This window comes from Amblyomma mixtum, chromosome 8 (assembly GCF_055824585.1).
Source record: "Amblyomma mixtum isolate Tamu chromosome 8, ASM5582458v1, whole genome shotgun sequence".
In the NCBI taxonomy this organism is placed as follows: Eukaryota; Metazoa; Arthropoda; class Arachnida; order Ixodida; family Ixodidae; genus Amblyomma; species Amblyomma mixtum.
In genome coordinates, this window is record NC_143019.1 from 81,316,418 (window position 1) to 81,388,211 (window position 71,794).

Here is a 71,794-nt window from a genome sequence, read left to right on the forward strand (position 1 = left end):
TCAGGTAGCCTCAGCGGCCATCCTTGGCTGGGCGAGGATGTCGAGGATTCCGACCAATCAAATAAAAGCCTCAGCCTTTTCCTCACGAATGAGGAAGCGGCTGAGGGACATCATGTGAAGCTATAGGTCATGATTTATATTTTGTTGAGAAAACCTGCTTCAGTTAAAAACTTAAAAACACAAGATATGTCCACAATTGCATTTTCGCCTATGAGCAACGCGGGATGAAAGGGAATGGATTGATTATAAAACAGTGAAAAGCACTTTTTCCTTAGTTTTTCGAGTTTGGAACATGAAAATAAAATGTGGTTAACTGTAAGTTCACCTCCACATGCACAAACTGGTTTACCTTGTTTCGTGAGCAGAAAGTTGTGTGTAAGGTGCGTGTGACCTATACGGAGACGGCAGATAATGACTTCTTTAAAACGTTCTTGGTGTACACATGACTTCCATTCTCCTAAAACTGGTTTTACCAAATGTAGTCCACCATTTCCAATGCACTCGATGACACAGAAGACTGTCCCCTGCTCGAAGATGACAGTGATCCTACAAACCTACCAGATGACAAACAGTGCAGCCCTTCTTTATTTTTTCAGGTTATTTATTGATGCTCATGAGGAGTTTTCATCTGACATGATACTAAGCTTTGTCAGACACTTTCAAATGGTAAGAAAAAAAAACATGACTGATGCCACCCTCTTCAGAATGCCTTAGAAGGAAGTATAGTTGTTCCCACCAATCATATTTCCTCCCATAGAGCCACCTCCATAACTTCCCCCTGGAAGAGAAATGAACAAAGCATCAACATGGTGATCACTGCTAAACAAGCACGCGTTGGCAACACTTGCAATGCACTCCAATATTCAGAACAATTCTCAATGCTAACATCAGGCAGCAAGTGACCACATTCAAACATGTTAGAGAGACCACACCAGTCTTCTCAAGCCTCATGAGACATCAATTAAGGGGGGATGAGGGTCTTGAAAACTTTTTTTTTTATTTGTTAACATATCTTTCTGAAACTTAGCACCTGGGTGTATCATTGAATGCTGATTTCAAACATGTATTTAGATTTCAAATATCTCAGCTGGAAGGAAACATATGGCAAAATAAAATAACCTAATCAGGTCATTTCTTACGGGCCTTTTTAGTAATTTATCAATTAAATAAACATTTTTAAAGAATAAGTAGACATTTGCAAAGGCCCAAAACACATCCTAAAGCTAACAGAATGTCTACAAACTAATTTTGTTGATCATAAATAAACAACAAAGTTGGAAAGAAAAAATGACATGGCAGCAATTAGCCCACACTTCGTCTAATTGCTCATATATCAAGTTTAAAGGAAAAAAGAAAGCTTTAGCATGTGCTTCGGGCCTTTGCAAATGTTTACTTATATTTAAAAAATCATTCTTTAGCTGATAAATTGCTATAAAGGCCCGTAAGAAATTGCCTAATTTGAATGTTATTTTGCAATAAATTTTCTTCCAGGCGAGATATTTGAAATCTAAATGCATATTTGAGATCAGCATTCTATGATACACCTGCGTGCTAAGTTTCAACAGGTTATGTCGAAAAATAAACAAGTTTTCAAGACCCTCATCCCCCCTTAAGTGCTAAAGCAGAACACATAATTACACTTCACACCTCCAGACTGAACGCAAGCAGTTTAGCAGCTGTGACTGCAATCAGAGCACAAACTCTGTTCCTAAGCCGATGAAAATAAATGCATGCATTTCACAACTGTGTTGGGATCTGCCTCCTTGTCCCAGAGGTTAATGACACAGACCGTAACATGTTTTCATTAGCATCGATAATAAATGGGACGAAAGGTATGGTTTTGCTAATATCAATGTCATTGTGCCTGTGATACAAATGACGTTTTTCTGTGGTATGCACTAAAAAAAACTTCATTTGCAGTGGAAAGTAATACTCACATAATAGGCATCTGCTAGCAATCGTGTGAATACAGTATTGATCACAGTGCGCTTTCGGTGTGCGCCTAATATGCGCGGAAATAAAAAAAACTTTTTTTTCGCGACCAAACTGGGGGTGTGCGTATTACGCGAGTGCACCTATTATGCGAGTAAATATGGTATAATTTAAGTGCAGTTGAAGAAATTTAGGTACTGAAGCTGCCACTTCAGAAAAAGGAATAGTAAAAGCTCGTTAATTCGACACTGACGGGACCGCGAAAAATTGTCGAATTATCCGAATGTCGAATTATCGAATGAACAACAAAAAACAATGTTTGCCGCAACAGGACGTATACCTTTATTTGGCAAGGAAATCTGTAATCACCGTCTGCTTTTTCGAGCGAATTTGAGCGACTACGATAGCTCTAACAGCTGCCAGGTGCTGCGCGGCACACGCGCCGTCAGGGATTTGTTCACAGAAGTCCTCCCGCACAGACAAGGCTTCTGCAGCTTCTTTCACCGTGCACTTCGGCATTTGGGACAACTGCTCACAATCGTAAATCGGCCTGTCACTTTAATTATTTCATCCTTGGTCAGCTGACAGGACACAAAGGCGAGGCGCGCAGGCCCTGCGCGCCTCGCCGCGCGAGGGGGGGGGGGAGGTGAAGGGAGCGCAGCTCCCCGCTTATCTGTTTTTTTCAGCCAGCGTCCGCGGGGACGGCGTTGTTGCTGGGACGCGCGTCTTATCTTTTCTCTTTATCTTTCCTCTGATCTTTTAACTCTCCTCTATCTCCACATGGCAGCGGTGGTGGCGGCTGAGCCAGTAGGCAATCCCTTGCAATTTCCTTTCACCCTTCTCTCAGTTGCAACAAAACAGCAACAACAAGCAGCGCAGTAAACATGCTGACAAAGCGCGCATTTACCAAAAAAGGCGCGGTAAATAACCGCGATCGTAGCGACTGCTGCGTCGCTACGACACAACAAAGCATAAAAAAAAAAGACGCCAGCCGCTTCGGCCGCTGGGCCGCTGCTAACTCGCTTCCTCGGATGGATGGATGGATGATAATATGACCATACGGATGGCCTATCAGCCGTACAGTAGCGCCGCTCATGGCAGTGTTTTTTTCTTTTTGCTCTGGGCAAACCGGCTTGGCGGGCTGCGGAGTGAAGTCGAATTAACCGACGCACGGCAAAATTTGTTCGAATTAACGAGAGTTTCGTCCCATAGACTCCTATGTATAATTGTAGGGACCTCGCGCGCGCGTCGAATTATCCGATTTTCCGAATTAACGGGGGTCGAATTAACGAGCTTTCACTGTACAATCTTTCCTTCCCATTCCTGAAGTGACCATTTCAAAAGCCCTTTAGCTAAAGTGCTATGATAGGCAGGAAGACAATTTTAACCTTATTGCATTCCTTTATAACAAGAGAACACCCATAACACACATTTCAGCAAGTTTCCCGCAGCAAATTTCCTTGAAAGCTCTTCACGAAAAACTTCCAGAACAATCACAAAGTGCTCAAGGAACTGCTTTACGCGAAATTAAATGACATATGTAGGATCTGCACACAAAAATACATATTCCCTGAAGATTTCTTAACTGTGACTACATTGATAAAATTCCTTTTTTTTTTTTTCAAGACCAGGCTCGCCCTCAAACGAACTGGTTGCTCACTGCATTTAAGGGGGGACGAGGGCCTTAAAACTAACTTTTTTATTTGTGGCTAGAATCTCATGAAATTTTGCACACAGATGTATTTTTCTCTTCTGATTCCAAAAATGTAATCACAATTGAGCTGGTGGTCTTAAATCTTACAAAGTCTAGAATATAATTAGGTAATTTCTTACGAAGCTTTATTGAACTTTCTCACTGCATTTTGTTGCTTTTATTTACATGAATTGATAGCCAGAGAGTTCCCCTACCCAATGACATTCTTCGTTTTTGTCTCACAGCATGTCATCCTGACATACTATGTCGAGAGTAAAAGGTTGCAGTATTTTACACTGCAACTCATTAAGCTAATTGTAAATTGCTATCTATATATGTGGCCTAAACAAAAAAAAGTAAGGATGTCATTGGGTATGAGAATTTGCTGGCTACAAAGTCATCTAATTAAAAGCAACAAAATGCAATGAGAAAGTTCATTAAAGCTGCATAAGAAATTACCTAATTACACTCCAGAATTTAAGACAACTTTTGATCCAAGACCACCAGCTCAATTATGACTACATTTTTGAAATCAGAAGAGAAACATCTGTCTGCAAAATTTCGTCAGATTCTATCCACAAATAAACAGGTCAGTTTTAAGACCCTCATCCCCCCTTAACTTGTAATCTACATGGCCGATAGACACTTGGCGGAGAAACTGAGGGGTAGTGGTCTACTTTGCACTAATACACGCATCACCCCTGTGGGGCTTGTGTTATGCCCAAGGCAGCGGAGAAGTGGACCTCATCTTAGGCAGCATTACTGGCGCACTGTCATCTATGCTTCCTCTCCAGACTAGTGGTTAGTGGGGATTAACATGTGCTGTCATGTACGGGGTGCGACAGGTGCCACTGGCAGGTGAACGAGGAGAACTTGCCTCCAAAGCGGCCAGCCCCGAAACTGCTGGAGCCAAAGCCAGACCCCCCGCTAGCCATGGTCCCCGAAAAGGCCGGCGTTCCAGAGGCAGACCCGATGGGACCCACTCCGTTGCCGAAGCCGCCAGCGTTGCCACCCGCGGCGTTCAGGCCACTTGGTGTCGAGTTCAGGAAGAGCTCAATGTAGCGGTGCTCTGAAACGAAGCACAAAGTGCCACTGAAGCCCCATAAACATAGGCACAGGAAACATGCACATACCGAGCATACTACCAAACCTCAAGACATTACCAGTTAAAAAAAGAAAGGTTTGAAGCGACGCAGTTTTCTTTGATATTTCTGTAGCATTAAACCACATCGCACATCCCAGGTTTATGCTGAAAGGAATGCTTCGTTCAGGAAACGCTCACTTCCACAAACAAACCCAAGTCCTTCAATAATCCATTTAAATCTGGAGTACCTTCGGGAATCACTCTTGCTCCCCTGCGCTCTAACGTAGCTTCAGTTACACTATTTACCACTGACAGCATACATATGTCAGATGCTACAGCAACTACTTAATAAACACAAGAGTAACTACTCATTACTATCCACCCGAGCACAGCCAAAAGCCACAAAGCTATACAGCTTTCACAGAAACCTCGCAGTTGAAAAATTCCTTGTCTGGGGTTCAAACCCTGGACCACCGCCTCACTGAAGCAGTTGCTCCACCAACTTTGCTAGCACACTACGCAGTTTCTGTGGGAGCTGTACAGCTTTCCTCTGTAACCGTATGACAGCGTTTCGGTTATTGCTAATGAGTAATTCCTCCCTCATATCAAGCCTAGCACTCCTTGGGGAATTCCCCTAATAACTGGATCAACACTTAAAAAAAATCCTAAATGTAAGGCGGTTGAAATGAAAAGAATCTTTTCAGGATAAAGCTGTCAGCCATGGCCAACATGAGTTATTTTCGATGTTCACTTAATAGCTAATTTCATGTGCCAAGTGATGCAACAAAAGAAAGTGCATGCAACAACGGTAAAACATCGCAAACAGTCTGAACTGGGTGCTGCAGGGATTGCAACATGGTGCTAGCGGACGTTGAGTCTGCACTGAACACTAAGCGGTTATTTCAACTATTGCCTGTTATATTCACTAGCACAAACCTGGCTGTTACCATTCTTCACAGACACAAATAACTTTCCAACAACTCCACAGAACCGGGCTACGCTCATGCTTATCTCAGCATCCACCCTTAGACCAGTTCAAGAAGACATCACACTACATCAACTTTAGCAACCCTGAACTGCTCAGTAAGAATTCCAAAGCACAAGCTCAAACAACTTCTTCGACTACACTGTGAGCACCTTCTTGTGTGCACGCAATAGAAGGCCCCCGTGCCATGCCATTTAACTCATCCAGCAGGTCCTTTCACACAAATTTACTAGCACCCGTCCCTCCCTGAAAATTGCGAGGACACTATGCCGTGACGACTTGCGGTGGATGTGTCACACCATTCCCATGGCTATTCGACGTCCGCTCTTTTTCGACGCAATTTTGACATTTCTGCCTATAATTAACCTAGTCATCAAACTTGGCTTCAAGGTTCATTTTTTCTCCATCTGAAGCAACCACTGGTTTTCTTCTTTTATAGTTCCCGAGTTAAACGTGCGTAACACGCTTTGTCAACGGACGGACAGTATGAGCCATTAAACGCTTTCGCCTTAAAATTATTTCAGCCCCCACATGCAGTCTTCCCTTACTGCAGTCATGCATGCTAACCAAGTCATGTTAGGGCACAGTCAATGATCCTGCGCATAAATTAGGCTAGAATAACCGTTGATCCCACACTACCACTGCATATCTTCTAGATCTTAACATCAACAGAGCAAGACGTTAATGATTTAATGACGTTAATGACATTAATGAGCATGCTACGCCCACATTTTTTGCAAGAATAAATTCTGCGAGCAGTTAACTGCACTATGGTGCGTTAGCAACGGTACACGGGTTTTAACATCCCAAAGATACACGTGAGTTATGAGGGATGTCATTCGCAGTGGAAGACTTTCAATCAATCTGGACCACCTGGGGTTCCTTGATGTGAGTTCACTTGCACAGACACAAGAAAGATCTTAGCAAAGAGTGGCTGTCACGGCCAACATTCCACTCCAGTGACCTCGGGTGTCGCCAACGAAATTCCAATGAAGCGTAAATTACTCACGCATGTGGGCCTTATCTTTGCTCATGGCCTTCACAGCCTCCTCGTGTGTGGCAAACTCAACGTCACACTCCCCAGATGGGCGTCCGCTGTCCTCATAGATCAAGTGCACGTTCACAGGATTCATGGGCTGGAAAAACTGGAAAAAGAAAAAAACAAAGGACTGTGTCACCCTTTCTCATTTCGAACGCAGCGCTCGCTTGCCACTGCATCAATGATCTGTCGTGCCAAAGAGCAGCAAAGAGGAAAACTTCAGTCAACCGAGAAGCTTTGAATGAAGTTCAGCACAGCACTGAGCTTATTTAGCACCTGTAGCGAATCGCTCGTGTGCAGAACACCACGAGGAGTGTCTGAAGGTGCAACGGCGAGTCTGACCAGACCAGCGGGATGGAACACACCACTCATGAGCAACTCACCTCGAAAATGTCGCGCTCAGTAGCCCGGAATGGCAGGCCTCGCATGTGCACAAAGTGGCCGGTGGCGGAAAAGTGAGCACCACCGCCGGGGCCCCCTGGAAAATGCACATTTCGCTCTGGAAAATGTGGCAGTTGAGCTAATAATGTGCTCAGTGCCTTCACAAACTCGCACTCCTATGCCTCCATCAACCATTAAATCTAAACATTCATTACGTCCTCTTTGCAATTTCGGTAAGCTCTGCACATTGCGCGCGCCCCAAAATGCTGCACACAAATGAGGAAATGTAAAATATGAAGATATCTCGAGGCTTTTTGGCTTGTAAAAAGGCATGCTATCAATATATCGTATAGGCTCGAAACTACGACTACCGACGCTCACGTTACTGCAAGTTACTCCAAAACAGAGGTCAAAAGAATCTCCAAAATTTACTGGAACCTGTCCGGGAAGCACGAACATGAAGCACTTCGTATCGAATACAGGGTGCTTCAAAATCAAGCCACCAGCTTTGTCTCTAAAACAAGAGAAATCATGAACTTTAAAAGAAGCAAGCAAAGTTGGCTCTCGTTGAAGCGCAGCCTTGAGCATACAAAAGCCCTCTTTTGCTCACGACCCTCTGTCTTCAGGAGGGCGGGTTGCCACAGAGACCATTACATGACAGAAGGGAGCACACACTTGGGCCCACCAGACACTTACCAAAACCTCCATAGCCATCCTCATCCACGAATCCTGGCAGGAACAAATAAGGGAGCAAAATGAGCCAACAAACAAGCATACATCAAATTCAAAGGGGATCGCGAAACAGTTTGACACATCGATATGTAGAAAATGCTGCTGATTAGCTTATCCGTGACCCAGAAGCAAGCACACACTGCACTCACACTAGTGACACGCTTTCTGTAGTGATACGCCACCCGCTAGGCGTGCTCACAACGGACTGTGCTTCGGAACTGGCCATAGCCTACCGTAAGAGGTCTCATCCTGTTGCTAGTACACAATAAATGGAACAATCTCCAATGAGAATTAAGGTACACTGGGTTTGCTCAATGCCTTCAGCATTGACAACACACCAGGCAAGGCCTGCCACTAGACTTTGGACAGTTACACTCAGTTTCATACATAGTGGGCTATATAGTTCTACACAGTTCTACACAGGCTGCAGAAGTACTGTGCCTGCAAGACCACGCTACTCCGCAATGCATCATTCATTCTGCTTGAAGCCTCGGAGAGCATCTGGACGAAAACAAAGAGCAGTACAAAACAGAGTGCTAGCACTGCGAACTGCAGTCGAAGCTGTTAGGCACTCAATGTTCGGGCCCTTTGGCGGTTGCTTTCACTGACTTTTCAGGCAAGGGTGAAGTCAGAGCAATTTGCTTATCCAGCCATGTATCATACTACCACATGCCCTTCTAAGTCTTATTCAGTCGAAGGACGAAAGTGTGGCAAGAAGTTGAACAAAGTGCAGGAGGTTACGAGCCACAGTACTGGAGATGCACCGTAACAAACTATGCCTGTGTTCACTTTGGTTGCATGGCGAACAACTTGTTGCGGTGCAAACAGCATGCTAGCTTTGGCAGTGTTGACTGCTGTGTAGTCAATCAGTCTTCATGCGCGAATGCAAGTTGATGAGCACAAACAATAGTGCTGTAATCTTGCATGCGATTTTCAAGGGGATTTGAGACTACTCGATACAACCAGATTTGACAGTACAAACCTCGTTACAATGAACACAGATATTACAAAGTATTGGCTATACCAAACTGTGCCTAAATATTTTTCACAAACACATGCATTTCTCGCTTTATATCTCAAACATGGTTTACCACTGTAGTACTATGTCGAGCAAAACATCTAAGACGTCAACACAGAAAAGGTTCAGAAATAAGTCATCTAAAGCTTTGCTCCCCATACACCTACAATATTTTTTATTCTTGCACAACATGCAACAAAGGATAAGACTGCACATTTCTCATCTCTCCAGGTCTACAACTAGACCACAAAGAGGCACGCACACCATTTCAAAGTCGGCACAGAGGCAGGTAACAGGAGCACTCACCCCGGAAGTTGCGGCCCCCACGGCCCATGCCATAGCGTGAGGGACCCCCTCCGAATCGGTCGGCTCGGTCGTAGGGGCCGGGTCTGGCCCCACCCATGGGGCGCATCATCTTGGGCACACCCATGCCCACTGCCGAGCGCACTTCCTGCAGACTGCTCTTGAAGATCTCTATGTACCTATGCAGGGGGGCAGACAAACGCGGGTTGGTCACAGAACCAGGACACACATCGCTCTTCACAATCCCCTTGGAACAAGCCAAAAGTATCACTTGCTTTAAATGGATGAAGAAAAAGGAAAAGAAAGAATGACATTGTTGCAAGCCCAGTGCAAACACAGAAGAGGCTAAAGAACTAAGGGCCTCCTCCGCAAAGGTGAACTGAAAAGGAGACCGGTGAAACATTGCACCCAAGACTGTTGCCATAAAACTGAAAGGCCACTGATGGCCCACACGTATAGCATAGGTATCGCCATACACAAAGGTTTCATCAAGACGACAGTCTTGCAGCAAGTTTCGTAGTTTCATAACCAATAGCTGCACAATGCACTAAGAGCCACCTGACATAAAAAGTTCACACAAGGGGCTGAACAAGCTGTGAGCAGCGAAATCTCAGCCACAATGGCTGTGTGGCACAGAAGCAACAAATAAAATGGCCACATGACCAGCTCCACTGTGCTGAAGCTTAGGGTTTCGGCAATGCGATGAGTATTTTTTCTTATTCATGGTTACATAAACTGTGAAAGGAGAACGTGCATTGTGCAGCTTGTGGCCTTTCCGACCAATAAAGCTTCATTTCTCACCTGTTCGCATGCTATAGGTGAAGGCAATAGACACTTCAGGTTATGGCAACGAACGACAACTGAATCTCTTTTGACAAGTGATAAGGCCCCCAATTTTCTGCGGCAAAAAACTTCAAATTCAGCGGCTCAAGGACGAAGAATTCACATTGCACTGCGGTGCACCTTGCCTCGATGGACAAGCTCATTGAGATGTTGGCTTTTCCTCGCAACTTACATGCCTTGCGGGTGAGCCCACTGTGGCCAACTCATTGAAAAAAAAAAAGGGGGGGAGGGGGTATTTGAAGCTTTCCGAAGCAGATAATTCAAGAGGAAAATTCGAGTTACGTTTGTGCAAATATCATAATCCTGCTTTCGACAGCTGTCAGTACTGCAACTCATCTCATAAAAATGTTTGGGTGCCTTGTTGCCAGAACCGAAGCACTTCGGGGAGCAAGCAAGTCATGGGATGAGCAGAAATTTGTTACCAGATTCTACGCTTCAAGAGAATTCAGATCATTAACTTAATTACATTCCCAACATTCCTACTGATGTCCACAAACACAATATCACCAAAAAGAAGGCAATGTGGTTGCTAACACACAATTCGATGAATAATGCTAAAATTCAAGACTTTCTGCGGAATTACAGGAAAATAAGGGTCAGGGAAAATAGGGGCCTTAACAATGCTTAGTTAGTGCAATTTTTAAACGATCAGTACTAAAAAGCAATAGACATGTCTACAAACCCCTCGCAATATTTCTGTTTATGCAAATGAATAAACCAAACTTACAACCTGTAAGCCAGGCAAGCACCTAAATCTCTAGAAATTAAAAAGACCCCCTCTTAGAACATAACCTGGGGTACATTTAACAACCCAATCACACAAGCAGTTTCAACTAACTGTGGAATTTACTATTTCTTTTAGGAGTCCCTGTACTATACAGCAGTGTCCAGTTTAAACATTTCATCACGGAACTTCACGAGGTGTTTCAACAAGAAATAAATGTTACAATTATCCTTTAAACTTTAAGTTTTTAAACTGCCATTTTGCTTTCTATATTCTTTTTGGAGCCAAAGCACACAGCCAGCACAATCCAATATCCAAATCCAAATACCCCTCAAAGAAGGCTGTCCAGTCAATGGCGTCAACCGACTATCACGACCTTGCAGTTAATTCTTTTGAGAGGCATTCGCCACTACTCCTTTAGTTGTCACTATGGGCAATTAAGTTAAGAGTGCACAGAGCGTGACTGCATAGGAAACCGTTGCTGCCTACTTGCTTCCTCGAAAGCAGTTATGGTCAAGCGAAGGGAACCACACCAATCACCAAAAGTGAAACGCAGAGGCCTTACAGAGTGCAACTGATTCAACATACTACTTGAGCAAGAAAAATTCCTGTCCGCAATGTCCGGCGTATTCGCTATTTTAAACTGGAAAGAATACACTTGATACCACACAGCTAACTGCGTGCTTCTCCCAATCTTGCTTATCCCTTTCAGGCGCTTTGTACACAATTGTGTAAGCGGCAAACTTACAGCTTTTCTGAGCAACTGGAGCACTTAACAGTGATTTCATTATTTCAGTCAAATTGAGCACCCTTCTTGTTGCAAATAAGTTGTTTTTTGGTACCATGCAGCGAATGCAGTAAATAATATTTTTCATAAGAGTGAGCTAGGTAGCACTTTGTCCGCCGTTTTTGTGCAGACAGATTTTGCCGCGAGTGAAAACATCGATTGTTTTTGCTCAATTTCGAGCGTAATGTGAATCATATTTTCATAAGAGTGAGCTAGGTAGCACTTTGTCCGCCGTTTTTGTGCAGACAGATTTTGCCGCGAGTGAAAACATCGATTGTTTTTGCTCAATTTCGAGCGTAATGTGAATCTTCCAAACACAAAGTGATTCCACGATCCCTAGGGTGTTTACCTGACACACGAGAACATTTTGATGTTATTATTTCTAACAAATCTGACACTTTGCACGGAATTCTCCACACCGTTGTAAGAACTGACCTGCTGGTCTTTCACATTCGAAAACTAACAAATTTCCTTTCTTGAGGCCTGAATATACTACTTAGGTGAAAAAAATAATTGATTTCAGTGAAAACGAAAAATGGCGCCTGAAAGGGTTATAATAGTGCTCAGTGTCCATTACTTAGCTTAAAGATAACCCAACCAATCTCAAAAGTCACACTGTAATGGCACAAAGCAAAGTGGAACCCTACAGTTGTGCTTTTTCACGAAATCCTGCGATGGCTCTACATCTACTTGCGCAGCTGTTGGCGGAAGGGAGAAGGCAGCCGCAGCAGCGAGGAGGGAGTGCACGCAGAGCAGACGAAGTTGCGGCACACGCACACTTCTGAAATGACTGCTTCATCATCATCAGCATGACTACGCCCACTGCAGGGCAAAAGTCTCTCCCACGTCTCTCCAATTAACCCTGTCCTTCGCCAGTTGCGGCCACCGTGTCCCCGCAAACTTCTTAATCTCATCCGCCCACCCAACTTTCTGCCGCTCCCTGCCACGTTTGCCTTCTCTTGGAATCCACTCTGTTACCCTTAAGGACCAGCGGTTATATTGCCTTCGCATTACATGCCCTGCCCAAGCCCACTTCTTCCTCTTGATCTCAACTAGGATATCATTAACCCGCGTTTTGTTCCCTCACCCACTCCGCCAGCTTCCGATCTCTTAATGTTACACACCCTCTTTGTTAGCCTCCACATTTCTGCCCCATAGCTGAGTGTCGGTAAGATACAGCTGTTGTATGCTTTTCTCTTGAGGGATATTGGTAAACTGCCATTCATGACCTGAGAGAACCTGCCGTATGCGCTCCACCCCATTCTTACTCTTCTAGTTATTTCCCTCTCATGATCCGAATCAGCGATCGCTACCTGCCCTACGTAGACATGTTCTCTCACTACTTCCAGCACCTCACTACCAATTGTGAACTGCTGTTCCCTTGCTAGACTGTTGAACATTACCCAAAGATCTGATTAAGAAACGCCAAAGCACGAGGATGTCTAACTCCACAGACAGAAGTGACCGCTTAAATCCAAAATAATCCTAGTCTATTGGTATCTAAGAGCAGCGCCATTCTGGCTGCACGCGGCAAGACAAAGGCAAATGACACAAACAAAGGCATGAGAGCTGCTACGGTGCACAAGGTGCACCGTAGCAGTTTTGTATTTGCACCTTGGGTCGTTCACACTAGTATCAGAGTGGTGATCAACTGCATTAACAGTCGCAACGTAATTCATGCCACCCATAAGCATGCATGTGTGCCTCTGGCGTGGGTACAGCGTGCTAGAAGCCGACTAATAAGGGGTTGTTTTTTACTTGTCTTTTGAGTGCTGAAGCAAGTGAAGTTGGCTTCATGTGTTTAAGACATGGATTTGCTCATTGCTGAGTGACAGGCTCTGCTCCAGGAAAAAACTTTTTACAAACCAAAAGAGCCAGACTAAGTTATAAAATGGCAGCTCACTAGTGCCAGGGGGAATAGCATAGAACGGCAAGGGTTATTTTAATCAAAGATACAGGCTTTAACCCAACACAAAAATCGGTTAGTGACCCTGCAGAAGTGACTGAGGATATTTCAGGTGTTTTTTTTTTTTTTTTAACGCAAACAGCTAGCATTTTCCACTGAACAGCTGGACGGACTGCATTCCTATATCAAGGTCAGGAGCTACCAGCCTACAAGTTGCTTACTCCGTTTTTTTACATCTGCATAGTTCTGAATAATGAATCTGAATAAGGCATACCACTGCCTGTCTAGTACACACTTGAATCCTGCTCTAGAACAAAGATACGAACTGCGCACCCAGCAATTCTGGACAAAATCACTGTAAAGAATGCAATTTTTTCGTATACTGTAAGAACCAATACAAATCTCCCGTTGACAGGCGTGCATTTTTTTTTATATTTGCGCTTTTGTGATCGTCAAAAGCGTTCCCCACTGGTTTCCAATGGCAGTCTTAACTGCTCGACACAAGCGATGGAAAACCTTTCAAAGAAAGATTTTGCTACACATAGGAAGAATGGACCACTGCCTTCGATATTTTCATAATGTTACCTCACAATATTATTGGTTGGTTATTGGGGTTTAACGTCCCAAAGCAACTCAGGCTATGAGGGACGCCGTAGTGAAGGGCTCCAAGATCGCACAGTGCACGGGCCTCTAGAATTTCGCCTCCAAAGAAATTCGAGCGCTGCAGCCGGTATCAAACCCGCGTCTTTCGGGTCAGCAGCCGAGCGCCGTAACCACTGAGCCACTGCGGCGGGGCATATTCCAGAATTCAAAATTTTTGTCGAAGAATGCTGGACATAGAAAACACATACATATGCAGCTTCCTGACATTAGTAAGGCCTGCAAGCAGAGTTATGAGTAGAACTACAGCTCAACAGCTCCACACAGTATTTCTTCAATGCTAACTGGTTGTCAACTTCCATTAGAAAGGCACACAACACACAGCTCTCTGCCATATTCAGTGTGCGATTACAGCAAACACCACTTAGAAGTCATTAGGAGGAACTGAGAACCTCTAGCCTTAAGCAGGAAGTGCTCACGGCAGGCGTAAAAACAACCAGCACGGTACGAAACACACCACAGAAAAACCGGCAGCACAGGGTAAAAAAAGGCACGACAAAAAAATGAGTAAGAGAGAGAAATAGAGGCCCAAACGAGTTGACCGCCTGGTAGCCACTCTGCTCCCACCTGTGCCCAATTTTTTCCTTGTGTTTCCCCATCGCCTTTTCAGCTATATCCCGTGTGGCAAACTGCACAAACGCTTCCCCCGTGCTCCTCCCCTGGTAGTCGGTGGGAAGTGTAATCCCATTGGGGACAATCTCCAACCCTTCACAAAGACCCAGAAAAAACACACACCGTCACTCTCTCCGTCTCCTCCTCCTCGCTGCACACACAAAGAGGCAACACTGAAGGCATGTCAAACAAAAACCAAAAGCACTACACTTAAGAGATCCCCCGGAACAGGCTAGCTAGTGAGGCCGCCATGCAAGATCCCTAACAGCTTCCCCCCTCCAAACACTGGCTAAAACACTGCCGGTAAAGTTTAGCGTTACAACACTGTGATTGAAAAGAAGCGCCACTCGATTTCTTTCTCAAGTGCAAACGACAAACATCACTCCGCTCGACAAATAGCGAACGACTTCGCTACAAAGACAGGTGTTTAAATGGGCGTTGGTAATTTACCTGGCATACACACAATCCTGTTGGTAAGACCTTAAAATGCGATTACAATGCGGCCGAGTTCTCGGAAACATGCAACACATCAAACAGCAGCCTTCCAGACTCAAAAACCGCAACTCCATTAGCCCAATTATATCTGCACAACCAAATACATTGCCTCCTTAGTGGACGAAATTCATGCCTCTGCTTAAGCTCGCGTTAACGTCGCTGGAGCGATAACTTTCCAACTCCTGCCTTCCGACACTTCATTCTAAGTTACTTGTCCTTCCAGTGACGACTGCAGGCGAATATCAAAACCGTCGCCATAGTAACATCATCAAGAGCGTAGCTGCTCGACACACAGAAGGAGCTTACCTGAGAAGAACTGTGCAATTTCTTCCTTGGAGCACCCAAAGGGCAGGCCTCTAAGCCTAACGCAGCCATCATTAAGAGAGTCCTGCTGGTGTGCTCCACTGCGCTTCACCACCCAATCCATTTCACTGCGCTTTGATTTGAACACTGCCGAGAGAGGAAACGTTACGAGCGACTATTCACTGACAACGCTCACGTAGATGAAACTATGAGACATCCATTTGCTTGCGTACAGCAGCACCATGCTCGTAAGACATGTCACAAGAGACAGGAGAAAAACTTGCAAAAATTAGAACTGCTGCCTCCACCCCCACACCATTGCTTCAATTGTGGATGCCCCATCTTTCAAGTCAGCACTTACTGTCTACCTTTCGTAATAACACCACTGTTTTAGCAGATCTGCACTTTATATTGTTGTATGGGTAATCCATTTTGCTTTGTACCCACCCAACCTTTAAAGGGCAACTGAAGCGATTTTAGAATTCGATGAGCTTAAGGTTGCCGAATGTGCGAAGAGTGCTGGTAAAGTCTGCGAAATCGTTTTGCTCTAACATTTGAAAGGGTGGCGTAATCGCCGAATGAAGTCGTCATCAGCGTTCAGGATTCTCCGAAGTGCGCAGCGACGGGCAGAGGCCCCGATAATGACGTCACGTATGACAGCACTACATTTCCAGCGAAGAAACAGTTATTCCATGTGAGGAAACCGACGCCATCGAAGGTGAAGCTCACGGTGCATAGTTTGGCGCCATCTGATGACGCACAGCAGCATGCAGGCGTAAGCAGCGGATATTGAAATTTCGGCAACAATGAAACCACTGCCAAGTTTCCTCGCACTCCTCCAACGTAGTGAGGAGAAAACATCGCCGCGGTTTTAATCGACGATTATGTCACCCTTTTAAATGCTAGTGCAAAAATACTTTTCATGGTTTATTAAAAGCTTGATAGATTTGAATTGTTGAATGACCTCGAATTCTAAAAAAAAAAAAACCATTTCAGCTTCCCTTTAACCCTTTCGCTGCCAGGTTTCTTTACTCACATCTGCACACACCCTGCCGGTTTTTTTTGCATGTTAGTTTCCTGGAAATTTTTCGCTAGTAAAGCACTAAAAAGCTCTGTAGACATGTTTATTCAGGATACTCTTATAGATATTAGTTGTAATGAATGAAAGCTTCCACCACCAATCTGGCCTGTCGGATTTCCTCTTCTTACGCGGATTTTTCGGTGGCAGGGGGACTTCATCGCTGTCATCACTCGACAAGGCACTTAGGTGGGCTCCTTCCTCGTTCTCATTATCATTGGACTCCGAATTCACAAGCAATTTTGAATTTCTTCGTCCATCAAAGCGCGGCCGAGTGTGGCGCTTATCTAGCGGCTGTGGCTGTGCGCAGACCAAAACGAAGTGACTTGGATGTGGAAACATGCGCGCCATCTGTTTAAAATTTACCCTACAAGATCTATGAATTTACAGAGTTTCTGCATAGATGGCGCTACATGTTTGCATAGTTTTTTTTTTTACATGAGTATTATCGGCAGCGCAGGGAGTGAGTTAAAAAGCCAAAACGAGTTAACTTGGGAGGGGCAGGGGGTGTGCATATGCGGTAGCCCGAGTTATCTCGAGAGTGGCGGTGAAAGGGTTAACGCCCTTCTGAGCCCTGTGTATATTCAAATCAACAAAATAAGCTGAGTGTGAAGCGACAACTACAAGTTCGGATTGCAACATACCGAAGCAGCTCACCTTCAATGTACCTGTGGCCAATGTGCTCATTGTGGCGTTGCAGGCCGACTTCCATGTCCTGCTCACTCTCGAGCTCAATGTATGCTTCGCCACTAGGCCTGCCTTCTCTCGAGAGTGTCATGTGCACACCACTGATGCCCCCTTTGATGTGACACTCTGCGGGAAAAGCAAATCATGGTGCTGAAAAGGACCGCGAAGCAGCATCCCCGAAGACACCCACTGCAAGCAGCAGCACTAGCAAAAGGCCACGCACAGAAATTCTCACACCAACTTTTGCAGATGCCGCACACAGGTGCCGTGCTACAATGCAGCCTGCGGTTTACCACTGCCATTTAAGAAAGCAGGTCAGACACAGGTGTGTTGTGCTTGACCACCATGGTAGCCACATTCGGTGCAAGACATTAATGGCCATCGAGGAAATTACAGCAAACCACACACACACACAAACACGTGCACAAAAAAAAGTTGTTTAAATTGTAGTATATCTCTACACTGAGAGTAAATATCGCGTGTTGCGGAAATAAACGTGCCCTGTAAAATGTTGCTTTCAACTAAACGGGCTCACTGTTCGAGCTCAAATTTCGCACAGAAATGGCATTTGGTCGGCTGAATTGTTTAATACCAAGTTTGCTTGGGGTACTTACCTGATTCGAACAGAATAAGTCGGATATTCAAATCGTATGCGGGGACGACGAAGGAAATTAAGCTGCTCTGTCAGCTACCGCACCGGTGGCGCCATCTCGTTTGTTGGTCGTGAAGAATCAGCAAAGGAAGGGTATTCGGGGGTTTGACGACGCTCTTTCAACTGTTTTTTTAATGCTCACAAAAACTGAACTTGCTGAAAACTTAGTTTTGCCAAGCTAAGTTTTCTGTGACCATTAAAAAACAGTTGAAAGAGCGTCTTCAAACCCCCGAATACCTTTCCTTTGCTGATTCTTTACAACCAACAAACGAGATGGCGCCACCGGTGCGGTAGCTGACAGAGCAGCTTAATTTCCTTCGTCGTCCCCGCATACGATGTGAATATCCGACTTATTCTGTTCGAATCAGGTAAGTACCCCAAGCAAACGTGGTATTAAACAATTCAGCCGACCAAATGCCATTTCTATGCGAAATTTGAGCTCGAACAATGAGCCCGTTTAGTTGAAAGCAACATTTTACAGGGCACGTTTATTTCCGCAACGCGCGATAGAAGCATGAAATGCAAGGCAGGAAAGGTATATTGCATTTCAAGACAGCTCACATATGGCAGCAGTCTCACTCTGGAACTGGCCGGGCCATTTTGGCTGCCGACTGCACAGTCACCCAGGCTGCTGTCACAACCCGAGAAGCTTCTGCTATGAGCTGCACTTTTTAGCTAGACACCAGACTTGGCTTCTTTTGCCCCTCTCGGCAGCACTCTGTGTATGTGTGCGCGTGCTGGGCACTGCAACTGGTGCCTCCACTGCTTTTCACTGTATGCAATTGTTTTTCTTTAGCCCAATCTAACCTCTGTATGAAAGACAACCAATTGTTACACATGGCTCAAGGGACTATGACGATGGACGATGGCGAACAGTCTAAAGCAGAGTGTAAAACTTGGTCAACACCAACTAACACAACCAACGCTGACGGCTGATTCTTGTCAATGCCAACACATGCAGTGCACACCTGTCACTACCACCACTTATTTTAAAGCAAGGTTGAGGTGTCCACTGTTCCAAGAGGGCAGTTACGCGCCTTCCCTCTGGTTCAAGGTGTCCACCGAGATGTGGACACCTCACCCTCACCTCACACTACACATATCCTGGCATAGCAGAGCTAAGCCACTGCCAATTCTTCCTTTTACCCACTTCATTTCCGAACTAACCACTTCGTAACTGTTCACTGTAAAATCAAACATTAATGCAATCTGGGCATTTCTAAAGGTGCCATGTCTGCATGATTTCGTCGAATTCCACTCCATGTCTGCCTTTACGCTCACCACTGTATTTGCGGTGCATTTTATTCTTAAACGGACCCCGAGGACAAATTAAATTGGCCTGTAACGATAGACTACCACAATCTAGAGACTTAAAACACTAACTGAACTGAAAAAAGACATTATGGGCCACAAAAGATGAAATCATCACGTCTTTTGGCGCGCAGATCACGCAGTTTTTGGTATTGACGTCGTATTTCAAAACGAAATTTTCTCAGAAGCAAATACGTGTTTTGCCACCGTACAAACAGGATTCAACCAGAGGAAGAAACAGATTCAATTTTTATCAAGAACCAAAAGTCGGATGGCGTTGCCCTCGAGCATTCCTACAAACTTCCGCACAGTAGCTGAACAAAAGACTTCATCGGCCGGATCGCTAGATGCCCAAGCACTTACCCTTTGCAGTGAAGAAATTCAATATCTCCTCTTTGGTAGTTGACCACGGAAGGCCCCGAATGCGCAGGACAAATCCCTCATCGTCCACAGGAGCTGTCATTTTGTTCTGCAAGAAAACGACAGGTTCTGCGCGTGCCCAGCTAACACAGCACGAGACTGACGCGCATTCTGGTTCGACAAGGCCTTCGACCGCTAACAGGACCTGGAACAGCTCGCCACTTTCGAAACATCGAGGTTGCCAAATGAGCATAAAGCCGCGAACACGACGTAGCACACATCCGAACGGCACGAGACCAGCGCGCGCGCACACACACACACGCATACACAGTCGAACAAAGAGCCAGAGAAGACGCGTCCGCGGTTAGAGCTAGCGAGATATATAGCGCTAGAAGCCTTATTTGAAACGCAGGAGAATACGGGCTCACTCTCAACCTCGTCACCCACGCGAACCCCAAGGGAAGAATTCGACGATAACGCTACACACATTAAACAACACTGCAAACCGCAAAAAGTTACAGAACCATAAAATCAGAATCGACTAGAGCACTGAAATTAAGCAAAACGCGCCAAAATGCCGGGGAACGGACCGGGAACTCAAAACAAGAGCATGCGCTCAGTTCAGACCGAGTCAGGCTTAGCGAGCACCGGCAGATACGCAATGTGCCGGCGGACGCTACGCTTGCTAGCTGAAGAAAGGAATGACTATTCGAGAACTACGCACTATTTAATCGAAATTAAGTTCCGATGTCTACGTGCAATGGACAACCGATACGTAAAACAAGGTAAAAAAACACACCTACGTGTGACAACGGCAACCTCAACAAAGCGGCAAAACCACAGGCTTCAACGCTATTCGAAGCTTCGATTACACTAGGTGCGAAACTTCCCATAACACCGACGTAGTGAAATCATGTGGTCTGATTTGGAAGATTAGCAGACTGTCGCGACGCCAGTGGGCAGGAAAAACAGTAACCTAAAACTTGTAAATTCTGCTCGTTGAAAATCCGGAGACAAAACAACAAAATAGCAACAAACCAGATATATCAAAATAAATATTTAGATAAATAATTAGACAATTAATTAAAGTATAAAAAAATCACTCTGGCAAATAGTGGCAGGTAGCTTGTATTACGGCTTCCAGATGACGCAGCTATCTACTAACGACCACTCAAAGGCAGGGAATGATGAAAAGTTGGTGGAGTCACGGTGGAGTTACCTAACTTTCTAGCTGCTCTAGCGACTGGCGACACGGCCAACGCGGGCGCTGCAGGCGCTGGCGACAGCGCCGGTTGAGATAAGCATGGAATCGACCTCTCATTTCCCGACAAATTAGCGGAATAAAGACATTTTTGGCTGCAATAACCTATCAACGGCGCAAAGCCGTTCGTGGGTACCAGCGCAAAGTTAATGCAGGCTAGCCACATTACACAGTACGTTTCTTTTAGCCATGCTTTTACCAGATTGCCGGCGGCGGCGGAGAGCTCGGTGCACTACCTGCACACGAGTTCGTGTTGTGTGGTGCATGTGTGCGAATGTTGACATCGACGTGGGTAGCATGAACGCGAGGTGGTGCACGGTTTCGTAACACTCGATCGGCCTGACGTGCCCGCGTGCAGCCGGAATGTTTCGTCGGCCGTACTGCGAGCTAGGAGCCAGTGCCATGCGTACTGCGACGTCCTTACGCCTTCGTCCGGTCTGCGGTGTGCTCAGGAGGGCTTCGACGCGTAGATACTGCGTCCCGAGAAGGCCGAGCAACACACGGAGCATTCATTCCGACTCCAGCTCATTGTATGTCCACGTGAGTTGCGTGCCAATGTTGTTTCGCTCGCGCAGGCGTCGGGGATTAACGGCTGCTGAATTTCTGTGCAGTGGCCGTACTGCGAAAAGCGCTGCACGTACTGCAACTTCAACAAATACATCAGGTAGGCAGTGCGCGGATTGGCGGTCGCGTGTTGAGCTGTGAAACACGCTGCGCATGCATGTGTAACAACGCTAGAAATCGGGCACGGTTTGGTTTTTGATTACCGCATTGCTCGTTCACACATGAAAACACTGAAGAAGCCGAAGAGCACACACATGGGACAAACTACCAACTGATTGTCTTATCTTTGATCACTTTTAAAAAACTTCTTCGGCATTGGCGCGAACTTTTTTTTTTTGCCTATTTTCAGTGTGTCAGTGAACCAGTGGTGTATTTGTCAGTAGGAAGAAAAAGGCATCCCGAATGTCTGTGCCATAAGAGAACTTGGTTTTGGGCTATTTATGGTTGATGTTTATTCTAGATTTCAAAATAATTACCGCTTTAAATGGTCAGAGCAAATGCACTTTTTCAAAACTGTGTTGTATGCACATTCTGAATGCAAGGTTTTTTGTTGTTGTTGTGCCCAGAGTGTCGAACACTTATCTGTGCTCTTCTCATCTCTGACTAAGGTACCGTCCAGTGTGTTCACTGTAGTTCTCTGTGCAACACAGTAGAATGTTTAACATGCAATGCACTGCTCGCATTCAGCTCTACTAGTTCTTGTGCATTATTACCTTGTATTTCGCTTTTGCAGCACAGTTCACTTGTGTGTGCACTTTTTCATGGAGGTGATAAGGCAGCTTAAAACATTAAAAATAACCACTGCTTTGGGATCTTTTAAATCCGATATTAAGCACATAAACAGGATGGCGGGATGTGTTACCCTTTTTTTCCTTCTTCCTTGCTTTTGCCAGGTTTTACTGCATGGAGAATTTCTGCATAGGAACCCTTAATCCATACATACAGCATAGATTCTCAATTTCCCCCCTCAAAGAAAATGATCAAAACTGGAAACGGTACTGCACCGAAGAAATCAAAGTTTCGACTCTGAAATCTGCTGAAAATTTCCCACAGTTCCTGATAGTGCACACGCTGTTGAGCAAAACGCTCCAGTGGCCGCAAAATCAGTGTTCGTGATGCAAAAATGGCTAGAAAGCAACACAGGCGAGGAATATGAAGTAAAAAACTCTCCTCCAGAGATTCGCTTGTACAGGTCAAGTCCAAGAAGCAGAGTGATGTATTACTCACACAACAAAAATTTGCTGACCTTGACATTACAGTAACACCTCACAACAGCCTGAACAGCATTCTGGGAGTAACTTCTGAGCGGCTGGTAAGGACAGAGGATGACAATGAGCTTCTCGAGAATTTGCGAGACCAAGGCGTAACATCCCGTGCAACAATCTTCAGATAGCTTGCACATCCTCAAACATATCAACATGCGAAAGACAAGTGCAGTTAACAGTAAATAAACTTTCAACATGGGCTGACTGAAATGGTTTTCGGTTCTCCCCACAGAAAACAGTGGCCTTTCTTTTCTCACTCAAACGTGGCCTACAGACAGATCCTAGCCTACACCTGAACGAAACCAAATTACCGGTAAAGAGTGACCACGAATTTCTGGGCATAACTTTTGACAAAAAACTGACCTTCTTGCCCCACATAAAGAGTTAACTGTAGCAAAGCAGACATTTGGGCTAGTTGGTGTGAATTCATGGTGGAAAAAACAGCGTGAACTAAGATAGGCGCTTGTAGTGTCTCCCCTCTTGTTCTGTGTTTTCTGTCTCAGTTTGCGCTGTTTTTTCCACCATGAATTCACACCAACTAGCCCAAATGTCTGCTTTGCTACAGTTAATTTCTTGTACAGTGGGCTCTCCTTTCTGTTATAACTCAGCGCTTGTATTGTCTCCCCTCTTGTTCTCTGTTTTCTGTCTTAATTTGCGCTGTTTTTCCCACCATGAACCCACATAAAGACGCTGAAGGAAAAAGCTTCTCGATCACTAAATATCTTAAAGGTGCTTTCACGTAAGCGTTAGGTTTCTGATAGGACCTGCCTTTTACACATCTACCACAGCATAGTTCGCTCTTGCCTAGATTATGGGTGCATAGTGTACAGTTCAGCTCGGCCGTCATGCCTGAAGCAATTAGATCCAGTACATAACTCGAATCTGTGCCTTTGTAAGTAAGCCATATAGAGCATCGCCCATAAACAGTCTCTATGTAGAATGTAGCGAACCCCCTTTTGCAGATAGGAGAGCCATACTCACACGTGCATACGTCCTAAAAACCTGTTCACCACCAGAACATCTCTGCTACTCCATAGTTACGAAGTGCTGTCCAAGCAGCTTTTCAGTAACAGACCCAATGCAACGAGACCCCTTATTCCCCGTTTTGAAGAAATTTGCCAGGAATTAGGTATTCTGGACATACTGCCTGATATTGCCCAGAGACCTGAACCACTGCCACCTTGGTACACCTTTTCTGCTGTAGGCAACTACATATGGACACAGTTTCACAAAAAGCAAGCTCCATGTCAACACATTACAAGAATTTTTGGCGCTGGAAGAAAAATACAACAAATACACAGCATTTTGTACAGATGGTTCTATAACAGCACATTACATCGGAAGTGCTGTAGTACAAGATAATTGGGAAAAGTTAGGTTGCCTCAATGCGCGCCAATTTTCTCAGCTGAATGTTATGCCATTTTCATGGCTGTAGCAAAAATAGTCAAAGAGAACATTCAGGACAGCATTATCTACACGAACTTGATAAATGTAATCACAGCACTGCATGCCAGACATGCAAGAGAATGTTTAATAGGAGATATAGTACATACTGCTGAAACACAAGGACATGAAATTAATTTCTGCTTGGTACCAAGCCATATTGCAATTTGTGGCATCGAGAGAGTTGACATGTGTGCTGCTCATGCTCGCCATAAGGAAGTCAGGACTGTAAATATACCCTTATGCAGATTGCATAAATTTAGTAAAAAATAAACTTAAAGAAAAATGGTAGTCTATATAGGATAGTGAAGAAAATTATAAACTACATTTAGTAAAACCCATTCTGGGAGAACGGAGATCATGCAGGCATCAGGAACATATTATAGAGGTAATTTTATGCCACGTACGCGTCAGACACACACACACCTAACACATAACTTATTGCTGCCAAAAACGTCTATATGAGAAATGTGGAGATGAGCTCACAGTAAACAACATTTTATTTTCGTGCACAGAACTGGAACATCTGAGGAAATAATATTTTACTGTAGTTTACAATAAACACATTCCTTTCCACCCCAATTTACTTTTAGGAAATAATCCACTTGTAGATATTTCGTTTGTTTTAGATTCCTGAAGGAAGCGGTGACCTTAAACAAACTATATAATCACAAAAACTATAAACTCTAAAAATTCTTACTCTGTGCTTTGACGCATTTTATGATGCGCCTCATCCATTTTCTCAGGCCTGAGAAGAAGGCTGAGGTCTTTATTTGATTTGTTGGGCTCCTCAGAGTCCTTGTCACTGTCACCGAGGGCACCCAGCTTTTGAAAGAAGTTATACCATGTGTTTGGCGCATGATGGTCTGAGTTGCTTGTGCGCCATGCAACCAACCCAATACAATACAATATAACCTTGCCTCCAGACCAGCTTCTCTCTTTGCATTTTTAAGCAAGGCGTGCCAACCGCCTTTTCTTTTTTTTCACTTCTTTCTCAGCGTAAAGTGAACACCGCTTGCCTCCATGAAAGTTTACAGTGAATTTGAAAGCGTCACCTCTAGCATTGTACTTAGTTGTTCGTTCGCTTTCACTGCTTTCTTTCAGTTTTTTTGGCATGTGAAAAGCTTACAGCACTCAGGGACATCATACTTTGGATCCATTTCCCAAGTATAAAGGAACTAGTTTCAAATTGGATGCCCAACCAATCAGAAAGGCAGCGCCCAATCTGGCTGCCAACTCATTTCTCTAGCTGAAATTTTCCGCTGCGTTTTTACACCATAGGCTCGAAAGGAGCAATTGTGGAGATTAAAATACTAAATATTACGATTTCGGCGATCTCTTTGGGCATTCAGGCATCATAATGCCTCCACACTTTGGATACAAAGAATAAACACTTTATGCCTGATAAATGTTGTAGGGTCCCTTTAAGGGGGGACATGGTTTTCAAATTGCAGTAGATGGCCAAAAAGTATATATTTTTTTAAATCATTTCATCTGCTCGTATGACTCATTTTGTATGCTGCCCCAAAGATTCATAGCTGAAATTCACCAGGAAGTACCCTAGAAAAATTGTCTCGTACTCTTCAATGCCACTGCATATCAGGAAATGCTTGACAAATCATCATTGTCCTTTTTTTCAGTTTTCTGACACTTGCACTTGTTGCACTTGCAGAACCCTGCTCTGTGTGATGACATTTTTGCTTTTCTATTTTGATAAAGTATAGAATTTCGATGTGACATCACGTTTACATTTTAGATACATCTGTGCCAGCTGCTTTGTAAAGCAAATGAAAACAAAAATTTTGTTGTGCGAGAAAAAAAGGTCTAGAATGTCATCATGCATAGCATATACTCAGAAATGCAGCGAATGTTGAACCCAGACCACAGTTAGTCTAGTCTGCAGGCATTTCACAAGGTGTAAGAGAGAAAAAAATTTGTATAAAAAACGTTCTCTAGGAATAATGCCGAAATTCTGTGCACTTAATATTGAAAGCAATATAATGTGCAGAAAAAGTTATATCAGAATTCGTAAAAAAATTAGGAAAGTGTGTTGAAAGTCGCGTCCCCCCCCAGGCAAAGATTCTAGCACCCTGGTGAGCTTGTGTCGTGCCCCTAGAATTGTGCTTTGTTGTCCTTTATCTCTGCCTTTGTGTGCAGTAGTGCAGAATGCTAAAGCTGACTCTGTGTGCTTTGTGCAGCCGAAACGTCGATCATGGTGCCATGACCGAATGCCTCGTTCGGGAGCTCTCGACACTCATCCGAAGCAGCCGCATCTCTGCAATCACGACGGTGTTCTTCGGTGGTGGTATGCAGAGCAGAATACCCACCCTTTTTTCAATACACCTTAGCGGGTCTTTAATTTACAGCAATAAAATAAGACAGATACCAGTACCAGCCAGGTTAGCAGAGTAACTGAAATAAAAGCGAATTAGTAGGGAAAAGAATATTGGGTCTACTGTGACATTTGTGAGCCATTTTTCAATTATTTTGCTCATGAGCACAAGTATGCAGATTAGTCAGTAATTTGTTTTTAAGTGAGCAGTTATGTTTCTTAGGTACAGATGGTTTGGTTTGGTTTATTGGGGTTTAACATCCCAAAGCAACTCAGGCTATGAGGGACGCCGTAGTGAAGGGCTCCGGAAATTTCGACCACCTGGGGTTCCTTAACGTGCACTGACATCGCACAATACACGGGCCTCTAGAATTTCGTCTTCATCGAAATTCAGCCACCGCGGCCGGGATTGAACCCGCGTCTTTCGGGACAGCAGCCGAGCGCCGTAACCACTGAGCCACCGCGGTGGGGTTTAGGTACAGAGTTATCCTTCTGCGTTTTTGTTCACAAGGAAACATTCTGTTCTTAAGTATCAGAGAGGACATGTACCAGATAAGCATTCACTATCAGAAAATAAACTGTTTTTAGTCTAGGTATCAAATTCCATCAATTGGCGACGTATATGCTGTAACAAGTGTTCTTCATTCCTTCCAATCTTTAGCACTATCGGTTATCTAAGGTAATAACAAAAAATGGCTCTCTCTCAATGTGTGGATCATTTTTATGAAAATGCTTGCTCATGTGCAGCATTTTACATCTGCTTGCTCAGCACACACTATGCAGGCACGCAGTGGCGCAGCCAGAAATATTTTTCAGGAGGCGTTGTACACCACCTGTAAAAAAGTAAAAAGAAAGCCTGCGCCCAAACAATATCTTAGTCATTTTTCTCTGCTTCAATGAAGCCGAAGGGTTAGTTGTTTCGCTCACTGTAATATCTGCATAAAAGTATGAGTGCACGCAGGACTCTGGGGACTTGATTCGTAAAGAACATTTATTTTCACATAAAAAATCGTGCGTATACAATTTTTTAACATAATATAAAACAACACAGAAACTTCTGTGCTATAACAAAGTCAGGAATGATGAACGAATCGCATTTGTCAAAACGTCTACCGCATGCGAACTTGCGTCCGGCCACAGAGGCACTTTAAAAAAAGCACTTTTATTTTAGTGATATTTTTTGATCATTTGAGGACAATACAAAGGATGAAAAGTAGGCTGACATGAAAAGGTATGTTTAATTGGGTGAACCATGCCTACAATTAAAAGGAGTGCCATACGTCGTGGGATGGCGAAGAAGAATAACTCTTTTCTGCAATAACTTCCGCTTCCTATTACAGAGCGGCAATAACGTGCACCAATCTTTTCAAGAATAAACCGACACTCTTCTTACTTTTGTTTTTACATTTTAATACATTGATGCTGTGTGCAAATAGCATGGGTGAAAAAATAAAGCCAAAAGGAGGGGATGCAGCGCTCAGAAAATTTCGGGAGGTGTTCTGAAACCAAAACACCACCCCCGACTATGCCCCTGCAGGTACGCCAAGCCTCATGCGGCCTCAAGACGTGGAGCACGTTTTGCAAGCTGTGGCTGCGTTGACGACGACACCTGTTGTGGAGGTGACCGTGGAGTGTAATCCAACTGCTGCAGCGAAAGATCGGCTCAGGTGCACTATACCGATGCCATCAGTGCCCTAACCCTCCCACCGTCTTTTTGAAAAAGAATGGGAATCCTTTTGGGAATGGGAAGCATGCGTCCTGGACATCTCCTTCCAGCCTTTCCCGTTTTTGTTTGCTGGTGCATTTTAGCACAAAAACCCCTATTCTATTGTATTCTATATTTTATATTTTCTATATTTTCTGTATTTCTATATTCCTTCTATATTTATATTCATTCTATATTTATATTCATGTATGACTGCTGAACACCCCTGTACCACCTCCCCTCCCTTATGTAATGTCCCTAACGGGACCCTTAAAGGTGCACTGAAGAGGAATCTGAACTTGTCTTTTTGCCACGGGAACTCAATCTACACGTTCCAAGCTTTCTTAGAAGCTGCGATTTACTGCCCTGTGTGGCCGATTTCCCCAATTAAATGGAATTAACGTCCGGCTCCCGCCTTTTTTTTTAATTCACCCCGTACGGTGCGCGGAGTCGACCAACGCATGGAGTGCCTTTCGCCCAGTCCCGTGGCGGCTTGCCGCTCTGCCATCGGCGGAGTAATACGTAGTAGTCTGTAGTAGCAAATAGTCCGCGCATATTTTTATTTCTTCGGGCTTATTTTGCGGCTATATTATCTGCGAATGAAACTATTTATTCATGGAAACCTAAAAAACAAAATAAAGCGAAAGCAAAGCCTCCACGGGACTGGGTGAAAGGCACTCCATGTGTTGGTCGACTCCGCCCACCGTACGAGGCAGAATTTAAAAAAAAAGGCGGGAGCCGGACGTTAATTCGATTTAATTGGGGAAATCGGCCACACAGGGCAATAAGTCACTGTTTCTGAGAATGCTAGGAACGTGCAGATCGTGTTCCTGCGGCAAAAATACATGTTCAGAATCCTCTTCAGTGCACCTTTAAGGGTTAATAAATGATGATGATGATGAGACCAATTACAAAGAATTTTAAAACATTTCTTATTACCGTGCACTGCGTTCACTTTGCGTCCCAGCAAAGACACCAAGTTTTTGGATGCATATTTTTTTTCTTTGGAGTGATGTGGTATACATGAATCATGATGTGGGATTCTCCAATGACAGCTGAATAATTTATGATTGAATTTTTTTCTCTCATGCTGTTTCAGTTTCAAAAGTCAAACGATGGCTGTGACATACAGGATACGTTGATGTCACGTGAGGCATGCAAAAAACTGCGATATAATCACTGCTTGTTCATTTTTTGACATTCCAACTCTTGAGCGGACTTGCACAAGAGTTGATGTGAATTAAAATAAAGAAAGCGGTGACCATTTTGGAGTTTTGCATGCCTCACACGAGCTGGACATGTCTTGTACGTCACAGCCATCGTTTCACTGTTGAAACCGAAACCATGAGAGAAAAAAATTCAGTTATAAATTTTCTATCGTTTGTTGGTGCAATCCATGTGGTTTCTGTGTTTTGCAATGTGCTGCGCACAAGTAAAAGAAGACACAACTAAAAATTGGTGTCTCTTTTCCTTTAAGTTAACATATAACTAGCCTGGTACCACCAAAAACCTGAATTTTATGCAATAAGCTTTCATTTTTCAACTCATTTGCACCGAAGAGATTTTACTGAAGTTTCTTTTGAAAGGCAGCCCCCATCAGTGGTGTGAGGAATTTTTTTTTTTATTCTTATTATTGCAGTGGCTTCAAGGAAGCTGGGGTCACGCGAGTTTCGGTTGGCATGCAGGTCTGTATTGCATGCTATTTCTAGCAACTTTCATTAAAATAAGAATTCTGTACTCAGTGCTGGGCTAGTTGATGTATTTCCATTATTTCTGGCACACTGCATGTGCTGCCAAGATATAAGAGGTACCTAGACCAGGCCTGTATCGAATTACAGCTGCTTTTTCTTTTTTTTATTTGTGCAGCATGTACAAAACAAGGCATATGAAAGATAAAAGAAAGTAGATATTGAGGGCCGAACATTCAAGCAATTTTTAACGTGCTACCGATGAAGCATTCCTCATGATTTTAAAGCACAATTGATGTATCACGTGGTGTCAATCCTTTTTGAGAATATTGTTACGGGGTAGTTCTGCTGAGAATGTAGTTACGGGGGGGTAGTTAGGCGGTGAATGTAACAATATGTTATCCGAAGCTCTTGTGTAGCCATACTTTCTGCTCCTGTTTGATATTTTTGTCCTTTGCCACTGCATAATGCTCTCTAATAAATGACCCACTGTGATTGGTTGATGGCTTCGGCCTTCAGCTACAGAGTCCAAGGTCATTGGATCACATCCCTGCTGCAGCAGTTGCATCTGATGGATGCGAATACAAAAGATACCCATGTGCCATGTGTGATGCCAACATAGATAAAAGAGCCCCATGTGGTTGATTACCCAGAGCTCTTCACTGCGGCATCCCCTTAATAGACCATGCACTTGGAGCTTTAGGGCGGTAGAACCTCATATAGTGCCATTATTTTTAATTAAATGTATATTTTGCTATCTATACGCAGTGAACAGCAGGTGGCGATTTCATTCTGTCTGCCCTGTCTTTATGGGCAGACAGGGCAGACAGGGCAGGATGGTACTCGAGTTTTGTGCGGTCAGTTCTTTCCCAATGGTCATCGAAACTCCCTTGGACATCCAGTGGACATCCAAAATGTCCACGGGACATCCAAGGGTGTCTATTGCCCACTTGGTTTTGTGCCCTCTTCTATCTGCTGTGCACAGCTTCAGAGCGGAGTTTTCAATGGAGCAACTGTGGGTGCATCGGTTCAACACACAGGTTCTTAATCTTCTTTAGCCCGGGAGAGCACTCCGTGGTTTTTCAGAACTTGCTGAGGAACTGTGCTTGTCTTGGCTTTCACTCTTTCCTGCCTAAGATGTATGCACAAAAAAAAAAAAAGAACCACGCAGACACATAGTTCGTCAGACACATGTCTAAATTCAACAATAAAATCTGTCTCAAGGGTGAAGCAGTCCGCTATAAGCAGTTAAAATATTTATTTTATTTACTTACAGTACCCACTGATTGAGGGGTAGTACATAACAGGGGGGATGGGGAATTGGTACACTCACAGTGAATACAAAGTGCAGAGTCACAAGTATAGTATATACAGGAGATATAGTGCCACAGAATGCATGAAAGTCGTGAATACACGACGCTAAATGGCAGCTCATTCTAGATTGTAATGGCTAACAAGCAGAGGTGACAGTCTGAACAAGTTAGTCACACAAAATGATAAAGATACTTTCAGCGCGTGATCAGTCCACAGAAAGAGATCATATATGGTGCAGGGCAGATTTTTCTAGTCGAAAGGTAGAAGTGCTGTTTCAAAGACTGTATACCAGGTGTCCCAGCTAAATGTAACCAAGCTTTTAAAAAACACTGAGTGTCCTAGCCGTCTGAAACAAAATGAGGGTTGTTCAGAGTCGTGTGACCTAGTCTGCAGTATTTTTTTCGTTCTTCAAGGTTCGCTAATTAGTTAAGCTTAATTAACTAACTTTTTTAATTATTGACTTCAGAAACAAAGTGTCAATGGAAAAGTTGTAGATCGCTTTGAGAAACAGCTTACTGAGACATTCGCAGCAAAGTAATATTTACGTAAAGTAGTTTTTTCACCGGCCTTTAACCATAACCCGCACCACAAGAAAAAGCTTCCACATGACAACTGTGCCACTTCAACGCCCCAAGACGCGCCTTAAAGAATAAAATCCGTTTTTTCTGAAGTCCTCTCCTCGATGAGACTTTGGGTGCACATTGGGGCAGAGAAGTGAGCGAGCAGCTGGTCATGTGATAACTTTTTTTTAAGGCCAATAAATGAAGCTACGTAAATCGTAACTTCACGGAAACAACACTACTCGCGGTTTTTCGAGGCGATCTAAAACTTTTTCATTGACACTTTCTTAATGAAGTCAATAATTAAAAAGTCAGCTAATTAAACTTAACTAATTAATTAACTTTGAAGAGCAAAAAAATACTCAAGACTAGGCCACGCGACTATGAACAACCCTGAGTTGGTTTCACTGGACTAGGACACTTAGCCTTTTTTAAAAGTTTGGTTACATTTAGCTGGGACACCCGGTATATACTGAAGTAAAGAAATGCATCTCACTACAGCAGTGTTTAGAAGTTCAAGGTATTTTAGAGCTCTTTGACGTACTGTCACATGCATGTGTAGCTGCTTAGGACAAAACAGATCACGCGATTCTGTAATGCTTCCCTGTACTAGTTCTGTAATACCGTTCACTTCCAAAATAAAGTACCATAGGTAAAAGGAAAAGTTCGGGCATGCATGGATTGAGATGCCAGGGGAACCCAACAAGTACTTTGCGGAATTTCCTTTGGAAACTGCAGCGTATTGTTGTTTGTATGTTTCTGCCTCCAGAGCCTTGTGAGTGATGCTGAGCTGGCTTCCCTGGGGCGGACACACTCAGTCGAGGATGGCCTGCGCTGTGTGGAGTGGGCCACTCGTCTCTTTCCGGGCCAGGTCTCGGTGGACGTGCTGTATGGACGACCGGGACAGACACTTGACGGCTGGATGGAGGAGCTACGACAGGTCTGCCCAGACACACTCGCCCGTCAGGCAGTCTTGCTGTTGGCGGAGAAATGTGTTCCCCAGAATTTATTTCCTCGTCAGTCATTCAGCAAAGCTCAGTAGTTGGTATATTATCTGCATGCTATATATACATGCTATATATGCATGCTATATGTGTGTGTGTGCGTGCGTGCATGCATGTGTGCGTGCGTGTGTGTGTGTTATATGTACTATCGCGCTCAATATGAGTTGCAACGCGTGGTCATTGACCGGGGCTCGTTCCGTGGTGTGCCTCCTCCAAACAGCCGCTCGGAATTCTGGGAAAAACTGCTGTTCCAGGAAACAACACCACCCCCGCTCAGGGAAAAGTTTCTCCCAGAATTCCGAGCGGCTGTTTGGAGGAGGCACACCACGGAACGAGCCCCGGTCGATGACCGCGCGTTGCAACTCATATTGAGCGCGATAGTACATGCTATATATACATGCTATATGTACATGCTATATATACATGCTATATGTACATGATCTATATACATGCTATATCTATACATGCTATATATAGATGTTGCATACCTACATGCTATATTAGCATGTAGATGTAGGGAGCTTCGATATGAAAATGAATGCATTACCTGATTACCTGCATTCAACCAAAGGTTACTGCATTAGCACAGCTTAAAAGCACACTTGTTAATTTTTTGTTCGAAATAGTTTTCCTGTGGATAGATGATGCCCTTGAAGCATTTTCAACTTTAGGGCAGAGTGCTACTGTTCCCTTTCATATTGCAGCTATGTTTTTGTGATGCTATACTGGTTGGCACCTCCAGAAATGCTGGGTTTCAATTGAAGTTCACCTACGATAGGAACAACAGATGTCAGTGCCCAGCCTTGCAAATGTAGGAGAGACATTTGTCATGTTCTTTTTTTTCCTTTCTTCTTATGATGAAATGTATGTTAAAGGGAACGGAAGATGACAGCTCAGTAATTGTTGGTGGACTTCTTATATTGTTCATGTGAATGAGCAACAAGCAGGTGGAGGAGTACATAACATAAAGCATGTGGTGAGGAACAAATTTTGGGGGCACTGTTTTAGGTCATTTGGTAATACCTACAGCGATGTTTTTTGTCTCACTAAATGAGCCATGTAGGCTGTTTCAGAAAGCTGTCCTGAAGGGACTTGTCTTTGTTACCTTTGTCTTTTTTCTTTGTTTGCTGGAACCATACTTACGTTAGTTTATGCTTACATAGTACAGTATTTTACAGATATATAATGCCACCATGAATATAATGCGAGGGCTTATCTTGAGACATCACGGAAAAAAAAAAAAAAATTTACAATTGTAGCATTATCTCGTCATGTTCAAGGCAACTGTACCTGAGGGCTTGGAAAAAACGGAAACTATGCGCAAGAATACGGAAGAAACGGATGTGTTGGTATCATTTGAGAAATGCATTTGACATCAAAGGGCGCAGCAAAGCCTCTGACGTTAGTGCACGCAGTAGTGGCCACTTCGTGTTTTGTGCCATCCAGTCATGCGCACATTAGCCCTTCTTTTGTTTTCCTAGTGCACTCAATTCTTTCAGTGCCTTTTTTTTTTCTTGAATGCTCGTGCTGACAGTTGTCCCCATTCGTAGTCACCCTCTCCTTTGCCTGCGCTGCGTGCGGCCCCCAAGGCTGCCGAAAAGTTGGCTTCTCCCAATAGACCGATTTCACAAAGCCTACTGCGCATGCGCGCGTTTACCGGAAGTAGCCAGCCGCCATTTTGGTTGTAGTCCTTCGTGGCGTCGTCTGCACGACAGCCCACATTACTTTGCGCCTTGACAAGCATTATACCCGGCCGCACTTTCCGCAGTTTCGTTTATTGTGTTGAGCTCTACAAAGGAAACAGAGGCTCCACGGCGGAGTTTCGAGGGGTGCAGTGCTGATCGCGGTAGGAGCAGCGCAGAGAGGGTGGTCAGTTCCCCCTTGAAGTGGAGTGAACGTGGTGGCGACGCTGCGCTTGTTACTAGAACCTTGCTTTGGAAAATGCGGCAGGTGACGATGCAAATGCGCTTGACCGCCGCTTTCGTTAATTTTGTCAGGAGAATATTTCAACGCATAGCGATGCACGCGATTTTATTAACGTCTTCGGACAGTATTTACATTTCTTGCCACCACATTTAGCTGTTCCAGTAATCGCTGTATTCATCTAGGCATTCGCTATAGACGTGTCACACAGCGTTTGTTGTGTTTACTTTTTCGTCATAGCCCTTGCTGAAAACTGGCCATGCGATAGTTTTTTTTATTCACATAAACACATAAGTGTATTCACGACGTGCTCGGCGGGTCACCAGCAGGAAAGATGAGCATTCGAGCGAGCTATGCCGTTTTTCTAAATGGAGATGTGACAAATGCTTGTGTTCAGTACAAAATGAGAAAAAGACAAGCCAATCGGGGAGGTTTTGAGTACGCTTAATTAGGGTTTAGGGGTTTTTAATTTCGTGACCAACAGTTTTATTTTGATTATTGCTACACTAATTACTTTTTTATTTAGGTTAATATAATCTTCTGCCAGGGCGTCTCCCATACGACTCACTCTCGCTATTTTCGCAGTACGAGTACAGTAGATGGCCTTTTTTTTTCGAAAACAACGGGCAAAATGTGGATGATATCCCGGCATAAATGGTATGTGGCTGATACTGGAATGCCACTTATGCTCAACGACCAGTGAGCTGGAATTATTCCACATTTCTACAGTTTTATAGCCTCGCTTTCTCATTGCGTGAAATAGAGAAAGCATTATCGCTAGTATGGCAGCTCGAGACATAAGGAGTGAATATGTGTATCAAAAGAACATTGTGGGTTCCTGAATATGACAATAAATCTGAGCACACTTGTTCCCTTACAACCTTGCACCGGGCAGAAATCTCTGCAAGGACGGCTTGACGACGCAGCACGAAGGCAAATCCGATCGCCTTCTTTTTAACAATTTAAGGGACCGCCTCAAAGCTGAGCGGCGCGTAGAAGACATTTCATAGAGCTTCAGAACTTGAAAATTTTTCAATGTCCACTGATCAACAGGGACAATACGGCTAAATGCACTGAACAGGACTTCTTCCCCTGCCTTTCGTGAACAGCTTCTACGCAATGTCTTGGGTACTTTTTCTCTTCTATAAAACAGAAAATCCGGGACCCTCTGCTTCGCACAGTTGTCGGAGCTCATGACACCCCTCAGGTGTCTACAGTGCCGCAAATCTAGCATTCATTAAGAGAAACATCGTGTGGCGACGCAAACAGGGCTGCTTCTTGCGCGTGCGCCACGCACCGCGCCGACGCGGCCGCCGGCCGGAGTACCACAACTCCCAGAGTGCATCGCGGCGGCGGTGGCGTAGCGCAACTGCTTGTGAAATCGGTCTATTGCTCGCGAGAGTGGTGGTGGAGCTCGCGGTAGCTATGTAGAGGAGCAGCGAAAAAAAAAATTGCATTGTTTCGTAACTTCATTTCAAATATAAAGCGAGATGCATTCTGAAACCATTTAAGGGAAAAAAACGCGCTATATTCATGTAAATATGATATTTTAATTGGTTTATTTGTCTAGTGCATGCCTTTTTGCAGGCTAGACAGGAATGGTACTAGGAGACACATTATCTTACATCATGATGGAACGAAACTAGAAGTAGAGGTTAAAAAACAATGTCATGTAATAGGGGATAGAGAAAGCCACGTGACAAGGAAGCCCATTCAAATGCTCTTTCGTTTTTGCCAAGCAGTAGTCCATCAGACATTTGATAAGATTACATAATGCTCACTGAGAATGTGGTTCACTTAGGCCTATGCTGTGTAAGACATCTAGATCAGTTGGCCTCTTGGAAATGGTGCAATTTGAAACTGTGTGATGGCGCTCGGCTGCTGACCCAAAAGACATGGGTTCGATCCCGGGCCGCGGCGATCGAATTTTGATGGTGGCCAAATTCACGAGGCCCGTGTACTGTGCGATGTCAGTGCACATTAAAGAACCCCAGGTGGTCGAAATTTCTGGAGCCCTTTACTACGGCGTCACTCATAGCCTCAGTCGCTTTGGGACGTTAACCACCAATAAACCAATAAACTGTGTGATCCTGGTCATGGTCTGTGGACCTGGTTTGGGCCCCTTCACACTAGAGTGGCAGTGGGGTACGGCTGTAACTGCCACTTTCTATTGTCCCTAGGAAGGAAGAAAAGTGGGGACATCTTTGTTGAAAGGGCTGTGGAGCCTGGAAGTGTCCAGGGGCATTCTCAGTGCTTTTCCGTGCAGGTGGTGCAACTGGGCACGGCACACGTGTCCCTCTACGAGCTCACCCTGGAGAGGGGCACCCAGCTTTTCAAGGACGTCCAGGCTGGGGCACAGGTGCGTGCCACAGCCCCACCCTGTTAGTTAACTCGCCTTGACACTTTACTTTGCCAAAAGGAGTGTTGTTAACGGCTTCGGCTGTAACCTATATGCGACTGTTAGCCAACTCATTTTCCTTTGGAAGTGATGTCACTTAGCAGCGTTTCCAGGAGTCAAGCCAACAGATTTGATGTGGTAATGGATGCGTGGCGTGACTGACTAGTGCTGTTGTAGTCTTCCATCTTTGAAGAAGTGTGAAACAGGGGAATGATGAAAGAAGGATGACACAATGCAAGTGGTCATGTAGCATCATCCCATTTCCTGCATGTTTGCATATGCTTTCCAACTCACCCTGCTTTCCACTGTGGTTGTAGTATACTATCTCCCGCAGGCTACTGTAAAAATTTTAGCTTCGAAATCCTTTTGGCAGAAAGCACAAATTTTAGGTTTGCGTTCAAGTGGCTCGAGAAAATATATCTGTAGCAGATTTGCAGCGACAGGTTGGCAAGGTAGGATGCGCCTTAGGCATGTTATTGCCAAATAATGAGGCATGTATAGCTGAGATATCCATAATTACTTGGTCATCTTGCTTCCAGGCTTTCAGCCTGTCAAGTTGAACATCTGAATTTGGATGGTCTGCACGGGTTATTCGTTGAGGTGGCAGCGCGTTCATGTGTGTCCGAATAGCTTATATTGCTTCATCGAGCTATTGCTGATTGGTTAAATGTACAGAGTCTTGTCTTTGACTGCAGTCTGCAAGTTTCAGGCTGTTAGGTTGACTCACAAGAGTGTTTGTTAGGGGTGACTCAAGGGGGCTAAACCATTCGTAATCTTTTTAGCTTTTGGGAACCCCACTGTCCCCTAGAAAGTGCTGACGAACCCCGTATGTCATGGCTGCCATCCATTCCTGCCTAATATGCATGCAGCAAAAGAGCATGTAGACACATAGCCCTTAAAGAAGGCCCAAATTAAATCTAGAGCATCTCGCTGTTTTGAGAAACAGCCTGCTACAAGCAATTACAATGGGATTACTAGTTACAAGTTATAAATAAGGGTATACGTACTGGATGTAGAGTCAGTTGAAACTGCAGCACAAGCTTGCTGGTATTTCATCTGTAGTGGTATGGGAGTTTGTATAAGGGACATCCCAAATTCTGCACATTGTACACAGCGCACTCCAGCCAGGGAATTTCACGAATTCGTATCAGCTGTGTTAGCATCATCGAGAATCTACTTTATTTTCATTTGTTGATATTTTAGTTTGCTGTTATCTGGCGTACAGGCTGACAACCATGACAGGGAGCAAACACAGTTATTCCAATAAAGAAATAGTATATATTCCATTTAAGAATAATGATCTCGAGTGCAGCACCTTCTTCAGTGGACTTCTCAGTGGATTCCTCTGGTGACAAAAGTAACACAACTGATGAGGATGACAGCAGTAATGTAGAAAAACAAACACAATCAACCCTCAGGATGCAAAGCATTCACAACAACATTATAACACATAAAAAACTCACGAGAATTATTTTCTGAGTGTACATAAAGCACCTCCTGTCAGTCTCAAACACCTATTTTTAGATCAAGAAGAGTATTCATTCAGTTGCTGCACACTGGCTCAAAAAATTAAATTGATATGGAAAGCCCAGCAATACTCCAAAGCATTTGGAAATAAATGGGTTATGTAATTGCCTATGCAACAAGTTTTTGTTGAGTTTATGTTGTAAGTAGCCAGGATATGGCTTTTATTGTCATGTACCAGCCGAGCTCGTGCTGTTTCAGTGTACGCTGTTTTTCCTCTGTAGATTTTAAAATGCCCTGCAAATGCAGGTGTTGCCAGACAGTGAGACCTGCTCCCAGATGTACCTGGCAGCAGTTGAGGTGAGCACTGTGCTTTTCATATGAATTTTAACATGCTTGGCATTTGTTTGGGACTCATAGCAAATATTGCAGCAGCATCCTGTCACTATTTTTTTCAGCGTTTAAATTTGCATCGATTGTGATCTTGAACACCCAATGCACACTTCAACGTAAAGTGGTTCAAATAGGCCATCGCTAGTTGCATACAAGTGAGCATTCTTTTTTCAGTCAAAAATATTCAAAAAGGGGCATTATAAAAGGGTATTTCAGAGGAAAGGCTTCTCCTACCGTTTAACACAGAGTGTGCAGAAACAAAGGGCTTGGTAGGCTTTATGTGTGGGGGTATTTGTCTTAATGGAGTTTGCTTGTTAGTCCATCGTTTGTCCCATCAGCTTGTATTTCTTGTGGAATCAGAGAGTGAACTGGAGAGTGAACAGGACAGGCACTGGAGCTACCAACATTTTTTTTTTGAAAGAGAGTTTGGCATAGATGCTCACTCCCTTCTTGAAATAAATGTTTGTAATTTCAGTGCCTGTCCTGTTGGTTCTTCTCTGTTTGCTCTGCCATTCACTACTCTGTGTGGCTAATGAGGCCGAGCGAAACTTTTAATTAGTCATTTTATTTTGTGTGCTGTGCGATGTCAGTGCACGTTAAAGAACCCCAGGTGGTCGAAATTATTCCGGAGCCCTCCACTACGGCGTCTCTCATAGCCTTTGTCGCTTTGGGACGTTAAACCCCAATAAACCAAACCAAACCACAATTCCGCGAAAAATGTGAAAATCTGTGGTTTTAGCGGAATTGCGGGAAAATTGGGGCCATAGCTACGACAGAGCAAAAAGCAAGTGCTTAAATAGAGCACCCAAGTAGGAACTGGAGCATTTTATGGTTGCCTGAGTCAATTCTAGATCAATTATTGCTGGTACTCACAGTCCAGCGTAAAAGTTCATTTGCACAATAAGTAGCTTGTGAGACTCTCTGCTGGTCTGTGTTGTGACCCTTTTCCAGGAGCTGGAGCAAGAGGGTCTTCTGCGCTACGAGGTGTCCAACTTTGCCCGCAAGGTACGTGCTGTGAAGCTGCTTATTTCTGCTGTGTATTCGCCTGTGTAGTATGCCTGCGAGAGGTTTTGGACCCCTATGGTTCTGTGAGGCAGCACTGCAGCATTGTTTTAATGCTGCTGGCTTTGCACGAAAGGATTGCTGATTGCAACTGAAGCCAGGTTGCATATCGACTGACTGCGACAACTACTTTTGTTCTTTTTTTGACTGGGATGTTCTTGTAGATAGACAGATAGATACAGAGAGGGGGGAAAGGCAGGGATGTTAACCAGAAAGGTTTCCGGTTGGCTACCCTGCACAGGGGAAGGGAATGAGGTGATTAAAGAGGGAAGAGAGAAGGAACGGGCAACACAGTCACAATCTGTCAATCAAGGCAGTCTCTCACAAAAAACAAAACTGTCTTGTAAGCCTTGATGGCAGTCGGCTGTTGTGGCCACGGACCGAGGATCTAAATAGCTCCTTGGCTGGGACAGGTGTCATGGTGAACATAAGGCTTCATACTTCTGCTGCTGGACAAAGGCCGTTGACCTCCACTTCCCCATTTCGCCCAGCACTGTGTCAGCAGTGACATCCCTGAAAGAGAAAATATTTTGATCTTCTTTCTGAAGTTGGCTCTCCACTTCCTCCAAATATGGGTTTTCCTACTATCGGTAACCGCGCTGTTACCCTGAGAGATTGCTGCCTATTTGTTCTTTATATTTTATGTCCCGGCTAAGCCCATTTCCTTATCTTCATTTCAGCTGGGATGTCATTGGGTTGAGTTTGTTCTAATCAATGTTACTTCTGTTGTTACCGCTTGTTTCCTCTTCACTACTTGTGTCGTTGAACTCGCAGTTAAAATCTCAGTTGCAGTCACGCTCCTTGCATGGGAACTCACTTTTGTGGCAAAGTTGTGTCGAGGCTTTAGTTGCTCTCCCACCACAGCTTTCAGGCCTGAAAATCATCTAGACAGGCTGGTGGAACGAATGCCCTGATTCGGTGCCTCCGCCTCTGCATGCAAACAGGGCCATGAGTGCCAGCACAACCAGGCCTGCTGGAGGGGTTCGCAGTACCTGGGCATTGGACCAGGTCAGTGCTGCCACCTGTGTTCACTGCATGCAACTGTAGCAACAGCATTGTACAGTACAGTCCACTGTTAAAGGGAACATGGGATCGCGTGGCCTCCGCGCTTCGCGGAGCGCTGCCGCCGAGAATATGTGGGAGTTGTCGGCACAAGACGCATGCGCAGTAAGCATGGCGGCTGGTCTTTCCACGCATGCGCTTCATGCCGCCTGTTCTTGCCACATCTAGGCAGCAGGGCTTCGTGAAGCGCGGAGGGCATGCGATCGCATGTTCCCTTTAACAATGGACCGTACTGTACAAACTGAAAGACACTGACCTCCTCTGTTGTGAGGGTTTTATGTTTTAGGTGTCTCCCCCGACGACACCTGACCCCTACAGCCCCGCCGACTGAAGCATTCTCCATTACCTCCGACTAGGCGCTAGACCGTGACCGTCTGCACTCCCACAACACACGATGTGCTTTCTTTCACATTCTTCCTCTCTCTCTCCCCCCCCCTTTGCTGCAATAAACCTTTTCAGCCTTCACCCAGCAACCATGTTGAGAGGTCCCTCGCATGTGGGACTCCCATGCCCCGCATCAACGCAACTTTTAAAGGGTCAGTCTACTGAATTTTATCGACCATATTTTCTTTGCGGCAACCGATAGCTCTGTACCCAAATTACCGCTTAGCCAGCTGTGGTGCCAAGAAGTGCGGTAGAACATTTTAAAATAGTATTTATTGATGTGGGAACACATCTGTATGAGATGGTAGTCTCATCTGGCAACCATCTGGATTTCCGCTGCGCGGCGACAAACGTGGCGGCGCCCGTCGAAGCCGGACCTCTCGCCTCGGACTGAATTCTCGTTTTTGCTGCCTTTTTCAGTGCGTTCACTGGCCATAAATGGGGCGCCGGTCTTTCGCTTCATCTCATTTCGCCTATAAGAAACGTATAAGAAATAAATTTGGTTTATTTTAATAATTAGAGTGACGATTCTGCCGCTCCTAGGCTTAAGTGGAGAGTCGGTTTGTTTACAGCAATGGTTCCCATCCTGACAACCAGATGGCGCCACTATAGGCTGAGTTTATTTTTGTGTCTCTGCTAGCATACGCTGAACTAAAAGTGGGAATGTGCCTGCGTTTTGCGTACGTGTAACTATAAATATTCATGTGATTTACAGAAAAAGCGAGCGGTACGCCTTCTACAGTTTACTAGAACAAAACGTGCGTTTCTCTGACATTGGGGCATACAAATGGTATGTAGTATATTCACTTACGCTTCTACAAAAAAAGACTACCACCTTCTTGAACAAAATGAACGTTTGGGGTCGCCACCATGCATTTTTACGTGGCTTTTAACGCCGAAATAAAATATAAATTTCTGCCTAAACCGGGAGCAGTTCCCTCGTTATTGATGTTATAGGGTGCCAACTACCAGAATATGCCATTATTTATACACTCATCTCAGTGAGTAGACTGACCCTTTAACACTTGTGTTTATAGCTGTCATCATTTGGGTATAGGGCAGACCCTCGTGTGCTTAATTTTATGCTTTCTGCCTCCATGTTGCCGCATTGCCTCGTGCCTGCTATGTGCATGAGCCAATACCTTATCCATCTGTGTGGCCTTCCGTCGTTGCATGCCCTTGACTCCTCCTCGAGGTATGCTTACTGCCCCCTGCGAACAGCTGCACAGCTTTTGGCACTCTCTCACAGAGGGGGCAAAAGTGAAAACGCTTGATCTGGTTGCGTTGTGCGCGCCCAGACATCTTGGCACTTGTGGCGGCTTTTTCACAGCCTGGACATTGTCTGTCTATTGTGGAGGAATATGCCCCGCTAGCACTAGTGTTTGCCATTATGCTCAGGTTCTCGTAGTTATACCAGTGGTTACAACTTGTTTTTCAAGTGAACAGTAATTGATTATTAGTAATCAGTTACAGAAAGAAAAAATGATTTTATTATCGAGAACGTTGCCCCTTGCAAAAAAGTGCCGGAGTTACATGATTGTAAGTAGACCCCCCATATCGTTTGTCAGGGGAAAAAAACTTGGAGGTCGCTTAATCTTCACCTTTAATAGTAGGACGCGATAGCATTATCCGGCCGCTGCCTCACGCGGGCGTGCCCTTGGGCACATTCCAAAACTAAAATGTATCAGTTAGTGGACTACTCGTCCACAATTGCGCCGTCCTCCTCACTAGCGCTGTTGTGGTGGTCGGTGCTGCGGTCCCACAGCACATCGTTCTGACGTCGTCTTCCAGTGAAATCCCGCACTTTGCAAACAGTTGCACCACAAAAACGCGTGGAGCAGCTTAAAATTTTGCCTTGCTGAAGCCGGCACACCTGTATCACCCGTTCCGAGGCGTCGGAACTTGTGGCCTGGCACACGGTTTGTTTCTTCGGAGTAAAGAATGACAGCCATCTTGAATGTAGCCATGAACGAGCGCCAGACACTTAGCAAACCTGGAGCACAAATGATGATTGATGAAGCACTACTTTAGAAACTGGTAAAATGTGGCAGGCAGTCGTCAAATGCGTCAAAGCCAAAGGGGAGGGGGTTTTTGTTTTGCATTGCATATAATCTAGCTGACGACGATAGTAAGCGATGGTGAAGGTACGCGTGAGTGCTGCTTAGTCAAAGCAGCAGCAGGCGGGACTGCAATCAGTGACAGCCACTTGCAGCCTACACAAATTGTGTACTGAAGAACAGCAGATTGGGCGAGTTGGTGGTTATTCATAATTAAGTTGCAAATTCAGTGCAGTGAGTTTTTCTCCTTTGTACCGTATTCAGTAGCTCTGTTTTTAAATAATTTCTAATTGTGTGTTTTGTTGATCCCATTTTTTTGAGCGTAACCTCCTATATTTTCCACACCTGGTCATCGGCGCCGAGGTCAATGGATGCCGACCGTGAGTGCCACTTCTCGGCAGTCGGCAAAAGTAGGCGTGCGGCGATAAATGAAGCGCTCACATGGCATCGAGGCACCCTAAGAATACGTAAAACCTCGTTCATCGCGTTCACCGTGGTGCGCCTCCCAGTCAAAAAAAAACCATTGGAACCAATTGGACATTCCAAATGGAACCAAGTGGACATTCCCATTGGTTCCAATTGGATTTCCCAATTGGAACCAATTGATTCCAGTGGTGTTTTTGGACACACGACCAATTGGATCCAACTGGACTAGCCGATTGGACCCATTAGGCCAGGCAGTTATTTCATCCAGAAAATATTCACAAAATATGTTATGTTCATTGAGAGAGGTGGCTAAAATGTTTGTGAATAATATGCTCTAGAATCTTGGACAAATATTTCTACAACTGAACATATTATAATATGCAAAAGGAAAACTCATTTATGAGGACTACAGGTAGATGTCGTGCCTAGTGCCAAACAACATTGTTCGACAGAATTGAGATTAACACGTTTTTATGGAAATCAAAGTCAACAGGCACAAATACATCACACGCAAGCAACATTCAGGCACTAGTAGCATATATTAGCTCAATATGTACATCCAGAGAACATACTTCTGCTCTAACTTATATATCCCATTTGTGAGGCTCTCATGCTGGGGCCAGTGACGCTTGCCCACTGAGCGCAGTTATTTAATTTAATTTCAGCTGTAGTGGTGGTGCAGATGATGAGTACAATTTAGTAGGTTAAGCTACTGATAGCTCTTATTATAGGAACCATATTGGTTCTACCTTGTTTGTCAAAAATGCAAACATTCATTTGAAAAATTGGGTGCAGTTAGGCGGTCCAATGGGATGTAATGGGTAAGACCAATTGGGCCCACCAATTGGAAACCCAAATGGTCCAATTGGATAGTCCAATTGGACCATGGCCCAATCGGATAGTCCATTTGGACCGTCCAATTGGAATACCATTCCAATTGGAACCAGTCGGAAACTCAACTAGTCCAATTGGAACCATTTGAAACCAGTTGGAAATCCAATTGGTTCCAATGGTTTTTTTGACTGGGCTAGTTTTGCTACTGGCTGTGATGAGGTGCTTGCATTACAGACAACCTACTCGCGGCAGACAGATTGAAGTGCACGGGAACCAGAAGCGCATACCCTTTGGCGCGTAGTGAAACCCTTTCCTGACCTCCTCACACTTCGCCTGCAAGGAGCGCTGGTAGCCTTGAGTTTGCTTGAACTTTGCTTTTGAGCTGATGCCCGGGCATGGAAAATATGGGAGGCTATGATTTGAGCAATGCAGCAGGTTAGCTGTAGTTTATGATGGGCTTCACTAAATTTATGGGACAGAAAAAGCCGTATCAAGTGACTCATTCTGTTATGTGTGCTTTATGTAAGCTTGTTTTCATTCAGTTGTTTCCTTCAAATGAAGTGCAAGGCATAAATTTCAGGGAGACAGTAGAGTGCTGGAGTTTTTCTAGGAGGTCAAAGAGTACTGGACTTGGGTACATTCAGGAATTTAATTTTCCTGCACTGCAGTATGTGTTTCCTGTGAGCTGCAAAGGATTGACAACATTTTGTCAACCACTCTGGTACAGCATAGTGTGGCATTATGGGATAAGATTTCGGGATCATTTGTAAGCTTGGAATTTTTGTTTGTCCAAAAAGAAAGTGGTGATCTTTATTATTCTGGCATGGCTTTCCAGGGGCACACAGCCGTCTCCTCGTGGGCGAAGGTCGCTGGGAGGCACGGGTGCAGACCTTGGAGCCTGATCCCTGGATGCGAGAGGTCACGCACAGGGGTCACGGGACGCGTCTAACACGAATGTTGACGCGGCAGGAGCGGTGGGTCTTCCTTTGTGCCATCAGATATCAATTCTGTGTTGCTCCTCATCTGTGCACAGCATTTTAGCATGTGAACAGCTGGTGTCGTCACTCTCCCTGTCTCTCTGAGTACAGTATACTTTGCCGTGTGTTGGGATACCCAATGTGCACCTTTGTTTACTTATACTGCTGACAGTATGTAGTTATTAGATGTCACTTTTGCACAATTTTGAGCATGGCATGTACTGCAAGGGCAAGATAAATGGTGATCCCTTAGGGTAACAAAGAGGATTCCAAGAACAAGTATAACGGGGAGTATCAGAGTCAGATGGATGGACAAAATTTGGATGCTAATAGGGGTAAGCTGGCTGCAGCTGGCACAGGACAGAGTTAATTAGAGAGATGTGGGAACGGCCTTTGTCCCGATTTGGACGTAGTCAGGCTGATGATGATGATATGTCGGCTTGTTCCGACCACTGCTGTCAGGTACAGTGAAACAGCAGGAACTCTGTTTTACAGAAAGATTGTAGCTTACCTGATCCTTTTTGTCCGTTGTGGTGTTGCAGGCGTGAAGTGAGAGCACAGGTGCCCGTGAAAGTTTTGGGAGCACCGGACATGAAAAAAAATTCAGGGGGGCACTTTGTTGACCTAAAGTGCGGTGAGGCGAAAGCCTTAAGTGCGGTGTTGCTGTTTGTGTCACTCATGTGTGGTTAAGATGTTAAGCTTTGCCTATAAGAGTGAAACGCGACAGCATCTTGCAACGCTGCCAGGGAGTCCATAGAACGCCATCACCCGTTCAGTTCCAGGCCTTACTCGGTAAATTGGTTTTTGAGGAAAGGAAATGTGTCTCTTTCCATACCTCGGTGGACACCTGAACCTGTGGCAAGGGAGGAAGATGGGAGTGAACAAAGACACCCTATTCATTAGAGGCGCCTTTGTTCATTCCAAACCATCGAGCTGGCATGGCGGAGTGGTAGCGTGCTCGTCTTGTCTCGCACTACAGAGACCGGGGTTCGATTCCTGAACTCTACGAATTTCCTGCGCGGTTTTATTTATTTATCTGGTCTGACTAGAAAGGCTAATTAGGCTAATCGGGTAATTAAGCTGTTAACTAAACTAAGTCCCACTTACTTGGGGCATCACTATACGATCCCTTTAATTGGTCGCATGTTTACTAGCCAAGTGCCCCGTTTGAAATTCACGCACAGTGACGTGACGACTGTTTCGAACAATTGAAAAGCGTGACATTTCTGTCGACAGCTGCTGCTTACAACGATGAGGCATTAAAGGCATTTCCTCGCTTCCTAGAGGTGCAGGCATTCAATGAGAGGTGCATTGTGTAGGTTTTGCCGGGAATTGCGGTACACTGCTCATTGGTAGCTGCATGCTTGGATTGTTCAGTGACTGCACTTTGTTGCAGTTTTTGTTCCAAAAATCGTTGTGGGCACCTGTACTTCATGGATGAAAAAAAAACTTAGGCTGTTCTGGTTAAACGGCCTGCCCTTTAAAAAAGCCTGTGACTCTGAACCTTTTACTTGCATTTGCCATATCATATTACGTGTTTGTCAGTCATCTAGTAGATTGTCATCAGTGACATGGGAGAGCACAGTCCCTAGTTACTGTATCTTTTTATGGCTTGTTCACATTTAAAATCTCTAGGCCTCATTAAGTCCCCTAACTTTCTGCGGTGTAAGATTCCTAATTCCATGGATGCAGAACAAAGAATCGCAAACTTCCAAAAATGCAGGACTAAGAATACGCTAGTGGGCACGGTCTTAAAATTTTTATGCCTCTTGTCAGATTGCAAGGGTCACCGAGCTTGCAGTTTTTAAGGGGTGCTTTGATTGCTTCTGTAGTCAATCCCTTGTTAACTGCTTCACTGTGCTCTTCGTTCTTGTTATTAAAAAAAAAATATGAATGGTTTTGATTGGTGTTGATACTTGTGCATGTTGCCAGTTAGACCAGCATCACTGTGCTGGAAATTCAGCCACCCTGCTGATCGTACTTTGTCAGCAAATCAGAAGGCCAGGCTGGCTTAGTTGGTAGAGGCTTGCCGTTGCATACTGTGTGGTGTAAATGACATGGTAGAGAAATTTATGAACTAGTACTTGGTCATGTGTATGTGATAAACAGGGGCTACAGCATGGATACCTTTAACATGTTTAGTTGAACCATCAGGTGCAGCAGGTTTAAATTAACGGAGTAATGACTCATTAGCATGCATATTAGCACAATGTACAGCTGCAAAGCTACGCAGATCTCTGATAAACTTTCTAGTTGAAGAAAAATTTGTCATTACCTGGAGCTTGAACCCAGGAACATCACGTCTGGAGCAGTTGCTCTGCTAACTAACTTAACCAGGGGCGGCTTGCAAGAAGCAAATAACACAGCCTAATTCCCAGTCTAATCATATTCATAGTCTAAAATCTCTCGTTTTTGAGAAAAGGAAAGGCGCATATCTGGTTCACCTTGTCGGTGGACACCTCACAGAACATGGACTTAAAGCTTGGCAACTTAAATTTCTAGTCGTGTTCCTGGCTGGCTTGAGGTGTCCACGAACAAAGTGAACCAGCTATGCACTCTTCATTTTCTCAAAACCGAGACGGGTTTTAGACTGCAAATAAGATTAGACTGGGAACTAGACTGTCTGAATCTCTTTGTGCAAGCCGGCCCAGGAGTGCCAAAAGATGGCAAGGCAAGCTGAACTATAGCTGTATGGTGACTCAATTGGATGCTGTTGAGTAAAATAGCCCCTTAACTGAAATTAGCTCCTCTTTGGGGGGTTCCTCTAAACACTGGCACCTGTTAGCTGTTCTCATTAGCTTACTTGGTGCAGCAGCTGCCTAAGTCGTGGTGGACCTGGGTTCAAGCCCCAAATTGGGATGAATTTTTCCTGAACTGCAATATTTATGAAGAAGTTGTGTAACTTTGTTAAGGAACCATATGGCTGATTTGAGTGGATGATACTGATGAGTGCATGCTCAATTGAAAAACCCTCCTAGTCGGCAAGAAGCAGACAATATATGGCTTTCTCAGGCATTCAAAAGGAAACTTCCTCCCACTGCTGTTTGGCCACTACTGCCTTTGTGCCATAAAAATTAATCATCGTCAGCAGCGGCACGACAGAAAGATAAGACACCCTGCTCTGTATAAGAGAAGGTGCTCTGATAATTTGTTGCAGATATGAGGAAAGAACTTTGTGCGTTCAGTGGTGATGATTCAGTGACTGCTTGTTGCAGCCTTGAAGAGCTTCTTCTCACCGGACTGCGTACAGCACGAGGAATCTGTGACCAGGTATGGATGCCAGCAATAGCGTTCTCTAAAGAGCAGTGTCATCATCATCATCGTCAGCCTGACTACGCCCACTGCAGGGCAAAGGCCTCTCCCATGTCTCTCCAATTAATCCTGTTCTTCGCCAGTTGCGGCCACTGTATCCCTGCAAACTTCTTAATCTCATCCGGCCACCTAACTTTCTGCCGCCCTCGCTACGCTTGCTTTCTCTTGGAATCCACTCCGTTACCCTTGAGGACCAGCGGTTATCTTGCCTTCGCATTACATGCCCTGCCCAAGCCCACTTCTTCCTCTTGATTGCGACTAGGATCAGTGTGCTAGAGAATAAAGGCCACCGTGGTGTCCTGCTCGTTTCGCATTCAGCACCAGTGGACGTTGCGCATGCTCTGAAGCAGGGATGTCAAGTTGCAATCACTGCGGCATTGCAGGTGCTATGAAGTGGGTGTCAGGGGTGCCACTTGGGTCAGAAATAGCAAAATTGATGATGAATTGTCATGTAGTCATACTTGTTTTTGTTTTTATTTATTTTAAGTTTTGCCTTGGTCTTTCTCACAGTGTACTATTGCAGTTGACATCCATGTTTTGCTTTTTTTTTTTTCAGGCAATGTTTTGTGCATCCATCATGTCCTTACACTTATTTTATTTGCAAGAGCCATACTTCAGCAGTGTTCTTTACTCATACACACTATTGATCATGGTGTGTGTAGTGCATGCTGGCAGTGTTCTAAATTTGAATTAATAGTAAAATTTTAGGAATTTTTAAGTATTATTTGCTGGCACCCTTCTTTTGTTTTGCATGGTGCTCCGACACAGTAAGATTGGTGGACTGAATGTCTGTTCTCAAACTGTCATTGTCACACCAAACACTCCAAATGTAGCTGTAAAAATTGCTTGCATCTGCTAAAAAATATTCCGCAGCCTTTCTGTTTGATGAAACTCTTTGATGTGAAGATATTCTGCAGCTCAGTTTATGGTACGCACTTTGATCCTAGGTCATTGCGGCCTTATTTGCTATGCTGTGTAATGCAAAAAAAATTTGTGGGATCGAATCCGAACCGCAGCAGCCACATTTGAGGAAAAGCAAAATGTAAAGACACCTGTGTGCTGTGCAACATTGGTGCTTGGAAGAACCCCAGGTGGTCGATATTAATCCGGATCCCTCCAGTGTGGTTCACTTCAATTCATTTATTTAACATCTTGAGGATGTTGGGTGCACTGACAAAAAGTCAGAAGAAAGGCTTGGCAGAGGTCGACGCACCCTATGTGACTAGGCAGCAATATCAGAGTATCATTCAGTATGTAGCATACATTCATAGCAGCATCATTCAGGCATATGAGTATGGAAATAGAACAGCATGAGAGCACATGGGCAAAAAAAAAAAAAAACGTGGTGCCCTTACTAGCCCTGTTGTAGCTTCGAGACCTTAACCCTCATGTACCGAAACCACAAGAATGGCGAGGACGGGATTGTTGCATAACCTTGCACAAGCCATGTTGGCAGCCACTTCGTCTGAACACCTTCAGCACATATTACATACCAGCAACTCCTCAAGTCTCCCAAACTGTTGTCACTCATGCAAGCAGGCATTTCTTCCTGCCATTGCTAGTGGCTTCGTTTAGGTGCTGATAGGCAGTGCAGTGTAAGCATTTGAGCCGAGGTGACTGGGACGATGTTATTTCTTTTTTTTTTTCGTTTTTCTCCCAGGAATGGTGCGCTGTGTCCGGTGGCGTGAGCCTGGTTGACACCTTCACCAGCTGTGCTGAAACAGCGCGGCTGATCGATGCGGGTCTGCTGGCGCTCGACGACGGGTGGGTAAATCACAGCCATCGAGTGCTTAGGGCAGGCTTGCGTTCTTTCAGATGAGTTACAGAATGCAGTCACTCACTCTTCTTTAACGACACATATATTTCCATGAGTGTGGTGCCCAAGAGACAGGGTAGCTGTTGGAGTTTTCTCTTCGTAACACAAAATTATCAAAAGGGTGCTGAGTATGGCAGGCAACAGTTTTTCACAACACTGCTGCTGTGGTGTGGTGCCGCTAAGTAAACTGGAAAAGGTATTGGGTAGGCTTCTGATACCATGCACGCACGATATGGCAAAGTCCTGCTGTGTGTATTGTGGAGCTTTTTGTTCTATTTATTTTACTTAGGGCATACTGCAGGCCCAGTGAAGGGCCCTGGCAGGACGGGCACAATAAGCACAAAAACAGAAAAGTACAAGGCAGGACATCAACAAAAACAATTCAATGAAGGGCCTGTTCTATGGCATCACTGTCAACTACTGATGATGGTGGTAGTTGATTCCACTCGGTAAGGGTGTGGGGAAAAAAAAGAAAACTTGAATATGTTAGTTCTGGCAAAGTAAGGTTTCAACGAATCAGTGTGCCTGTTTCTTGTGGACCTGGACGTTATTGGTAGAAGATACAAATCTTTTATTCTTGCAACCATCGAAAGCATTAGATGGCTAATTACAGCTCACAGCTGAGCTCAGCACAAGTCCAGGAACGCATTAGACTAGGCTGTCATTGCTGCCGGTAGTTTATATCAGTCACCCATCAGCAGGGTGCTCTTTGAAATTTCACTCAGCAATACACTGTGGTTGCTATTTTAGCGCGAAAAAAACTTAACCCCATTTACCAGGTTCGAATGTTGTTGCAGCATACTTTTCTAGTTCACAGGGCAAGTTTGAGAAAAAGAACTGCACTAAAAATAAAGCATAGAGTGCTGTCACTGCGGTTTCGTGATTAAGGAGAAGTGATGTTTGCAGTTGGAAGAGTGCCCGTATGATATGTCTTCTCGTATTGTAGACATTTGGTAGTTCAGAGTTACAGGCTGAATGTCATTGGTAGTGCCTCATTCTCTTCTCCCCAGATGCCTACGTGCCACCAAGGCGGGGATGAATGTCGCCGACAGCCTGGTTTCTACCTTGCTGCCCCGGCTGAAGGAGCAGACGTGGGCGTAGAGGGTTGCGGTTTCAGTCCGCACAAAAATCAGCGGACGCATAGACAGTGCCCAGTGTGGGTTGCGATGGCACAAGGAGCCCATCAAGGTGTCGGAGCACTGCCTGCTCTGCGGCGCCACTTCCGGTTACCGGTTCCGGTTTGGTATGCCACTTCCGGTTGTCAGTTCCGGTTTGTGACGCAACTTCCGGCTGTCCGTTCTGGTTTGTGACGCCACTTCTGGTCACTCTTTTGGTTTGGTGACGTCACTCCAGTTTCGTGTTATGTGGCATAGCACGACATGGCATGCTTGTCATGACGACGCATCACGTATCGTCCTGAGTCGTACACCTCATCATGCACCATCATGCACATCTACCATGTTGTGATAGGAGACAACACAGATGCTGCGCAGACGGCTGAATGAGCTACTTATGCTTCACACAACACTTGGTAGCGGCCCAGGCGTGTCACACACTGCAAAGCGTCCCGATGAGCTCATTATGGTATCGCGCAAGAAGTCAATACGTATGGAGGTCATAGTGTACAAGCCCTTACTCACAGTCCCCATGTTTTTGTCACAAAAGCAAAGTACACTTCAGGCACAATGTTATGCCATAAGTCAGCAGAGGTTTGGAATCAGCAAATTGCAGTCTGAGGTCAAATTGAAACCTTCCTAGTTCACTGAGAAAGAAGAAGGTAGCACGTAAAATCTATCAACTGTAAAACTTAAGCCATGATTGGTGACAAGGCTTTCCATTCATCATTTTGTTTCCTCTGTTCACTTTAAGGCACCATTGCGAATTGCGCGTAGTCCTCATTTGTGTGGGTTTGTTTGTCTCTGCACTTTCCATTTGTACTGCCCATTGACCTGAGTAGCAGCCCTTCCTTGGGCTTAGCTCTGTACATAACTGTATATATATGTTTGTAATAAATTTGCAGTGTCTTTGAATTAAAAAGCTGCATCGGCCTAGGGGTGCGGCAGCTGCCTTGTGTATTGAGGGTGCTGCTAGCTCTAAGCCTTAACCATTTTTTTTTTATTTCAACAAAGAGTCTCTAATCTTGCACTCGGCTTTCTTAGGTGCTGTACAGGGAATGTGCCAAACTGCGGCATTGTATCAAACCTGCAGTGTATTGCTGCAATTAAGAGACAGTGTTTCTCGCATACAGTCTAATCTTGTAATGAAACGGTTTATAATGAAATAATGGATATAACGAAGAAATGACGATTCTCCTTTAAAGCTCAGTCAACACGGGCTATAACGAAGTTACGGCTATAACGAAGTATTTGCTGGACCCCTTCAACTTCATTATAACGAGGTTCAAATGTATTGCACCTACCTATGAATTCTTAAACCAACAGCACGTTAAAGAACCCCAGGTGGTAGAAATTTCCGGAGCCCTTCACTACGGCGTCTCTCATAGCCTTAGTCGCTTTGGGACGTTAAACCCCATAAACCAACCATCTTAAACCAACAGGAGATGTTGGTAGTGCCGGCTAGTGGAAGTCGCTTGCACAGATTGTGTGAATTGTGTGTTTGTTTGTTTGTTTATTGGTGTTTAACGTCCCAAAGCGACTGAGGCTATGAGGGACGCCGTAGTGAAGGGCTCCGGAAATTTCGACCACCTGGGGTTCTTTAACGTGCACTAACATCGCACAGCACACGGGCCTCTAGAATTTCGCCTTCAAGAAATTCAGCCGCCGCGGCCGGGATCGAACCCGTGTCTTTCGGGCCAGCAGCCGAGTGCCGTAACCACTTAGCCACCGCGGCGGGGCAATTGTGTGTTTGTTTAACTGTTAATGCAGTGGACTCTCTTTAAACAAAACCTCTGGCAATGAATAAAATTCGTTTCATTTATAAGAATTCCACTTAGAGTGAGCGTAATGGCACACTATGAACACATAATTGATGGCTAAAGAGTAAACTATGGATATGAATGTTTTTTTTTTTTTTTCAAAGTACTGCAAACGTTAAACGCTCGAACTGCACAAAAAAGACAACGACAGTAGGCATAAGAACAAAAATGACACCACGAGCACAGACACAAAACAGAGCCCATGGTAGAAGAAATATGCTGTGCTCGTGGTGTGGTTTTTATTCCTGTGTCTCCTGTCCTTGTCTTTTTTGTGCAGTCCCACCTTTTATTGAAATGAACCGCCTAGTACAAAACGTTTGACTGCAAATGAAAGAGAAAAAAATTCTCACTCGCACGATCATTCTTTTCACCTGTAAAGTGCAGTGGAAATGGCCTGTGAGGAAAGATTTTATATTTGCTTTAGCTCTTGTGGCAGTTTGCTCTGAATGGGGTCACCATACTGCGAGGCTCGGCAGATGCAGTTCTGAAGCTTTCTGCTCTATAAAGAAGCTCTTCAGTAGGGGTGGGCGAATACTCAAATTTTCTAATATGAATGCGAAGGAATATGCTTTCGAATACTGATTATATCTGCTCAGTGTTAAAAAAATTTCAAAAATGAGAAACAGGCCAACATTGTTATCTTTATTATTTTTTTGTCAAAGCAGTGTGCACTAGCCTGACACAGCACCTAACAAAATGAAACATGACGTGCAAGGAAATGCTTACTACTTGATTAGACTGCATAACAGGATGCAACCTGCATTGTGGCGGTACAAAATCAGTGACAAGATGAATTGCATGAATTGACACATGATTGGCAGCTAAAAGTAACCGTACGCATGCATGGGTAAAGTAAAACCTCACAATCCGCACTTCAAGGGACCAGAAGAGATACCCTATCTGAAGGTTGAGGCTCCAAAGAACCCCAGGTGGTCGAAATTTCTGGAGCCCTTCGTTACGGCATCCCTCAAAGCCCAAGTCGCTCTGGAACGTTAAACCTCCATAAACCATGAGCGATCCATTTCACAGGCAGCGCACAGCCCTTGACAAGCATAATTTCAGCGACTTGAAGAAAAATGCTGACGTAAGTGAGGGGAATGCACGTTGGGATGAGGCTAAAGAAATACGCCCGCACCACTGGTTTCGCGGGTTGACGGAGCAGCTACGCTGAAGACACTATTATGCATGAATTATCATGTGGTATTTGCCTCATCATCATCATCAGCCTGTCTACGCCCACTGCAGGGCAAAGGCCTCTCCCATGTCTCTCCAATTAACCCGGTCCTTTGCCAGTTGCAGCCACCATACTCCCGCAAACTTCTTAATCTCATCTGCCCACCTAACTTTCTGCCGCCCCTTGCTACGCTTGCCTTCTCTTGGAATCCACTCCGTTATCCTTAAGGACCAGCGGTTATGTTGTATCTTGCATTCGCATTACACGCCCCGCCCAAGCCCAGTTCTTCCTAATTTAATAATAATAATAATTACGAGTAATAATTTATAATTGATTTTTTCTGTCATGCTGTCCTGGCTTCAACAATGGCTGTGACATGAAAATGTGGTTATACGTCACGTGAGGCGTGGAAAAACGTCGATATAATCGCTGCTTCATCATTTTAATTCACTACAGCACTGAAGACAGCCTTACTCAAGAGCCGGAATGACAGTGAATGTAGAAGCAGAGATTATATTGCAGTTTTTGTCATGCCTCACGTCACCTCTAACCACACTATGACGTCACAGTCATTGGTTGGTTGCTGAATCCGAAACTGCACGAGGAAGCAGTTCGATTATAAAATATTTAGTGATCATAGGAGAATACCACATGGTGAGTCATGTATAATAATTCCTTGTGCATCATTAAAAAACAAGAAAATATGCACCCAAAACTTAGGTGTCTGTACTCCTTTAAGCTATATTCGATTATAGTGAAATAGCGCTTTCGCACTTAAAGAAAATGAAGTGGTTAGAGCCTTTGACTACTCCTTTCACTTCCTCCTCTATCCCTTCCCTTTGGGCATGTTTCATCGAGACATGTGAGACAGTCACTCCATATTTGCTTTCTTCAAAAACCAATCTTCAATTTTCGGTAGAACCAATTCTCTACAAGCTCCAGTCCTACGAAATCAGATTTGACAGAATATTGGAAGAAATGGCCGAATGGCCCAGAGTAAAATTGATTAAAACTTCCAGCAAAAAGAGCAATAAATGCACAATAGAGGAGGACACCCAAGAATTAAGGGTATGCCTACAAAATGCCATCCACATAACACTTATTCAATATGGCTAAACGCGATAAAGAGAAATTACAAATCATACAATGGAATTGCAGGGGGTTTAAGAAAAAAAGAGAATCGATGACAAGAAAAATTGGCTGCGGTTCAACCCGGTTGGACCATATAAGACGAGCGAAAAGCTTGGCTATGCCTGGTCTTTGCCAGACAGCCACTTTTTCTTTTGTCCCTCTCCACGGTTTGTCCTACGGTTCCTCACTTCGGTTGGTTGTGGTAACATTGGCACCGCACCGAAACTGGCATAATGCTTGCAGCGTCCTCATCCTCAACACCGTAACTGTTAACCGCGAACGAGGTTGCCATCGCGCCAGCTCTGACCGACCCCTCCAACAAAGTAGTCGTTAGCGACTCCCAACAAGACGCAGGCCATACTACGACGCAGGTCGTATCTCCCGATGGGCACACTATCCTACGATCTCTCCCCTTACCATCTACACCTCGTCTAGCCCATGAGGCGCTCATGGGGAACTCATAGGCGCAAGCTGTAGTCCGAGAACTCAACTACTGTATGGAGCGCTGTCCTCAGCCTGCCGCTTCCTTTGACACTCCCCAATGCACTCATGCACTACTTGTTGCGTACATGAACATCCTCCAGCATTATTGGCTCGAGCGGTGTCTGTAGCTCCAGCACACCCGGAACTCTCCCGGCGCAAGGCCATCCATTGGCGCAAAATTCAAACAGGAATTTTCCCAAACCCATGGCTGTATACCAGACTCTTCCTAAATCATATTGCGCCTAAGTGCAAACACTGCTCACAACTGTCCACATTCCTTCACATGATGTGGACATGTACACAACACAACGCTGACAATGCAACTACCGTAGATGCGTGGGAGTCCCTCCTGCATACCACCGATCTGGTCCAAAAGCGCCAGCTCATTTTGTGTGCATTGAAGACCGCATAGCCCCAAGGGATCCCTGCCAACCTCCTCTAATGCAGCGCGAACAGTCTTCGGGCCGGTTCCTCTATTTTTGGGAGTAAATAAAGGGTTTATCATCGTCATCATCTCCACTCCGAGCACATTATTCGAGAGCGTTGGCGCAGGTGTTACTCAAGGCGAGGGAGGCAGTGGCGAGGAGTGAGCGCAGCTTTGGCGCGGTGGCGAGGCACGTGATTTGACGTCACAGCTACACGTCCGCCCACTCCTCCTGGTTGAAGGTCATCGTCAAGCGGTTTTGACCTTGAGCTTTGTATGCGGAGTGTAGAGCTTTTCGCTCTGAAATAGGGTGACGTCATCAAGCGGCCATATGACGCCACAGCAAGCTGACCACACCAACTTCAGACAATCGTTTACATGCCGTTTGCCTATCTACACTTGCCACTGGCCGACCTACATAAGGTGCCACTTTTTCCGTCAATATATATTCGTACCAAAACTGCGACGCAAACCTTTGTCGTACAGCGTTCCGGATGGTATCATGCCATTTTTAGTCGCATTGGCTATGATAGTCAAGTTGGAGGCTAGCTTGCTACAGCGATTCGATTCGGACCGACGACATATTCACCTACAATTGTATGCGTATGCCTTCTAAGAAACTTCACCTGTTCCCTTAAGGCACGGTTGGGGCGTCCATCCATATGTGAGGCGTTACTGTTCCACTTCCTTTTTTTTAAAAAATTGTTGGTGGTAGTGGTGGAGAAAATATTTTAATGAAATTGTTTAGGAGATTGTCGAAGTGGTTGGAGCTGTCAGTCCGGAACCCCCCACTGGCGTAGGCTGCTGTCCAGGCTCTTTCGATGAGTTCTTCTGACTCGTTTTTTTCCGAGCTGGTCAAAGCTGCCTTCCACCCCTCCTGCGTTGGCTGGTTATTAACAGTGACCACCCGAGTTGGTTTTTTGAGAAAAAGAAATGACGCAGTAACTGTCTCGCATTTCTCGGTAGACACCCGAACTGCGCCATAAGGGATAGAAAATGGCTGAGGCTTAGCTTAGGTTAAGCCTAGTCAGATGCGAAGCATATATTGTTGCCGAGTTGCATATCGAGCACGCCGCTTGGCTAGACGTTCTTCACGCTCTTCATCAGTCTCTGTAGCACGCTGCAACTTTTGCTTCTCATTCCAACGAGCAGCCCTGTCTCCAGGAGGCATCTCTATCCCATGTATGCCTAGCAGAGGCAGGCGCACCCCCTTGTATACCGCCGCTCCAGCATCACGTGTTCACTACAGCACACCTAGCGGCAGAAGCAGGAAACACATTGGTCGCGACGCCTCGCGCGACGGCGCGAGCTGGGGCCCCGTTTCTCCTATGTCGTTACGTCACGCATCACGTGGTCCTCCTTGCTCGCGATGCCTCGCGCGACGGCGCGAGCTGGGCCCCCGTTTCTCATCTGCTGTGACGTCACGCACCACGTGGTCATCCTTGGTCACGACGCCTCGCGCGACGGCGCGAGTTGAGCCCCCGTTTTTAATCTGCTGTGACGTCACGCATCATGTGGTATGACACGGAGGTCACGAAAGGTCAATGGTAACGACACCGCCGCGCTCGAGGAGCTGGGTTGGGCTATTTTAGTATGCTTCGCATAAAAACCAATTTTCGTATCAGAATTGTGATGCAACCGCTCTTCCTACAGGGCTCCAGGGTGGTGGGCGCGCGTGTGCGTGTGTGGGTGGCAGGGGCAGTAATGCATTCGCATTCCCACGCGTAATCAGTCGCAGTTGTAAGTGCCTCAGCCGAATTTTGGAGCGAAAAGCTCCACTTCTCGCATGCAAAGCTCAAGGTCAAATCAGGCTCGGATTTGACCTCTAACTGGAGGCTCGCCGATCGATAGTCTAGCCACTGTACCGATAGTGTGGCTGCGACGTCATAACACGTGACTTGTCGCAGCTGTAAGCGCTCGTAGCGACAGCAGGAACAAGAGAGACGTAGAAATTAAAGTGGTGGTGGGAGGCCTGGAGGTGCCCAGGGTTGAGGAAATGAGGATCCTAGGCATGTTTATCAACAAGAAAGGCAACAACACCAATACCATAAAGAAATTAGCCACATATGCAGACCAAGTGGTAGGCATGTATTCAGGAGGGTAGCGGTAAAAGGGCGAGGACTAAAAGAAAGGAATCTTCTGAGAATGTCGCAGGCGTACGTAATAAGTCGGATCTGCTACGCGACGCCGTACCTAAGCATGAACAAGGCAGAAATAGAGAAGGTAGACAGAATATTGAGGAAATGCGCCAAGCGAGCTCTGGGACTTCCGATATCTACGTCGACGGAGCGGCTTGAAAAAATGGGGGTACACAACAGATGGGTTGAGCTGGCAGAGGGTGTGAGAATATCCCAATTAGAACGGCTCGGCCAGTCTGAAACGGGCAGGACAATACTCGAATGGGTAGGAATCCGGCCAGAAAGTAGCACGCACAAGATGGTAAACATCCCGGCAGGAATCAGGGCCAAGATATGCTTGATTGTTGAAAAAAAAAAATGTTTTTCGCTAAGCACAATAAAAATACTCTTGTGACGTGCTATGAAAATAGTAGCTTTTTTTCTTCCGTACACTGAACTTCGAATGTCAATGTCGTAACGGGTGGTGCGGCTCAGTGAAGCGCAGTCTTAAAAGGCCATGACGAAACTACAAATTCGGTCCCAACTCTTCGGCTTCGCGTCACCACTTACCTGCGTCCCACCTATGCCGCGGAACATGCACCCCGTGTATAACAAGGAAAGGCGAGAACATAGGGCTAAGGCCTACGAGAGGAAGATGAAGGAGCGACCGGCAGACCAGGTGGCGTACGTAGACGCGGCGTGCGGACAGCACGGGGTGGCTGTATCCGCTGTGGTCGACGGGGCAGGAGCACCAACGGTAGCGGCTTCGAGCCGCACGAGAGATGCCAATGCGGCGGAAGAGTTGGCGATAGCGCTCGCTTGCGTCGGTACCAAGGCCACGACGATTTTAAGTGACAGCAAAACTGCAGTAAGAAACTCGCGAAAGGAAGAATCTCGGAAGAGGCCAAACACGTCCTCGAGGCGAGGCCGATAGAACGTAACATAGAGATAATATGGATTCCAGCGCATGAGTCTATTGCAGGAAATGAGGCTGCACACGAGCTTGCCCAAGCTCTCTATCACCGGGCGGCCGCAGAGCAGCCCTCCCGCATAGACATGAAAGATAGCCTAATTTCATACCACGAGATCACGGAACATTATAAGCTGAGCAGGAAGGTCTATCCGCCGCCCGACCGTTCCCTCGCAAAAGAGGAGGCAATTGCGTGGAGAAGATTGCAAGGGGGGAATCATATAAGCCCCTTCTGGGTATACATAACAATCTCCAAAGAGGAGAAAGACCAATATTGTATAACGTGCGGGGAGAGGGGCCCTCTCGACCATGTCATATGGGAATGTGCTGGAAGCCCGGGCGCCGAGCAAAATATAGAAGATAGAGAAGCCTGGGAGACCTTGCTGCAGAGCGAGGACCCCGCTAAGCAGCAGGGTGTCGAACCGGCATTTTTTCGGGTTCGGTTCCGGTTCGGGTTCACGCCTTTCGGGTTCAGTTCCGGGTTCGGCTCCAGAGGACCATTCCGTTCCGGTTCGAACCGGTTCGGACCGTCCCGAACCGGTTCAAACGGGTTCAAACGGGTTCAGGACAAAAAAAAAATAGAACGCAGATGAGTTTCAGTCAATTTGCTATGCGTTTTCTTTTTTCTGCCACATCGGTATAAAAAAATGCAAAGATTTGTTTACGAGAACATAAAACTGTGCCAGTTTGTAAGGGTTCATGCTTAAGAAGCGCAGTAAACAGGACAAAAGGAAGACTGGAGACGAAACAGACGCTGACTAACAACAGGTTATTACATTTTCGGAAAAGTATATGAAGGCGCAGGACACAGTGAACAATCCAAAAAACAGAACAACAAAGATTAAAAATAAAACAAATATACTGCGCATGCACATCAATGTCGAGTCAAGACATCTGTTTCAACGAAATTCGAAGACTATCTTCCATAGTAGACAGCACTCCCCTATCTTCTGGACCTCACACAGTTGCCAAGAAAGTCAGACTTCTTATCTACGAAGTTGATGGATGGTGAACAAGCACGCTCATCTGCTTCCTTCCTGATCATAAAGGCCTCCACCATCTCGCTACCAATTCGATCAGGGTGAATAAGCAGGAGACTTGTCTTTCTAAGTGGGGAAGCAATGAGCATTTGTTCGAGCATCACAGATGGGGGGAAAAAGTAGCGGTGTCGTACAACTTGGCTTTGCATTGCAGCGAGTGCAACAATTGCTTCCCCCAGTAGATAAGACAAGTGTCCTGTTTAATAACCCTGTTTGCATATGTAGGGAGTTGGTCGAGGCCTATGTGATCCGGAAGGAAGCAGATGAGTGTGTTGCTTCACCATCTATCAGTTTGGTAGATAAGGAGTCAGGCTTTTTTGGCAATTGGATGAGGTCCAGGGGATAGGGGAGTGCCGTCTACTATGGAAGATAGTCTTCGAATTTCACCGCCGCGGTGGCTCAGTGGTTACGGCGTTCGGCTGCGGACCCGAAAGACGCGAGTTCGATCCCGGCCGCGGCGGTCGAATTTCGATGAAGGCGAAATTCTAGAGGCTTGTGTAGTGTGCGATGTCAGTGCACCTCAAAGAACCCCAGGTGGTCGAAATTTCCGCAGCCCTTCACTACGGTGTTTCGCATAGCCAGAGTCGCTTTGGGACGTTAAAATCCAATAAACCAAACCAAAGAAATTGGCAACGTGTTTGTTTGCGACCTTGAGCTGCAACATTCTTGCAAGAGCTGCATTGTGCGAGGAAGAAGATATACTTGCACTACACCGAATGTTTGCGACTTTTCTTGGGGCGCTATGAAAGGCAACGTTTGCGTCAACAGAATTTTTTGCGCCCTTGATTGAGTGATAAAGAGTGCTTAATCTGGCATGCACCATTTGTCCACCAAATTGTTTCAGGCATTTATTTTCAAAACTACAAACAACTCCTTTCTGGCAGCTATGCTTAATAGGCGACTAAGTTCTTGCCTGTCTTTTCTGGACGTGCTGGTGAGAAAACTTTGTGTTGATTCATTCGGTTTTCTCACTCTTCGCTTTCACTTAACTGTACGGCCTCTCCACAAGGCAGATGACAAATGTTGCGATCGGCTATTACTTCCTCTACTCATACATCTGCAGCTTGCCGCCGCGGTGGCTCAGTGGCTATGGTGCTCGGCTGCTGGCCCGAAAGACGCGGGTTCGATCCCGGCCGCGGCGGCTGAACTTCTTTGGAGGAGAAATTCGAGGCCCGTGTACTGTGCGATGTCAGTGCACGTTAAAGAACCCCAGGTGGTCGAAATTTCCGGAGCCCTCCACTACGGCGTCTCTCATAGCCTTAGTCGCTTTGGGACGTTAAACCCCATAAACCAACCAACCAACATCGGCAGCCCTGCCTGGACTTTCTTGATACCAGTGTATTAAAGCGAATTCCGCGGATGTGCAGCTAGACGAGCCCACTTTAACGGCCGCAGATATAACGAACCCTCGTTTATTACGAGCGGATGCGGTGCTACCGTCAAAATATGCATTTCCATTATTCATATATGCATAATGGAAATTTGTCGGAGATGCAACGAACAAGTCTGGCCGCACCACGCGGCTATAGCGAACGAGGAGGCGCGGTAAACTACCCTCAAAGTTGAAGAGGTCGTGCTTCCACTAAGCACGCAGATGAAAAAGTGTCTCTCAACCGGAAAGAACATGTCGACCCAGAAGTGCAATTAAAAGGCGGCACTGCCCTGCGCAGCGCTAACCGCAAACTCCAGCGTCTGGTAACAATATAAACGATAAATTAAACACGGTAACGATATGCTATAATCTCTATTGAAATAGTAAGTAACCGCCGGCCAAACCCGCGTCGATGGCCTACGAGGGCAATCATTGCCTACGCGTTCGCAGGCTCGGCAAAGCATCCCGTATGGAAGAAGCGCGGTGTGCGTGAGACGGGGGCATCGCCGAAAGCGAAGCTACTGACCATGGTCGCGGATCAACTAAAAACGTTGAAATCCTGGCTTGTTGGTTCATACTTCGAAGCAATAGCGCAAACAGGACAAGGGACCAAGGACGAGTAGACACACAGCGCTGTGTGTGTCTACTCGTCCTTGGTCCCTTGTACTGTTCGCGCTATTGCTCCGAAGGATCAACTAAAAGCAGCGATTGATAATTCTGAAATCCTTGCTGGCCATGGCGGTCAAGTGGTATGCATAGCCTGCCCAGTTTTCTCCATCTTTTGCGCCGCTACCATGTGCAGGCATTGTCACACAGCGGACAGTGCAACGGATGCATTCTGCGCCACAAGCGCTGCGCTAGTTCGTCGCTGCATCATCCCATGCAGGAACGACAGAAGAAGCTCGCAAACACGCGTGACCAGACTCATGCAGATTTCTGGCAGCGCTACGTTGATCCATAGCCATGCAGATGTTTTCTCGGATAACTACGTTCCTGCCGACCACACAATCGCAGAAGTGCATGCTCTGACAGAGACGTTGAACACCATGGGCGAGTTCTCCCTACTGCCAGGAATCTCATTTATGGGGCCGACCTGCCACCAACTGCCATGCACATCTCATTCATGATTAGTTATACCCTGTCCCTAAATTTGATAGCTGGCAGCAAGGTCTCGACGAGGATTAAATGACCGCCCTAGATAGCTTGGAAAGAGCCGCGACAGGCTCTGCTTTGCACAAGCAGGCACGAATAACGCAGTTTTATAAGAAATAGACGCCATTTTTAGTGGCCTTAGTGTTTATGGCTGTTGTACGAAGAATCCACTTGCTACGAACATCAGATATAACGAACGGAAGCCGCGTCGCCGTCAGGCTCGTTATAAATGGGCTCAACTGTAGTTTCAATCTGCCACAAAGGGTCAGAAAGGTTCAAAATATTCCATGCAACAACCATAAAAAGAAGCCTACAAGATAGCCGAATAGCCTAAAGCATCTGTAAAGAGAGTTTTCTGTTGCGCCGCCATTGGTACGAATCCCACTCGGAGTCAGAGGATATAGAGTATACAAACCCTGTTAGTTGTTCTTTTTACTGCGTTAGCACTATAGCCTCCTTTCCCAAAAATAACCGCGCTGTGTGTGTGTGTGTGCGCGCGTGTGTGCGTGTGTGTGTGTGTGTGTGTGCGCGCGCGTGTGCGTGTGCGTGTGTGTGTGCGTGCGTGCGTGTGCGTGTGTGCGTGCGTGTGTGCGTGCGTGCGTGTGCGCGCGCGCGTGTGTGTGTGTGTGTGTGTGTGTGTGTGTGTGTGTGTGTGTGTGTGTGTGTGTGTGTGTGTGTGTGTGTGTGTGTGTGTGGCCTCCATCCTTGATGCGCACTCCGGCGGGCGCACATTCGGGCATTCACTGGTAAAAATACACCTTCAAAAACTTTCACTCATCTTTCTACCCCCATCACCCACCTGTACCCGATATAGCCGAGGCAGATTGTTGTGAAGGCTCCACGTATTCAGTCGCCCAAGCGTTGTACGAAAAAAACGCCAACAGTCATAAGCCAGTCGTGTCAGACACTACGAATGGGAAGTATGACAGCGAGAAGTAGATATAAGTCGCCAGACAGAGAATTTAAGATCGAGCAGTGAGAGAACAGCGGATGGAGCCGCGCGCGGGCGACTGGCAGCAATTTTTTCTTAGAAGCAGAACGATTTCAGCGAATAGCGATAACGAAATCACTTCATCGCAGTTACATTTAATCGCAGTAGTATCTTTCTGGGCGTAATCACTATCGCATGCCAGCGAGCGCATATATTTCCGCATTGCCCTTTTGAGTATTCGGTATTTAATTTTTTTCTTATTAGTACATCTCCACCGTTGCCAAGAACCCGCCTTTCGTTGCTTATTTCCGTCGCGCACAAACAAGAATATACGGATTCTAAAAACAAAACAAGCTGCACCAATTTATACATCCTTCTTTTGGTAATAATAGTAGGAATATCTCGGGTTTAATGTGTCGAGTAGACATTGTGGCTATAGGATGGACCGTGTAGTGGAGGGCTCCATATTATCGAGGACCAGCTGGGGATTTTCGGCGTGCGAGGAAGCACGCTGGCCTTTGTATTTTTGGAATCAGCAGCCGAGCTCCACAGCCATTCAGCCTTTTTTTTTTCTTTGTTGAGCTACATCGTGAGGGGTTTTATTTAGAACCTGCTGTTTGAGATAATGAGCGCCTACAAAAGTAAATGTTGCACTACCCACTGCGGTGGCTCAGTGGTTAGGGCGCTCGGTTACTTATTCGGTGTACGCCTACTGCGCCTGTTTCTGTTTTTTCTTTCACTCCCACCTTCCTCCCTTCCTTACGGCGCGGTTCAGGTGTCCATCAAGAAATGAGACAGTTACTGCGCCATTTCCTTTCCTCAAAAACCACCGTCACAACGTTGTTTGATCCTCGCGCTAATATTTCATCTATTTGTGGGAAATGACCCAAAGAAAAGGAAGGCATTCTTAATCGGTGCTTAAATGACTGTAGACACCCAGTTTTATTGCGTGTTTTCTTCTTTCAAATTACGCCACAGATATTAGAATAAATGGACCACCGTGTGGTATTCGCCTACTGCCACTAAATAATTTAGAAAACAATTTTTTCTCCCATGCTGTTCCGTTTTCATCAACCAAATGATGGTTGTTACATGATTTCAACTTTAGGTCCAGTGAAGCACGAGAAAACTAATAGAAACGCTGATACGTTGTTTTGACTCACTATAGCACTTAAATCAGCCAGCTTCAAGACCTATAGTTACAACGAACAACGTATCAGCAGTTATATTGTCGTTTTATTGCACCTCACGAGACTTAATTTCCTCTACACGTCACAGCCATCGTTATGTTGGTGAAACCGAAACAGGGTCATGAAGAAATTGAAATATAAATTATTTATTGTGTGTTGGTGAAATACCACGCCATGCTCCGTGTACACCAACGTCTAACACATCGTTTGAAAGAAGAAAGCACGCAAGCAAAAAATTTGGTGTCTTTAGTACTTTACTGAGTTAGAGCAGTCCTAACATTTTGATTAAAGATTTACGCAAATATGTAAAAGGGGAGGAGTAATAACTCAAGATTTCACATAAACCTGACGCACAAAGAATTGGCGGTAGTACATTGCAGAAGCGTCAATTAGACTTTTTCCCAGGCACCAGACTTCCTGTAAGTTTGCTGTCGCATATACTGGGTACCATTTTCGCACTTCCCAGCGCAGACAGCTACGGGAGGGTAAATCTACGCGCTAGATCATCTCATTTTGTCCGAAAACAAGTATGCCGAGATGAAAAAAAGTGGCGCTGAACCGGGTCCCGAACCGGTTCGGAACGGTTCCTTTGAATCGTTCCGGTTCCGGTTCAGTTCCAAGATGGCGAAAAATTTATGGGTTCGGTTCGGTTCCGGTTCCGGGCGAAAATTCGGGTTCGGTTCCGGTTTAGGGTTCGGGTTCGGTTCCGGTTCGACACCCTGCTAAGCAGCAACAAGCCATCCGCCTGACGGCTGAGGCCGTGAAGAAACAATGTGTCTTCACCAGACCTTAGTTTGCGAGGCTCCTAAGTAGGGCTCCCTTAGGCCTGCGTGCCGGGGGGTCCAAAAAGGAGTCTCATTTCGGTGGAAATAAACGTTTTGATGATGATGATGATGATGCACCGCTCCGACCGCTCGCTCTCTTCAGATGTGTCCCGTGACTAACCACGGGACACCTCGTCCCGTGACTAACCATGACTAACAAAAACCTCTCAGAGACGTCTATCTAGACGTCTCTGAGAGGTTCTTGGTTTGCTGGGCTTCTAGCGATCCCTACAACAGAGGGCGTCACGAAGCCGCGTTGGCTAGAGTTACTGTATATACAGTAACTCTAGCGTTGGCGAGAGATAAGTCACGAAAGCGGGCTTGTATAGTTGATGAAGCCGATGAAGAACGGGAGGTACAGTATTTGTCAAAAGAAACCAGGCTCCATGGTTTGCTTCTCATTCGTATAACAGAGCCCTCACGGCTTCCCTAAAGATCAAAAAGTTTTTTGAAGGTGAGAACAGGGGTTCTTCTTGCCATACAGAGATTTAGAGCTTGAGGGCTGGCATAATAGCTTTAATATACGACTGAGAAGAAATCCTTGCAGCCTGGTTACTTTTGACAAAGACTGTACGTTTGGAGGAGCAGCTGCGCTGGCAACAAGAGTATCTCAAGTGGAAAAGGACAGCGGGTGCTGCCGACGTCTCCGCGTCGACATCGGCCACTGGTTCGGTTGCCTCTCGCTCCGCCGTGTCGCAGAAAAGCCGGCGTCGTCGTCCACGGCGTTGGCCATGAGCGAAAAATCCCAGAACCATTAATAAAAGAGTCTTTCGGGTCGTAGCTTGCATTAGCCTACAAGCTTTTAACTGACCTATTGTATTGACTACCAGGACGTCCTGTCGTATGCAAATCTTCTCATGCAGGCTTTCGTCGGTACGGTAACGCGGCTACCGCGTTCGCTGAAGTTTCGAATGCAAGCTTGACGCACTGCTGCCTCTACCAGTTGCTTTCACACACTCGCGCCCCTGCGGCATGATGTAAAGCACGCGTGAAGGCCCCGGCCATGTTTTAATTTCTACTTCCTCTGCTCACCTGCATCCTTGCGACCGAAGGTTAGCACTCCTCGCTCGCGTGTGATGCCTCACAACCCGCATATCTCTTACTCTGGGGTTAAGGTTAATAAAAACAACATGACGGTCACCACGTACGTGTCAACGCGACTTTCAGCGAGAGCTGTTAATGCGATATGTTGTGGTTGAGAATATGAGCGGACACTTTTTCTGAAGTGTGCTTGGCGAAAGCCTTGTAGTCAACCCACCGCCGCTTTCCCGAACCGCGGGGCGCGTGGCGGGCTTCCCGTATGCGCGGTTTTTATTGCGAAAGCAATACTATGCTCATGAACGGCCTTTCGCGTAGCGGCGGCCGGTAGCCACGCGTGACATTTAGAATGACCCCTGACATCATACCATGACTAGTGACGTCACAGCGTGACGTCATACCAGGAGCGAGGGACGGGCTACCAACTCGGCTCGTCGCGCAGCGGCGGCCAGCAGCCACGCGTGACCTGTAGACGCGGCGCACTGCGTTCCTTCTGTTGGAGACGCTGCGCTTTTGATTTGCTTTCGCAACCTACCAGGCTTATCCAAAGCTAAGCCCCCCGCCAATTTTATTGTCTTTGGTAACTGCGGTCTCTCTTTTGATTGCAGTGTTTTAGAGCGAGCTCTTTGGAGCCCGTTTTGCGGCGTCACCGTTGCCGTTGTCCGTTCGGCGTTCATTGGCGCGTTGGCGTTGACGTTTTACACTCCGATCACTTTAAGGGAAGGAAGCGCTCATAACTGGCTCCCTGGGTCAGTGGACGCCTGAATCACGCTTTTGTGTTGTTGTTGCGGCTGCAAGAGCCGTTGCCTGGCAACCGTCGCGGTGGACACCCGAACCTCACCGTACAGGAAGGGAGGCAGTGGTAGTAAAGAAATGAAAATTGTATTTGGGGAAAGGAAATTACGCCGTAACTGTCTGGCATCTTGTCATCCGTTTGCAGTGGGATGGCGGATGTCATCAAGTGGGAGTGAAAGAAGGAGCAGAAAGAGGGCCCGTAGTGAAGAAAATGAATTATAGGAAATGAAATTACGGAGGAGGATGCGCCGCTGCGCGGAGGAGAGGCCACAGTTGGCACAACTCGAGCGCAAGGACGGACACCGCGAGCATGAGCCATTAACGACTTTCGCTTATCTGTGTAGTTCTATGGCGCTCTTTTCAGTATCCCACACATAGCCGTTTACGCACAAGCGCATACAGCTCGTACGGTCGAAAAGCCGTCGGCGTCGTAGTTAGTAGTTGTCGGCACCGCGCGTCGGAAAAGTCTATCATGCCAACAGTTTGTTGTTGTTGTTGCGACTGAGAGAAGGATGAAAGGAAGGCCGAAATTGCACGGGCCTGCCAAATGTTCCAGCCGAGCCACCACCGCTGCCACGTGCAGATAGAGGAGAGTTAAAAGATAAGGGGAAAGTGAAAAAGGAAAGAAAAGACGCGCGCCGCAGCAACAACCGCGCCCGCCGAAGCGGACGCTGGCTGAAAAATGGCTGAGGCTTAGCTAAGGTTAAGCCTAGTCATATACGAAGCATATTGATGGCTAGGCTTGGTAATACATGGCTTTCCTTGGTTGAATACTTGGTCATTTTAATACAACCACTAGAAGTGTAGCAAGGATTGCCGTGGCAGCTATATACGGGATCATCGGTGAATTCAATGCAGAGTGTACAACCGCTGCCCCAGCACCGGCTACAACAGCATTCTTGGCACCCATGGAAAGTACATTTGAAACACCCTATACTAACTACTAGGCTTAACTACTGACGGACTCGGTGGCAGCACTAGTGGAAGCATTGCTGACAAGTTCCTCGCTTTGTTCTTCAGTTGTTGTAGAACGTTGTCGCCGAGCCGCATATTGAGCACGCCGCTTAGCCAGACGTTCATCCCGCTCTTCATCGGTCTTTGTGGCACGCTGAAGCTTTCGCTTCTCGTTCAAATCAGCCCTGCTTCTAGGCGGCATCCCAACACCTGGCCGCCTCGTAAGTGCCCGGAGATGTTGTTGTTGTTGTGACTGAGAGAAGGATGAAAAGGAAATTGCACGGGCCTGCTACTGGCTCGAGCCAAGCCATCACCGCTGCCACGCGCAGATAGAGGAGAAGACATCAACAACACCAACTGCGGGGGAAGAACCCACGACTACATCAGGGCCTTCCTGAGCGACAGAACAGCGACCGTGGGACTAGGCGAGCTGAGAAGCGACGTCTTCACCACGCCTTGCAAAGGAACACCCCAAGGCTCCGTGATATCGCCCGTCCTGTTCAATATGGCGATGATCGGGCTAGCAAGACGACTCAAGGAAATCCCGGGCATCCAACACGCGATATATGCCGACGACATCACGGTGTGGGTCACCCAAGGATCGTTAGGGGAGAAGCAAGACAGACTACAAGAAGCTGCGACCTGCGTAGAGACCTACGTCTGGGAGAGAGGCCTCAGATGTTCGACGGAGAAGTCGGAAATCATCAGGATCGGAAGAAATCCTACCAAAGCCTCGCTGGAAGTAGTTCTAGAGGGGCAACTGATCCAAGAACAGAACATGGTACGAATCCTAGGCATGTGGCTGCAGAGCAGCCGAAAATGCAGCCATACCATCAGCCTGTTGAGAAGAGCCGCGGAGCAGGTTGGCAGAATGATCAGTAGAGTCTCTCAGAGAAGGTACGGGATGAAAGAAGAAGATACCCTCAAACTCGTCAACAGCCTAATCGTTAGCAGAGTTATGTACTCCTTGCCCTACCACGCAACAACAAAGGCGGAGCGAGAGCAAGCCGACTGTATTCTCAGGAAGGCATACAAGATGGCTCTACACCTGCCCAGAAACGCATCAAACGAGAAGCTACTCCAACTCGGAATCAGCAATACCTTCGATGAGCTTGCCGAGGCTCAATTGGGGGCACAACTCATCAGACTCAGAGGCTCCTCTACGGGAAGGGCGCTCCTGAGAAGGTTGGGTCGGAACACGTGCGGACTCATAGACAGATACGCGGACGTACCGGACGACCTTAGAAAGACCTTTAATGTAGGACCTCTGCCTAAAAACATGGATCCTAACCTACACGAGGACAGACGAAAAGCAAGGGCCGAGCAGATAGAAAGGAGGCTAGGCCGATCAGAGAACACAGTCTATACGGACGCCTCCATGTACGTACATGCAGGGAAGCGCTTAGCCGCTACGGTGGTAGTTAATAGCACAGGAGACATGGCCACATGCGCCTCAGTGGAGGTCGTGGGCATAACGGAGGCCGAGGAAATTGCCGTCGCGCTGGCGGTAGCAGAAGGCTATAGGAAAGGCCGATCCCTAAACATCTTAACAGACTCGAAAGACACGTGTAAAAACTATACTAAGGGCAGAATTAGCGGCATGGCCCTCAGGATAATCAGTGGGGCAGCAGCCTCTGCTGAGAAGACACCCATACAACACATAATCTGGGTCCCAGGCCACGCAGGCGTAGCGGGGAACGAAACAGCAGACAGCCTAGCTCGAGGGCTTACATACCGAGCAGGCATGTCAGATGTTCTGGAGCTTCAGCTACTAGCATGCGAGGGGGGATACACAGAGACATTACAACTATACAGAGGGACTAGATTCAAGTACCCACCACCACACAAAGCCCTCACGAGGGAGGAAGCAGTCGGCTGGCGTAGGCTACAAACAAACTCCTTCCCCAACTTGTACATCTATAACAAGATGTCACCAGCACAATACAGAGCAAACTGCCCCTGGTGCGGCGACACACCCACACTATACCACATCACATGGGAGTGCGAACGAAATAAAGCATTCCACCAACACGAATTCCCGAGTGCGGAGCAATGGGAGAGCCGGCTCACCATCAGCGAGCTCGCGGCCCAAAGGGCCTTAGTGCGGCACGCTACTGATGCAGCGCGACTCAGTGGAGCCCTGGACTAGGGGCCCAACCTTGCTGAAGGGAAGCCTCAAGTCGCCGGCGCCACGAAAGACGACGGAGGCTTCGCATCCGCGAATCTCTTAAAAGATCTAAATAAAAGTTTTCTACTACTACTTCCTAATGCGAAATTTGAGCGCAGCAAATATGCTGTTTCACCTTTTCGATAGATTGAGGCAAACAAATCGAGCAACACATGTATGCGCTATCACAGAATTTTTTTTTATTTTTCACACGTATTCCTTTAACAAAGACTCCACTAACAGTTCCTGACAGTCATGAAGGAAGCTT

At 45.8% G+C, this 71,794-nt stretch overlaps 2 protein-coding genes across 4 annotated transcripts; one reads left to right on the forward strand and one right to left on the reverse strand.

Annotated features, from left to right (window-relative positions):
• Nucleotides 1-566: 566 nt before the first annotated feature.
• LOC149333191 (heterogeneous nuclear ribonucleoprotein H2-like) lies at nt 567-20,504 on the reverse strand. Of its 2 annotated transcripts, none has more exons than XM_089558582.1 (11): nt 20,389-20,504; nt 19,589-19,694; nt 17,233-17,388; nt 15,501-15,644; nt 14,655-14,793; nt 9,171-9,346; nt 7,811-7,843; nt 7,117-7,211; nt 6,704-6,839; nt 4,503-4,694; nt 567-778 (listed from the first exon to the last, which is right to left on the reverse strand). In XM_089558582.1, the coding sequence occupies exons 1-11, from the start codon at nt 20,476-20,478 to the stop codon at nt 711-713; spliced, it is 1,335 nt and encodes a 444-aa protein (XP_089414708.1). In that variant the 5' UTR covers nt 20,479-20,504; the 3' UTR covers nt 567-710. The 2 variants fall into 2 exon arrangements, with proteins under 2 accessions (XP_089414708.1, XP_089414709.1); XM_089558583.1 differs by having other exon boundaries at nt 20,385-20,488.
• A 321-nt stretch (nt 20,505-20,825) lies between these two features.
• LOC149333192 (radical S-adenosyl methionine domain-containing protein 1, mitochondrial-like) lies at nt 20,826-52,860 on the forward strand. Of its 2 annotated transcripts, XM_089558584.1 has the most exons (14): nt 20,826-21,386; nt 21,458-21,510; nt 26,317-26,423; nt 27,988-28,117; nt 29,795-29,840; nt 32,487-32,657; nt 36,911-37,003; nt 38,816-38,866; nt 39,851-39,904; nt 40,906-40,969; nt 45,560-45,698; nt 48,917-48,971; nt 50,674-50,777; nt 51,840-52,860. In XM_089558584.1, the coding sequence occupies exons 1-14, from the start codon at nt 21,210-21,212 to the stop codon at nt 51,928-51,930; spliced, it is 1,335 nt and encodes a 444-aa protein (XP_089414710.1). In that variant the 5' UTR covers nt 20,826-21,209; the 3' UTR covers nt 51,931-52,860. The 2 variants fall into 2 exon arrangements, with proteins under 2 accessions (XP_089414710.1, XP_089414711.1); XM_089558585.1 differs by lacking the exon at nt 21,458-21,510 and having other exon boundaries at nt 21,255-21,386.
• The last annotated feature ends 18,934 nt before the right edge of the window (nt 52,861-71,794 follow it).

Bases quoted from the DNA above. Each gene is read 5' to 3' on its own strand.
- LOC149333191 (XM_089558582.1), bottom strand. From the start codon at position 20,478: ATGGGAAGTTTCGCACCTAGTGTAATCGAAGCTTCGAATAGCGTTGAA. The intron at 19,695-20,388 runs GTAGGTGTGTTT...GTTTTCTTGCAG, and splicing joins TGAGGTTGCCGTTGTCACAC to AACAAAATGACAGCTCCTGT. The intron at 15,645-17,232 runs GTGAGCTGCTTC...CTCTCTCGGCAG, and splicing joins TGGCCACAGGTACATTGAAG to TGTTCAAATCAAAGCGCAGT.
- LOC149333192 (XM_089558584.1), top strand. From the start codon at position 21,210: ATGTTTCGTCGGCCGTACTGCGAGCTAGGAGCCAGTGCCATGCGTACT. The intron at 26,424-27,987 runs GTATGCAGAGCA...ATGCCCCTGCAG, and splicing joins GACGGTGTTCTTCGGTGGTG to GTACGCCAAGCCTCATGCGG. The intron at 32,658-36,910 runs GTCTGCCCAGAC...TTTTCCGTGCAG, and splicing joins GGATGGAGGAGCTACGACAG to GTGGTGCAACTGGGCACGGC.